The sequence below is a fragment of the Theobroma cacao genome, chromosome 2 (assembly GCF_053813885.1).
Source record: "Theobroma cacao isolate CCN51 chromosome 2, ASM5381388v1, whole genome shotgun sequence".
NCBI lineage: Eukaryota > Viridiplantae > Streptophyta > Magnoliopsida > Malvales > Malvaceae > Theobroma > Theobroma cacao.
Genome location: NC_142640.1, coordinates 15,691,192 through 15,763,280, shown reverse-complemented (window position 1 = coordinate 15,763,280; position 72,089 = coordinate 15,691,192). Strand labels below are relative to the sequence as shown.

Below are 72,089 nucleotides of genomic sequence, written 5' to 3'. Positions count from 1 at the left end.
ACTAATATTTGTTTACATAGTAAAGCCAAGTACTACAACTCAACCTCTAACAACGGAGCGACTCGAGATAAAATGTTATGAGATGCCTTTACCTATCTGCGATGGACTGTACGCGCCGACGATTACACGCTGACCAATCCCTGTTTGCAAAAAGGGAAAAAAGAGGGCCGTGAGTCTCACAGACTCAATGATCATCTGAAATACCCCATACTTTGATATGGTGATAAATAAAGTTGATTGAATGCAAATTGAGGTCAATTAAAATGTTTAAAAGTGATAAAAGACGAAAGGAGTAGTTTAGGATAAAATATTTCGCAAGTGAGAAAATAACAATAAAATAATAATAATTTTATCAGAGGAGAATTTGTGAGATAAAAGGCGATTCAGAAGTCAATTGAGGCATAATAAGGTATTTCAGGTACCAAGGAGACAAGATAAAATTTTTAAAATATTAATATTTAGCCGGATGTCGAAATCAGTCAAGAAGAAATATCATATGGTTGATTCAAGTGGGGAAGATGACAAGCCCGACTCTATAAAAATATTTATCATGACATACACGTGATGGATAACATGTTTGCATGGTAGGAGAGTTTAAAAAAAAAAATTTTTTTTTACAAAAGTCGGTATTGTACCTAGAGGTACAACAAAGTTGATTTAAACCTCGAACTAGATCAAATAGAGAAGTTACGATGAAATTAAGAATTTTAAAGTCCCAGAATGGTTTAATATGGTGATTCGGAGTTTGAGGACCAATTTGGAGTCAAACCGGAATTTTCGCTATCTAGGGGCAAAATGGTCATTTGCCACCTGGGGACAAAATGGAAATTTTTAGAAAAGATTTTTGGCCCCATTTGACTTATTGGAGTAAGATTTGAGGTTTAGAAGTGAAAAATTTTAATTTCGGCATAATTTGGAGAAAAAGGGTAAAATGGTAATTTTACCACCCAGAATCAAAAATTTAATTTTTGAAAGGATTTTGATCAAATTTAATTATTTGGAGTGTTAAATGAGTATGAGGAGTGAAAATTATGCATTATGGCAAATTTTCAATTTTTGGGACAAAAATATAATTTTTGAAAAGTTCGGGGGCAAAAGTGTAATTTTGAAAAATTTGCTCCACCAAAACTTTGAAAAAATCTGAAAATTTCACTTAAGACTTGCATAAGTCAAAGGGAATGCATGGTGGAAAAAGTAGGACAAGTGGATGGCTAGAAAAAAAATGAATTAATAAAATATTTAAAATATGAATAAAATAATATTATTTCATTAAACAATAAAAAGGCATAAAAAAATCAGCCCATAACCCATTCTTCTTCTTCAACATTCGGCCAAGCAAGAAACAAGAGAGAGAAAGGAGAAAATAAAACCCTAACCAAGAAATTTAAAGGGAAAATAGGTGGAAATTCAAAAATCAAGAAAAAAAAGGTAACATTTCTTAAATTTGTCTTGTGCTTTACTTTTCCCATGCATTTCCCATCATTTTTCATGGTTGAATCATGTGATTTGAGGATGATTTCAATTCTGGTCATATGGGTTTAGGGAGAGAAAGTTGTTAGATAAATTTGATTTTGAGCTATGTTACTGTTTAGTATTAGTTTCGCATGTTTATGAGTAAAACAACAAGAAAAATATTTATCTTCTCCATAAATTTCTCTAGGCTGAATCTAGCCAATAGTATGTGAGGATGAGGTTGACTTTATTTTAAGAGAATTGGGTGGAAAAATGATGAATTATGAGGTTGGAAATTAAATGAGAATTTTCTGTGCAATAAATTAAAATTTTTACCCACTAGGGGTAAAAGCGTAATTTATAGTCCGGACTGATAAATTGGACCAAATTCACAGTCATTGAGGTATTGTGGATATAATTGGATAATTGAAATTGAAATGGATGGAATTAGAGTCGAATTGGGGATTTTAGGAATTTACACCGTGTATAGGCGAGTTAGGTCGGACACCGCAATTAAGCGATTGTCTAGACATTTCAAATCCTATCTAGTGCATACGCATGGATGAGAGCCTGAAATAATTTATTATAAATTGACACAATTTATTGAATTTTGTGTCATGGATTATGGATAGGTGGTGAGTCAATTGTTTTGGGTAAGAGACTGCACCCAAGGGCGGAAGATAGGAGTATTTCTACTCCTAATACTGTGAGTAAACTTATTATCGTCTTAATTATCTAGAGTAGGTTTATACAATTGTGTGATTTTATGGAAAATGGGTTTAAATGGTAAATTGCTATGTTTTAGGAGAAATTGTGATTTTATAAAATGATTTTATAAATTTTCTGAAAAATCGAATACTGGTTTTGAAAATAGAGTAATTGGAGACTGCCTGCTTGTGTTGTAAATTATGGTTTTAAATTGAATGGCTTATGATATTAAATGAGCATGAATGGCTAAACTGATTTTGATGTTAGAATTATTTATACTGTGTATTCAGCCTTGAGAGGCTAGGTTGCGATAAATAGCCATGTCATGCTAGAATGAATTTTATTGATTGGTGGATTATATATTAAATATTTACTGCAGAGGGGGTTCCGTGGACCAGCCTATTAGAGGGGCACGGTAAACTCCATTATATTATTACCTCGAACGGAGAGGCGCGTAGGGTATCTCCTGGGGTAAAGCTTAGGGTTCACTTCACGCCAAACCACCACGTGAAGGGAAACTTAGCCAACGCCAAAGAACGGCTGTATTTTTCTCAAACTAAAAATATATTTTAAGTGTATACAAAATTTTAACAGCCTTGGTGGACTCGGTTGGATGCCCTACGCAAGGTATCACCGAGTATGAGTTTTGACACGAGCCAAAGTTTTAAGAAATTCATAAGCTAAGTTGATTACTCGATTTATATGGATTGATTTTATTTGGTTGAAATGAACTAAAAGGTAATGAAATTACGGTATGATGACTTATTTTAATTGTCTCTATTTACTCGGCTTTAGATACTTTAGATGGTATCTGTTTACTCACTAGGATTATAAAATCTCACCCCTTCTTCCTATACATTTTTCAGGCTCAGGACATTTTGTAGATAGTCGAGTAGGACGAGAACTAAGCTCGGAACTGCATTATAGAAAGTAAGGGTTCACAGTCTTACATCATCTTGGTCAATTGGAGCCCACGTGTCATTGCAGATCAAAACTTATATTTTTGTTATCTGAATTTCTATTCATACAATTTTTACTTTACTTTCATGTGCGAAAAATTATTTACGAATATTTCTATAAAAATTTATTTTATGAGAAAATAGAATATTTTATTTATTATTTTTGAATAGTACTAGTTATCAACAATTTGCTTTCAAATGAACGTTTTAGATACTTAATTGTTTTTAAATCATTAAATATATATTTTCTGCTTACCTACTACATTTTTAGCAAGTTTTGAGATTTTTGACGAAAAATTACGAAAATACCCCTGTGAGCCAGAAAATAATATTTTATTGTTCTTATTTGAAAATGACTTATGATTTTTTTGAAATGCAAGATTTAATAACTGTTGCTCACCGGGAAGATACGAAAGTTGATGCTAAGCCTTGCGGGGTTTCAATCGGCATTCGGGGTGAAGAATGTCTGTCGAGGCCTCGCGACAGTTGTCACAGGCCCGATGGGGAGTTTCGGGTCATGACAATTAGATTGGTATCAGAGCATGGTTTAAAGAAAAGATATTTTGATTTTAAAGCATTAGATTTTAAAGCCTTTGGTTTTAAAGTTGTTTTAAGGAATCTACATTGACACTGCGTGGCCTCAAGTCCAGTTAAGTTAAGATAAGTTAAGTTAGGTTAGATTGAATAGTATGTATGCATCTTAATATAGAAATCTACCTACTTTTGAGATGCATAAATAATTAGTATTTGATTGCATATAGGTTTTGAGGTACACTGGTGACATACACACCATGTCTATAAGAGGTGGTAGTCTCGATACCTCTCATAGTGATAGCGAGGGATCGCTAGATTCTACTGCTAGGAGCTGATGGTAGCTCGAACCAAGTAGTCCAAAAAGTGCAGATAGTAATAATATTAATGTAAGCATGAGAGGTTCCCTTTTGAGAGAATCTAAGGAATATGCTAAAGAAAGGGGAAAATTAAGGATAGCCGAATGAGGTATTCGTTTTAGGAAGAGCGTGACAGTAGTCCGACACTTTCTACTAGGTTGTGGGAGAAATGTAAGGGAACAACCATAAAAGAATAAGGAGAAAGTAACAGTTGTAAGTAAACCCCGTAGGGGGGTGAACGTTGTATGACATTTTCCTCCCAGTTGTGGAAGAAATGCTGCACCGATAAGTGATGAGGAATGTAGGAGAATACAACAAGCCTGGATTGAAGAACAAATGAGAAAATCTCAGGAGGAAGAGGATCCATTAATGTGCCCGGATCAGGACAATGAGGAACCTAAAGATGTTTAATACTTTAGTTGAAGTTGTATTATTATAAATCTAGGCAAGTGTCGTTTAAGGGAAAATGTGGTAGTTACCTATATAAAGGAGTTAGGAGTGGCTTTTATTTTGTATGACTCGAACGAAATGTAAAATAGCTGTTTAAATAATTAGATATGTATGGGAATCTTTAGTATGATAGAGATAAATTGGTAATATAATTATTGAGGAAGGTTATAGAAGGAAGCAATAAGGTTATAAATGACATTCGGAATAGATAATGTGATTACATTAATGATTGTAATTTAAGCATGAAGGGGATTATTCAGTGATGTTATGACATTATGAGGTAATAGTTGGGCACAAATATAACCAAATGAAGTTAAATTATGGAATATGGGGAATATAAAATTTTAATTCAGTAAGGATTACGAGAATAAAGTAAGGAGGAAGCTGAGCTGCTTTCGTAGTTAATTATACCGAAAGTCAATAAGATTATTGGAGTATATGACAAAGAAGATAATTGGATAAGGATGACAATAAATTTGAGGAAAGTTGTAGATAGTAAGCAACTTATGTGTGGAGTGGTATATGTATCATGAATTTATTACACTGTATGGAAAGGATGTTTTGAGGTGGAATTTTATGAATGTTGATAAAAGTTAAAAGATGACATGAGATGAAAGTATTAATCTGGCTTAGTGTGTATGACAAGAAAATAGAAGGTACCTATACTTATGGAACTCATGATATATATCTAGAAGGGAAACCACTGGTTGAGAATGATTGATGTGGTGACTTTGAAAGCAGACAAATAGCTTTGATGAGAAAATTCTAATAACTACAGTGCTTCAACATTGACTGTTCAACGTTGTAATGCTCCGAATACCTCACGCTTATGATTCATGAGTAAGATGGGAGTGACACGATAATGAGCTTACAAATTGAATTTTGGTTGTTGGTCATTGTGTTTTGTTATCTGGGAGTCTTAAATATTTTGGAGAATGTTTACCCAAATGGATTGAAAAACTTCTTTATTACCTTGTATATAGGCATATAATTAAAAAAAAATTTGAAAGATTCTTGAGATGACTATATTGAGATGAGATACCTAGTAATGAAAGTGTGAAGGAAGAATTACGAGACTAGTATAAAAAATCAGTTTATATAGAATATCATTATGAGAATTTGTAATATCTGTTTTGATACAGTAAAATGACAAGGGTTAGTAACAACATGAGGCTAATTGTGTGGCACCCTGGAAACCTCTGAAGATGAGTTAGGGATTGAATGGATGAGTACATATTTATATATCTTTAAGATTAAGTGTTTTAGAAATACATAAACATCTTTGAGAAGAGATTATAATCATACACAGCAAGTATGAAACATAAAATTTTTAAAACTTGCTGAGAAGCCTAACGGCTAAATCACAAGTTAAGGAATCACATGCTGTGAGACAAAAGTTTAAGATAGATATTCCCAAGGAAATACTTAAGAGAAGTTTTGCTCTGGATCTCGTTAAAGTAAGCACTAAGTTATGTAATTATAAAAAAAGAAGCTGGAAGCTGAGAGTGATATTAGTATTAATATTGAAAAATACTTGAGGAGAATCTAGTTTTAAGTTTTACAATTTCAAGTACAATTTATAAATTAGTTAAGGAAGAATGATGTTATGTTCATATGAAGGAGTGGAACAAAGGATGATAGAAGTTGACCTTGAAAATGAAGTCAGATAATGAAACTTTCCTAATATATTATGGAAATTGGAATTCGAAAATGCTTGAGGCATACATGATTCAAATGGGTTCGAGTCTTAAGTGACAAATCAATATCATAATGCAAGAAAGATACAAGGTAATATAGAGGCATGAAACATGATTAAGGACAAAAGGATGACTCTTAGGAATTGTGGTATTGCATGAGATGCAATGATCAAGTTGAGATAAATCTTTGAGGCATCAATAGGATTATAAAGCATACACGCATAATGGATTATAATTCAATGGAGATGACATTGTGATGAATGATATATAGTATAAGGAAACTCAAACATATGGTTGGAAATGATATGAATGATATGAAGTTATACACAAGTATAATAAGAAGGTTGACATGCACTATAAGAGTTATTATATTGAAACTAGGATTGGGATACGGATGAATAAAGGGGGAATGTAGTCCAAGGAATGTGAACACATGGATTCCTATATATAAAGAGAGATGTTGACATTTGAAAATGCATGTATATATGTATATATGAAATTGATAATTTTACTAACTAAAGTGAAGAATGGTTCTCGGTAATTGGGAGATTTTGAAATAGTGTCCAGTGAGGTTAGTGAGCTAAAGTGTTAACGGACATGCAATGAACGATTAAAGTTATGAGTGACTTTGAAGGTAAACCTTGGATTGTTTAAGTTCTTAATGGAACTCTATTAAAGGAAGTGTATAGACCAGTATAAGGTGGATGAATCAAGGTTGAGAAATTTGGTATGGAGCGAATTAATAAAATGATGATTAGGTATACATAAGTAAGTATGATATGTGATCGAAATCAGTATAATTGAGGTGAAGTTATGGTTCAAATTTAATAATGGTGATAAAGGCATGCTTAGTGTCTCGATATAAGAGATCATGGTTGTGAAAAGTATTACTGATCCAATTCCAAAGGATGATAATTGCCATAAATAAAGCATTTAATTGAACTGAAGGTGAAAGAGGTGAATAAATTGAATGTCCCTATAGAAGGAACAAGGAGTAGGATCATAGAATGAGATTGATAACGCAACATCGACGGGAATTCGAGGACGAATTCTATTTAAGTGGGGGAGATTGAAATACCCCATACTTTGATATGGTGATAAATAAAGTTGATTGAATGCAAATTGAGGTCAATTAAAATATTTAAAAGTGATAAAAGAAGAAAAGAGTAGTTTAGGATAAAATATTTCGCAAGTGAGAAAATAACAATAAAATAATAATAATTTTATCAGAGGAGAATTTGTGAGATAAAAGGCGATTCAGAAGTCAAGTGAGGCATAATAAGGTATTTCAGGTACCAAGGAGACAAGATAAAATTTTTAAAATATTAATATTTAGTCGGATGTCGAAATCAGTGAAGAAGAAATATCATATGGTTGATTCAAGTGGGGAAGATGACAAGCCCGACTCTATAAAAATATTTATCATGACATACACGTGATGGATAACATGTTTGCATGCTAGGAGAGTTTCAAAAAAAAAAAAAATTTTTACAAAAGTCAGTATTGTACCTAGAGGTACAACAAAGTTGATTTAAACCTGGAACTAGATCAAATAGAGAAGTTACGATGAAATTAAGAGTTTTAAAGTCCCAAAATGGTTTAATATGGTGATTCGGAGTTTGAGGATCAATTTGGAGTCAAACCGGAATTTTCGCTATCTAGGGGAAAAATGGTCATTTGCCACCTGAGGATAAAATGGAAATTTTTAGAAAAGATTTTTGGCCCCATTTGACTTATTGGAGTAAGATATGAGGTTTAGAAGTGAAAAATTTTAATTTCGGCATAATTTGGAGAAAAAGGGTAAAATGGTAATTTTGCCACCCATAATCAAAAATTTAATTTTTGAAAGGATTTTGATCAAATTTAATTATTTGGAGTGTTAAATGAGTATGAGGAGTGAAAATTATGCATTATGGCAAATTTTCAATTTTTGGGGCAAAAATATAATTTTTGAAAAGTTCGAGGGCAAAAGTGTAATTTTGAAAAATTTGCTCCACCAAAACTTTGGAAAAATCTGGAAATTTCACTTAAGACTTGGATAAGTCAAAGGGAATGCATGGTGGAAAAAGTAAGACAAGTGGATGGCTAGAAAAAAAAATTAATAAAATATTTAAAATATGAATAAAATAATATTATTTCATTAAACAATAAAAAGGCATAAAAAAATCAGCCCATAACCCATTCTTCTTCTTCAACATTCGGCCAAGCAAGAAACAAGAGAGAGAAAGGAGAAAATAAAACCCTAGCCAAGAAATTTAAAGGGAAAATAGGTGGAAATTCAAAAATCAAGAAAAAAAGGTAACATTTCTTAAATTTGTCTTGTGCTTTACCTTTTCCATGCATTTCCCATCATTTTTCATGGTTGAATCATGTGATTTGAGGAGGATTTCAATTCTGGTCATATGGGTTTAGAGAGAGAAAGTTGTTAGATAAATTTGATTTTGAGTTATGTTAGTGTTTAGTGTTAGTTTCGCATGTTTATGAGTAAAACAATAAGAAAAATATTTATCTTCTCCATGAATTTCTCTAGGCCGAATCTAGCTAGTGGTATGTGAGGATGAGGTTGACTTTATTTTAAGAGAATTGGGTGGAAAAATGATGAATTATGAGGTTGGAAATTAAATGGGAATTTTCGATGCAATAAATTGAAATTTTTACCCACTAGGGGTAAAAGCGTAATTTATAGTCCGGACTGATAAATTGGATCAAATTCACAGTCATTGAGGTATTGTGGATATAATTGGATAATTGAAATTGAAATGGATGGAATTAGAGTCGAATTGGGAATTTTAGGAATTTACACCGTGTATAGGCGAGTTAGGTCGGACACTGCAATTAAGCGATTGTCTAGACATTTCAAATCCTATCTAGTGCATACGCATGGATAAGAGCCTGAAATAATTTATGATAAATTGACACAATTTATTGAATTTTGTGTCATGGATTATGGATAGGTGGTGAGTCAATTGTTTCGGGTAAGAGACTGCACCCAAGGGCAGAAGATAGGAGTATTTCTACTCCTAATACTGTGAGTAAACTTATTATCGTCTTAATTATCTAGAGTAGGTTTATACAATTGTGTGATTTTATGGAAAATGGGTTTAAATGGTAAATTGCTATGTTTTAGGAGAAATTGTGATTTTATAAAATGATTTTATAAATTTTCTGAAAAATCGAATACTGGTTTTGAAAATAGAGTAATTGGAGACTGCCTGCTTGTGTTGTAAATTATGGTTTTAAATTGAATGGCTTATGATATTAAATGAGCATGAATGGCTAAACTGATTTTGATGTTAGAATTATTTATACTGTGTATTCAGCCTTGAGAGGCTAGGTTGCGATAAATTGCCATGTCATGCTAGAATGAATTTTATTGATTGGTGGATTATATATTAATTATTTACTGCAGAGGGGGTTCCATGGACAAGCCTATTAGAGGGGCACAGTAAACTCCATTATATTATTACCTCGAACGGAGAGGCGCGTAGGGTATCTCCTGGGGTAAAGCTTAGGGTTCACTTCACGCCAAACCACCACGTGAAGGGGAACTTAGCCAACGCCAAGGAACGGCTGTGTTTTTCTCAAACTAAAAATATATTTTAAGTGTATACAAAATTTTAACAACCTTGGCGGACTCGGTTGGATGCCCTGCGCAAGGTATCACCGAGTATGAGTTTTGGCACGAGCCAAAGTTTTAAGAAATTCATAAGCCAAGTTGATTACTCGATTTATATGGATTGATTTTATTTGGTTGAAATGAACTGAAAGGTAATGAAATTACGGTATGATGACTTATTTTAATTGTCTCTATTTACTCGGCTTTAGATACTTTAGATGGTATCTGTTTACTCACTGGGATTATAAAATCTCACCCCTTTTTCCTATACATTTTTCAAGCTTAGGACAGTTTGTATATAGTCTAGTAGGACGAGAACTAAGCTCGGAACTACATTATAGAAAGTAAGAGTTCACAGTCTTACATCATCTTGGTCAATTGGAGCCCACGTTTCATTGCAGATCAAAACTGATGTTTTTGTTATCTGTATTTCTATTCGTACAATTTTTACTTTACTTTCTTGTGCGAAAAATTATTTACGAATATTTCTATAAAAATTTATTTTATGAGAAAATAGAATATTTTATTTATTATTTTTGAATAGTACTAGTTGTCAACAATTTGCTTTCAAATGAACGTTTTAGATACTTAATTGTTTTTAAATCATTAAATATATATTTTCTGCTTACCTACTACATTTTTAGCAAGTTTTGAGATTTTTGACAAAAAATTACGAAAATACCCCTGCGAGCCAGAAAATAATATTTTATTGTTCTTATTTGAAAATGACTTATGATTTTTTTGAAATGCGAGATTTAATAACTGTTGCTCACCGGGGAGATACGGAAGTTGATGCTAAGCCTTGCGGGGTTTCAATCGGCATTCGGGGTGAAGAATGTCTGTCGAGGCCTCGCGGCGGTTGTCACAGGCCCGATGGGGAGTTCCGGGTCGTGACATCATCGACTCCGTGAGCAGAGGATAGATGGGAAACAAGCAAATAGCAGATCAGTTGAATATTAAAATGTAGGATTATAAAAACAATTTATTTCAAACGAGAGTTTGTGCCTTATGTGAAATACCGAGAAATTCTTACGCGTTATAACTACTTCAATTGGTAAATCAAACAAGGTAGATAAAAATTTTCGCTACAACACAAATCAATAACCTTATTCAAGTCAATCATTTGAAATATTGAATTAAAACAATTTTACATAAAGAAAATTCCGTCGTCAAAATCAATTGACATTTTATTCAAATCAAATCAATGTATTCGGTAATCTCCCATGAAATCGAATGTTAATGAAACTCATACGTAAATCACAAATCACCTCGCACTTGAGCAGTTAAAATTCATTTCACTATAAAAATAAGGGGAGCTGCAGAAAAACATTTAAATTTTGTTTTTACCATGCAAGGAAATATGAGTTTGTAAACCCAGAGATGCCACTCTCGAGTAGGAAATGAAAGAAAACACGTGGTCCCGCTACCACGTAATAACATTCGGGAGCAACACTTCCACCAGATTCCCATGTGCCATGGCAGTCTCACGATGTTGGCTGACATCGGAGAATCAAGCTGTCGCAACCGCTTAATCATCTGGTGGCCTAGCCACACATACATATATCACAGGTCGTGGCCCCAACCATGCCTAACCGCCCGTCGACGACTGAATGGTTCTCTAGCTAGAGCTCACTCGTGCACGAGAGTCACACTTAACGATGTGACATCCGACCTACTCTCGACGCTCTCGATTTGTAAAACCATTTTGCAATTGTGTTATGTCTTTAAAAGCTCGTCTCAAAATTATTTTCCAAAGCATTCATCACAAGGTATGATAAAATCTATCATTTTCTCAAAATATATTTATACATGAATATCAGAACAATAATTTGCATGGTGAATAAGCAATATAACCATGAATGCACACTGCACAAATATAAGGCACGAATTTTAATATGAAACAGTGTGAAGGGCTTGCTTCTCTATTTTTAAAACACTTTACATATAATTTATACATATATATATTCAAAACAATTTTTGAAATCATTTGCATTCATAATTCTCTAAAATGTCTACCAGCACATGCTATCCACAAATTTTCGCGTTTAAAATCAATTATACTTATAGATTTATATTTACGAAAATTTTAAAATTGACACTCTCTACTCACCACACAATAGCAGGATGTTACGTCGCTATTAATTCAAAGACATATCGAGCTACTCCTTTTTAACGATCGTTCGTTATTTCCTTCAGCCCTTCACCACATTGCACCACTTATTTATTTCTCCAAAATATTGAAACCCACATAATTAATATATCTATATATATTATTTTATTCTAGCATCATTATTATATATATTTTTTCTTTTCTTTTCTTTTCTTTTCCTTTCTTTCTCTTTCTCCTCTCTCTCGCTGGTCAACAGCACCTTGCTTGTCTTTCTTTTATCTTTCCTACATACACAAGCTAGCCACAACTTCTGTCACGACCCGATGGGCATTCATCTCCCGGAATGCCAATCGGAACCCCGCAAGGCTTAATATCAATTTCTCATTTTTCCCGGTGAGTAACTATTGCCAAATATTATGTTCTAAAGGATTTTAAGCTATTTCCAACTTAAAACTGATAAAATAAAAATTTTATCTCACAGGGGCATTTTGGTCATTTTTCACTAAAAAATTTGAAACCAGTTAAAAATGTAGTAAACAAGTACCAATCGTATAATTCATATTCAAAAATAAGTTTAAGCATCTAAAACCTTTATTTAAAATAAAATTATAATTATTTGAATATAATAAGAAGATAAAACAAAATATTCAATAAAATATTTTATTTTCTTATAAACAGTAATTTTAGAGTTATACGTAAATACTTTTTGTAACGTAAAACAAAATAAATTCATTCTTACAGTAACACAATAAACTAGAGTATTTAAATTAATTTAAATTTACAACATCAAGTGTACCCACAAATAACTAGAATTAAGGAAAACTGTGAACCTACTGTGTGGAGGACGCTAATCCAATAGAAGCCCTCGATGGAATGAGCTATCTACAGCTTACTCTAAGCCTGAAATGGGTGGAAAGGAGGGTGGTGAGATTATAAAATCCCAGTGAGTAAACAAATATCATTTAAATCAGCTAAAGCCGAGTAAAAGGAGACAATTAAAATATCCCATCATTTTAAGTATTTTACAATTTGAAAATTCATCCCAACCCATGCAAATGGTTGTATTTTATTTAATTTCTCATTAGGACTTATAACTTTCATAAACAGTTGGCTAATGCCATCAAATATACTCGATGGCACCTTGATCAAAGGCGTACACTCGAGCCCGCCAAGGTTGTTAAAAATTTCGTATACACGTAAAACATATTTTTAGTTTGAGAAAACACAGCCGTTCCTTAGCGTTGGCTGAGTTCCCCTTCACGTGGTGGTTTGGCGTGAAGTGAACCCTAAGCTTTACCCCAGAAGATACCCTACACGCCTCTCCGTTCGAGGTAAGAATATAATGGGGTTTATCGTTCCCCTCTAAAAGGCTGATCCACAGAAACCCCCTACTACAGTGATTAATTAATATATAATCTACCAATCAATAAAATTCATTCTAGCATGACATGGCAATTATTATAATTCACAGCCTTTCAAGGCTAAATACACATTTCATATATTTCAACACCAATACCAATTCAACCATTCATGCAAATATTTTCATAAGCCATTAGATTCATAAATTTAATTCATAACAAGTGGTCTCCAATTACTCTATTTTTCAAAATCATCATTCAATTTTAAAACAATTTATAATATCTTTTCATGTAGACACATTTTGTTTGTAAAACTCAAGATTTACCATTTAGTTTCATTTTCATAAAATTTCATCAAAATCGATTAAAAACATACTTTAGATAATAAAAATGATGGTAAGGTTACTCACCTCATAATAGCGGGACTTCTACGTCGCTATTGATTCGTATACGAGTATAATTATACTTAATTGCCCGTCACCTACTTTGTTCAACAAGCTTTCCTAGCAACCATTTAAATTCAATACATTTAGTGAATCAATTCTACTTTTCTCTCTCTCATTCTATCATAAATCCACATACCTAATTCACATCTTAATATATTTTAACTATAATTAATTGCATCCTTCGTTCACGTAATTCTTTAGAGTATTAACATCGGTAACTTATTTACGGTATTTAGTGCCTATTTCAACCTTCTAAGCAACTTAAATTTACTTCATATCACCAATTAACCAATGCATAATTAAATAAAATAATTTAGCCTCCATATAATCCAATTTCAAAATAAATCATGGTGAAGAGTAAAGAAATTTTACCCAATTAAACTAGGTTGGCCCAAATCTTCACCTTCTTTTTCTTTTGGATTTTTCTTCCTTTATTGTTTTTGGACTCTTATTCATGGATTTCTCCCATTTCTTTCTAATTGGACCATGTCCATTTTTCCTTTATTGGACCATGTCCATTTTTCTTGCTTGTTGGGCCATGCCTATTTTCCTTGTTATTTTCTTTTCTTTTCTTTCTTTCTTTCTTTTCCATAGTCTAGCAACCTTGTTTATCTTTCTTTTTCTTCTCTTCACATGCACAAACTGTCCACTCTCTTCCTCTCTCTCCCTCTCACCACCGGTCACTTTTTCCTAGCTTTTTATCCTTCAATTTTTTTCAGCAGCTATAGCTGCTCATTTTGGCTCCAAAATCAACAGCTATGCTGCTCTGTTTTTCCTCAAATATTCAGCAGCTAAGCTGCACCTTTCCCTCCAAATATTTACAACCAAAACAATCACAATTAACCATCAAAACAACACCTCAAAACCTTCAATTTTTTGCTGTAAAATTCTGCACTTTTTGGCCTCCAAAACCAGCAGAAAAATGGCACTTTCCAGCCTCCAAAACCAGCAGAAAAATGGCTCTTTTCAGCCTCCAAAACTAGCCCTTAAATGGCTCTCTTTTCCTTCTTGAATGGTAGCAAAAACAACCCCTCAACTCAACTCTCTTTTCCTTTTATTTTTCTTTCTCTCTCGGCTTTCTCTTTGTTCTTTCTTTCTCTCCGTTTCTTCTTTGTTCTTTGGTTTCTCTTTTACACTCCCTCAACCGACCTCTCTCTTCTTTGTCTTCTTTACTTAGTTTACTCAATGGTATATATATATATATAGTATTTTATTTCTTCATGAATGTTCCACCACATTCCACTTTGTTCCAACCGGCCACATCACAATCTTTTTTTTTTCTTTTCTTCCTTCACTTGTTGCTTCACATGCCCCCCCCCCTCCAATTCACTAAGGAAAGAGTCTTTGACTCTTTTATTGACCACATGGGTGGCTGCCTATGTTGGTCCTATAATATTTTTTTTTATACACATACTATTATTATTTTACTCTATGTTAATTTTATTTTTTTCATTAATTTCCATTGCATATCCTTTAACTTTTATATGTTAAATTCGATCCTTTTAATACGTCTAAAAATTTCAATTTTCATCTAACTTCTTTTCTCGATACGTGTACCACCGAAATATACAAATTGCACCTCAATGCGGTATTACCAAAATATTTAAATATTTACTTATCCGCGTTTGTTCGACTTAACAAAACACGCGTATTTCACTTTTATCGCTTATTTCTACAAAAATTCACTTGTATTTCTTCTCCCCCACTTGGATCAACCATATGATCCTTTTTCATGACTGATTTCGACATCCGATTAAATATTAATATTTTAATATTATTTAATTAATAAAAATATTATTTTATTTTAACAATTTTATCTTGTCTCCTTGGTACCCAAAATACCTTATTATGCCTCACTTGACTTCCGAATCGCCTTTTATCTCACAAATTCTCCTCCGATAAAATTATTATTATTTTATTGTTATTTCCTCGCGTGTGGATCATTTTATCCTAAACTACTTTCGTCTTTTATCAGTTTTTAACATTTTAATTGACTTCAATTTGCATCCGATCAACTTTATTTATCACCATATCAAAGTATGAGGTATTTTAATTTCCTCCTCTTTCTCCCTCTCACAGCCGACAACAATTTCTTGCTTTTTTCAACCAAAAATTTTTAGCAGCCAAAGCTGCTCATGTCAACATCAAAATCAGCAACCAAGCTGCTATATTTTTCCTCAAAAATTAGCAACCAAGCTGCTCTATTTTTCCTCAAAAATCAACAGCTAAGCTGTTCTATTCTCCCTCCAAAAATCAGCAACTAAGTTGCTCCTTTCCTCCCTCAAAACTCGGCAACTAAAGCTTTAAAGATCAGCAGCCAAAACCGCACCTTCAGCCTTCAAAATCAACAGTCAAAATCGCACCTTCAGCCTTCAAAATCAGCTCCATCTCCTCTCCCTTTCTTTCTTACCACTCAGTTTTTTTTTTTTTTTTTTTTATCTTTTCACTCTTTTTGTTCTCTTTTTGCTCTCTTATGCCCTGACGCCTTCTTCTTGTTTCTTTTTCTTCTCTTCCACTAATCGACTTTTCTCTTTCTTCTTCTTTACTTTATTTATTTACTTATTTTTATATTTTTTTCTCCATTTGTCTTGCAATTTGGCCGGCCCCCCCATCTTTATTTCTTTCTTCCTTCAACTTGTTCCACATGGCCGAACCCCTCTTCCATCATATAAAATAAAGAGTTTTTTGACTCTTTTTATTGACCACATGGGCGGCTGCCCATGTTGGTCTTTCTTTATTTATTTATTTTTTTATATACATACTTGTATTATTATTTTACTATTTGCTTATTTTATTTCTTTCATTTAATTCCACTACATAATCCTTCAACCTTTATATTTTTAATTCGATCCTTTTGATACGTCTAAAAATTTCAATTTTCATCTATCTTCCTTCCTCTGTACGTATACCACCAAAATATCAAAATTTCACTTCAACGCGGTATTACCATAATATTTAAATATTTATTTATCTGCGTTGGCTCGACTTAGCAAAACACGCGTATTTCACTTTCGTCGTTCATCTCTAAAAATTTATTTGTATTTCTTCTCCCCCACTTGGATCAACCATATGATCCTTCTTCATGACTGATTGTGATTTCGACACCCGACTAAATATTAATATTTTAATATTATTTTAGTGATAAAATATTATTTTATTCTAAAAATTTTCTCTTGTCTCCTTGGTACCTAAAATACCTTATTATGCCTCAATGACTTCTGAATCATCTTTTATCTCACAAATTCTCTTTCGATAAAAATATTATTATTTTATTGTTATTTCTTTGCATGCGGAATATTTTATCCTAAACTATTCCTGTAAAACCCGACCCTATAAATACATGTCATGACATACATGCATTGAGTAGCATGTTATTACGCTAGAAAAGCACCTAAGAATAGACGAAACCTGATATTGTACCTAACGGTACACTTAAATTGATTTAACCTCGAACTAGTTCAAATAGAAATTGTAGGATGAAATTTAATATTTTATAGTCCAGGAATGACTAAAAATGATTGTTCGGAGTTCGAGGGTTCATTTGGGGTAAAATTAGAAATTTTGATATTCAAGGACAAAATCATCATTTTGCCACCTAAGATAATAATTTGATCATGGAGTGAAATTTTTGACCAAGATTAACTATTTGGAGTATAATTTAATGATAGGAAGTGAAAAAGTTTAATTCTGGTGATTTTTAGAGTGTAGGGGCAAAATCGTAATGTTGCAACCCACGGACAAAATTTGAGATTTTGAGAGAATTTAGATCAAGTTTGACAAATTGGAGAATGGTATGAGTATAAGGGGTGAAAAATATGTCTATGGGCAATTTTTCAATTTTTGGGGCAAAAATGTAATTTTTGACTTTTACGGGGGCAAAAGTGTAAATTGCAAAAATTACTCCACCAAGACTTTGGATGAGTCTGAGAATTTTATCTAAGCTATGAATATATGAGACAAGTGTATGGTGAAAATTTGGAAACAAATGGATGAAATTTAAAAAATGGGCCAATGAGAAAGTGACACGTGGCATTTTTAAAATGAAATAATATTATTTTAATGAAAAGTCAGCCATTTAAACCCAAATTTTGAGTGCTGGCCGGCCATAAGGAAGAAAAAGAGAGGAAATAGAGAGGAAAGGAAGAAAAAAAGAAAAACCAAAGAGAAACAAGAAAATTAAAAGAGAAATTCGCGATTTTCGACCGTTTACGCGTCTAACGGTAAGATTTTTCGATTTTAGCTTGATTTCTACCTTTCCTATGCCTTTATTTCCATTTAGCATGCTTGAGGGGAGAGATCAAAAAGTGATATCAAGGGCTGGACGAAATTCTAGGGGAGAGAAATTGAAATTTTTAGGTTTTGATTTTTAGTTAAATTGATAGTTTTAGTTAGTTAAATGTGTTTAGAAATTAAATTGGGCAAGAAATCATTAAATTTTCACAATACCCACTCTTGGCTGGATGCTCAATGCTGTATAATGATGATGAATTGATTTTATTCTAAGGAAAATGAAGAGAAAATGATGAAAAACGATTAAACGTGATAGAAAAACAAAATAGAAAATTAACTGAGTTAATGTCCCATTTTTGGCTGAATTTTCCAAGGAAGGGAGTGAGCTGATTTTGTTGTTTTTAGAAGGTTATTGGCTGATATTTAATGGTTAGAAATGTTGGAGAGAGAATGGGATGATTTAGAGCTAAAATGGAGCGCGTTAGCAATTTATCGGGCAAAGTGCCAAAAATAGGTTAATACTGCGTTTAAGCCATTTTAGGCTATTGCATTTCATACCATGCATTAGTATAGGATTTAAGTTAATTATATAGTGATTTAGCATCAATGTGATGAATTGTGTAAATTTTTGTAATGTGTCTAGGAGGAGAGCCTTCCGGAAAAGGCAAAGAAGTCATACCCGACGAGTAGTGATCGGGGCGCTTAGAAAGCTTTTAGTTTGTACAAACAGTGAGTAAACTTATTATTATTGTAAATTATCTAGAGTTTATTTTTAAATGCCCTTTATGTATTTTATGAAATGAAAACGGGATTTTTGATGTTTTAGGAATAAATGTGATAAATAAAAATATATTGTATTGATTATGAAATTGAGTAATTGGAGGCTGCAAACTGACTTGAAAAATATATATTTTCCTAGGAATGGCTTATGAGAAATGAGTATATGTGGCTATATTTTGTGAGTGCATTTGGGAAATTTATGTAAGTTGTTTTACTATGCAGGCTGGATAAATAAATAAAAGCCACGTTATACTGTCGAAATTTTATAAAAATTGGTGGGTTAGTCACTGCAGTGATGGGTTTTCGTGGACTACCTATTAGAGGGGCACGGTAAACCCAATTATATAGTTACTCCGGTTGTACAGGCGAGGAGGGTAACTCCAGGGGTAGTATTAGAGCTCACTTCACGTCGAACCCCCACGTGAATGTGTAACTCGGCCAACGCCAAGGGACGGCTGGTTTTAAAAATAAAAATGTGTTTCACGTGTGAATATTTTAACACCCTTGGCGGACTCGGTTAGATGCCTCGGCCAAGGTATCCCCGATGATTAGTTTTGGCTTGAGCCTTGTTTTAATAAAAGACATAAGCCTTAACAACTATTTTGGTAAATTACAAATATTTTATGGTTTAAGAAATAAATTGAAAACATTATTTAATGGGTTGAAATTTGTTGTTTAAACTTGCCTCCATTTTACTCGCCTTTAGATATTTATGATAATGTCTGTTTACTCATTGGGATTGTAAAATCTCACCCAACTCCTTTCCACCCATTTCAGGTTCAGTATAGACTGTAGATAGCTGATCTCATCGAGGACTACCATTGGATCTGCATTTTCCAAATCGTAGGTTCACAGTCCTCTTTACTTTTGTTTATTCGGGGGCCCTCTTGTTATTGTAAATTAAATTAAATATTTTGGCTTACTGTATTTCAGTATGTATAAATTTATTTAGCTTTTACGCTATAAAAATTATTCACGTATAACTCTATAAATATTGTTTTATAAGAAAATAGAATATTTTCCTTAATATTTCTTTTATTTTCTTATTATATTCAAATAATCGTAATTTCGTTTTAAATGAAGATTTTAGACTTTTAAACTCATTTTGAATATGAATTATGTGTTTTGTACTTGTATATTACGTTTTAGCCAGTTTCGAAATTTTTGAGAAAAAAATGACCAAAATACCCCTGTGTGGCGAAAATTTTATTTTGATTGTTTTTGATCAAAAATAGTATATATTCTCTAAAAACTCGATATTTAACAATGATTGCTCACAGGAAAGGAAAGAAACTGATATGTAAGCCTTGCGGGGTTCCGGTTGGCATTTCGGATAATGAGTGTCAATCGGGACGTCGCGGCGATTGTCATGGGCTCGAGGGGAGTACCGGGTCGTGACAATTCTTTTCATCTTTCATCACTTTTAAACATTATAATTGGCCTCAATTCGCATCCGATAAGCTTTATTTGTCACCATATCAAAGTATGTGGTATTACAATCTCTCCCACTTAAATAGAATTCGTCTTCGAATTCACGTCAATGTTGAGTTATCAATCTCATTCTATGATCTTATTCCATTTCTCCCTCTACAGGGACATTTGATTTATTCACCTCGTTCACCTTCAATTCAATTTGAATACTTCATTTATGTCACTTATCATCCTTTGGAACCAGGTCAACAGTACCTTTTACAATCATGATCTCTTATATTGAGACATTAAGCATGCCTTTGTCACCATCATTAAATTTGAACCATAATTTCATTTCAATTATACCGATTTTGATCACAAATTATACTTACTTATGTATACCTAATCATCATTTTATTAGTTCGTTTCTTGCCAAACTTTTTAACCTTGATTCGTTCATCTTATACAAAACCACAATCTCTAAAAATCATCCTTATTTCTCAATTATTTTTTTCATACTTCTAATATATACATTATATCCTTGTTGTATTTCGACTTTAATGAATCACTTAAAACTTAGACTCATTCGCATTGTGCATGCCTTAAGCATTTTCGAATTTCGATTTCCATACTACCTTAGGAAGTTTTCATTATTGGGCTTCATTATCCAAATTATCTTCAATCATCCTTTGTCTTATTCTTCCATACTAATGTGACATCATTCACCCTAGACCAATCTGCAGTTTGTACTTAAAACTGTAAGACTTGAAATAAGGTTCTCCTTAAGTACTTTTCAATGTCAATACGAATTTCACTTCCAACTTACGGCTTCTTCTTTATAGCCACATAATCTAATGCTTGCTTTCACAAAATCTATAGCAGAACTCCTCTTGAGTATTTCTTTGGGAATACCTATCTTAAACTTATGTCTCATAACATGTGATCACTTAACCTATGACTTAGCCGTTATGTCACGACCCGGTACTCCCCTCGAGCCCATGACAACCGCCGCGGTGTCCCGGTAGTCACTTATTGCCTGGAATGTCAACCCGAAACCCCGCAAGGCTTTACTATCAGTTTCTCTGTTCCCTTGTGAGCAACCATTGTCAAATATCGTGTTCTAAAAGATTTTAAGCTGTTTCCAACTTTAAACAAATAAAATATTAATTTTTCGTCTCATAGGGGTAATTTGGTCATTTTTCTCAAAAATTTTGAAACTGGCTAAAACGTAATATACAAGTACAAAACACACAATTCATATTCAAAATGAGTTTAAAAGTCTAAAATCTTCATTTAAAACGAAATTATGGTTATTTGAATATAATAAGAAAATAAAAGAAATATTAAGTAAAATATTCTATTTTATTATAAAACAATATTTATAGAGTTATACGTGAATAATTTTTATAGCGTAAAAGCTAAATAAATTTATACATACTTAAATACAGTAAGCCAAAATATTTAATTTAATTTACAATAACAAGAGTGCCCCCGAATAAACAAAAGTAAAGAGGACTGTGAACCTACGGTTTGGAAAATGCAGATCCCACTGTAGTCCTCGATGAGATCAGCTATCTATAGTCTATACTGAACCTGAAATGGGTGGAAATGAGGGTGGTGAGATTATAAAATCCCAATGAGTAAACAGACATCATCATAAACATCTAGAGTTGAGTACATGGAGACAATAAAGTAAATCATCATAAACTGGGTTATACAATTAGAACACATCTCGTTCAAAATACGTAAAAAGGCTTATGAATCTCATAAAAATCTAGGCTTGTGCCATAAATCCATTCTCGGGGACACCTTGGCCGAGGCATCCTACCGAGACCGCCAAGGCTATTAAAATTCATATTTCACATAAATCATGTTTTTGTTTTGAAAACATAGCCGTTCCTTGGCGTTGGCTGAGTTCCCCCTCACGTGGTGGCTTAGCGTGAAGTGAACCCTAAACTTTACCCCATGAGATACCCTACGCGCTTCTCCGTTCGAGGTAAGAATATAATGGGGTTTACCGTGCCCCTCTAAAAGGCTGATCCACAGAAACCCCCTACTGCAGTGATTAATTACTATATAATCCACCATATAATAAAACTCAATAACATGATATGGCAATTTTGTAATTCGTAGTTTTTCAAGGTAACCAAACAATTCGCATTTCAATACAATTGCCAACTAGCCAATCATGCTCGATTTATCATAAGCCAATTAATTTAAACAATCAAATTGCCACAATTAACAGTCTCCGTGTACTCTATTTTTCAAAATCACTATTAATTTTAAAACAATTTATAATTTAATTTCATTGAAACTCATTTATTCATAAAACATGAAAATTTATCTTTTTAAATTCCTTTTTCCATAGAATTCATGAAAGCATCTAAAAACCACCCTAGATAATTAAAATGACAGTAAGTTTACTCACAATGTCTAGAATGCAGACTTTTGAAGCACTCTGTCTACTGGTCCTCGGATGCAATTTCCTTACCTTTATCGGAGGACTCACCACCTTGACACAGTACAAAATCAAGAGTTTCACCAAGTTGGTACTAAATCAAAATTAAACTAATTTAGACTACCATTGCATGATATGGAATGTAAAAATGCACTAGTAACTATCTAAACCCGGTATTAGCCTAATTCGTCTTATCACCCGATTAAATTCCTAACGGGTCCGTTTAAACTCCAATTTAATTCTTTTCAGTTTCTATACCTCAATTGCACCCAAATTAACTTAATGTCCCTCAGTGTGGTGCAAATTATCAGTCCCAACAGCAAATTACGAAAATACCCCTAATGGGTAAAAATTCGTATTTTTGCTCCGAAAATTCCCATTATTTTTCTAGGCTCATAATTCATTACTCCTTAACCAATTCTCCTAGAATAAAATCAAACTCATCCTCACTCACTACATGGTAAATTCAGCCATTAATGGTTGGGGGAGAAAATAAATTCTTTTCTTGTTGTTTTGTTTCTAAATATGCTAAACTAACTAAAAACACTAACATAAATTAAAATCAAATAAATCCAACAACTTTCTCTCTCCTAACCCATTTTTCCAGAATTGAATTCATCATGAAAACATGTAATTTAATCATGGAAAATAAAGAGAAATGCTTGGGAATAAGAAAACTCAAGCTTAATAGAAAAAATCTCACATTTTTCACTTAATTTCCTTGAAAATTCACACTTTTTCTTTGATTTTCTCTCTCGAGGGTTTTGTTTTTGTTTTCTCTCTCTTCTTGCTGGTTTGGCCGGCCATGGGGTGGAAGATGGGCTGATTTTGTGCCTTTTAAAAAGGAAAATAATAAATTAATAAAAGCATGACACATGGCATCATGTCATTGGCCCGTTTTTAAAATTTTAAAAATTTAAACATTTTATCTCCACCACATGTTTAGTCAAGGGTCAAAGATGAAGATAAAGGAAGACCATGTGCTGGAAAAAATATCCTGGTGGTGGAAAATTACAATTTTGCCCCTGAGGTGGCAAAATTACCATTTTACCCCTATACTCCAAATTATACCGAAATTAAAATTTTTCACTTCTAAACCTCAAATCATACTTCAATAAGTCAAATTATACTCCAATAAGTCAAATGGGGCCAAAAAATTCTTTTCTAAAATTCCCATTTTGTCCCCAAGTGGCAAATGACCATTTTGCCCCTAGTTAGTGAAAATTTCGATTTGACTCCAAATTGATCCTCAAACTCCAAATTACCATTTTAAGTCATCCATGAACTGTGAAACTCTTAATCTCACCTTAAAATTCCTATTTGATCTAGTTCGAGGATTAAATAAACTTTGTTGTACCTCTAGGTACAATACCGACTTTTGTAAATTTTTTGGGACTCTCCTAGCATGCAATCATGCTATCATCACATGTAAGTCATGAATAGTATTTTATAAGGTCGGGCTTTACAGCACTACCCCCCTTAAAATAAAATTTTGACCTCAAAATTTCACTTACCTGATTCGAATAAAAGATGTGGATATTGGTTTCTCATCTGGCTCTCGACTTCACACGTTATCTCCTCCATTCGAGCATTCTTCCACAATACTTTCACCATTGGAATGCTCTTGTTCCTTAGCACTCGATCCTTTCGATCTAGAATACGTACAGGCTTCACCTCGAACTTCAAATCCTCATGCAACTCAATGAGAGGTGTCTCTAAAATGTGAGAGGGATCGGGAACATACTTTTTCAACATCGAGACGTGGAAGACATTATGAATCCGATCTAACTCTGGGGGTAATTCAAGTCTGTAAGCCACTGGCCCAATCCTTTCAATGATACGAAAGGGTCCAATGTATCTTGGATTGAGCTTTCCCCTCTTCGCGAATCGAATCACACCTTTCCAAGGAGAAACCTTAAGAAAAACTTTATCGTCGACTTCAAACTCCAAATCTTTCCTTCGTTTATCCGAATAATTCTTCTACCTATCTTGAGCTGTCTTTAATCGCTCTCGGATAACTTTGACCTTATCGTTTGTCAAATCAATCAATTCCACATTCACCAATTTCCTCTCACCTACCATCTCAACAGAGCGGAGTTCGGCATTTCCTTCCATACAAAGCCTCGTATGGTGCCATCCCAATACTAGACTGAAAACTATTATTATAAGCAAACTCCACCAATGGCAAGTGTCTGTCCCAACTCCCGATAAAGTCAATGACACAAGTCCGTAACATATCCTCTAATGTCTGAATAGTTCTCTCAGATTGACATTCTGTCTGTGGATGAAAGGCAGTACTAAATCTCAATTTAGTTCCAAGAGCTTCCTGAAATTTCGGCCAAAATCGAGAAGTAAATCGAGGGTCTCGATCTGACACAATAGAAATTGGGACTCCGTGTAATCTCATAATCTCATCTATATAAAGTCTTGCCAGCCTCTCAATAGAATACGTGCTATGGATAGCCAAGAAATGGGCGGACTTAGTCAATCTATCCACAATCACCCAAATAGCATCCTTCCCACTTTGTGTCCGCGGTAAACCCAATACAAAGTCCAAAGTCACATGTTCCCACTTCCATTCAGGAATCGGTAAAGGCTGAAGAGTACCTGACGGTTTTTGATGCTCCGCCTTGATCTGTTGGCATGTGAGACATTTCGCTACAAACTCTGCTATGTCTCGTTTCATACCCGGCCACCAATAACTTTCTTTAATAGTCCGATACATCTTGGTGCTTCCGGGATGTAAAGCGTAGGCGGAAGAATGAGCTTCCTCCAAAATAGCTCGTCTCAACTGATCATCCTTAGGGACACAAATTCGGTCTCTAAGCATCAAAGTACCATCATCGCTGAGTCTAAACTCACTAGCTTCTCCATCTTGCAGCTTTTGAACTTCCTATTTCAACCAATCATCAGATTTCTGCAATTCTCTGATCTGATTCAACAATGAAGGTCTCACGACGAAACTAGCAAGTAGGGTTCCATCCTCACCATTATTCAACTAGATCCCTAGAGATTTCATCTCAAGTAACATCGAAAAATAAGAACTCCGAAGTGTTGCTAACGATGATGAGGATTTACGACTTAAAGCATCCGCTACAACATTTGCTTTTCCCAGATGATAATCAATCACTAAGTCATAATCCTTAATCAACTCCAACCATCGTCTCTGTCTCAAGTTAAGCTATTTCTGGGTGAGCAAATACTTCAAACTTTTATGATCAGAAAAAATCCGACAACGCTCACCATATAAATAATGTCTCCAAATCTTCAATACGAATACTACTGCTGCTAACTCCAAGTCATGAATAGGGTAATTCGTCTCGTGCTTCTTCAACTGTCGGGAAGCATAAGCTATTACCTTCTCGTCCTGCATCAACACACACCCTAATCCCAACTTAGATGCAACGCTATATACCACAAATTCTTTTCCACTAACAGGAAGTGTTAAAACGAGAGCAGAGGTTAACTGGTTCTTTAGCTCCTGAAATCGATTCTCACAAACATCATCCCACTCAACTTAACTCCTTTACGAGTCAGACGAGTCAGAGGAGCTGCTATCAAAGAAAATCCCTGAACAAATCTCCGATAATAACCGGCTAAGCCAAGGAAACTACGAATCTCTGTAACCGTTCTTGGTTGCTCCCATTGCAAGATTGCCTCTATCTTTTTAGGATCGACATAAATTCTAGCTCCGGACACCACATGTCCCAAGAAAACCACTTCCTTCAACCAGAATTCACATTTAGAGAACTTGGCATAAAGTTGTCTCTCGCGCAAAGTTTACAACACAATGCGCAAATGGGCAGCATGTTCATCATCATTCTTCGAATAAACCAGGATGTCATCGATGAATACTATCACAAACTTATCCAAGTATGGATGGAACACCCTGTTCATAAGATCCATAAAAACTGCCGGGGCATTAGTCAAACCAAACGGCATCACCAGAAACTCATAATGCCCATAACGCGTCCTGAAGGCAGTCTTAGGTACATCCTGCTCCTTAATCCTCAACTGATAGTACCCAGATCTCAAATCAATCTTAGAGAATACCATAGCACCTCGTAATTGATCAAAAAGATCATCTATCCGGGGTAAAGGGTATTTATTCTTGATGGTCACTCGGTTCAGCTGACGGTAATCGATACACAATCGAAGAGTGCCATCCTTCTTCTTTACAAATAGGACTGGTGCTCCCCAAGGAGAAATGCTAGGGCGAATGAAACCTTTATCCACCAAATCTTGCAATTGGACTTTCAGTTCCTTCAACTCTGCTGGAGCCATTCTATATGGTGGAATAGAAATAGGTGCAGTACCCGGAAGTAAATCAATAGGGAACTCAAGCTCTCGATTAGGAGGTAGTCCCGATAAATCATCAGGAAATACATCAGGAAACTCACTTACTATTGGGACATCCTCTAACTTAGGTTCCCCCTTTGAAGTATCGATCACATATGCCAAATAAGTCGGATACCCTTTTTGCACTAATTTCGAAGCTTTGATGGCTGAGATTACACAAGATGGTAATACTTGACGATCCCCTACAAACACAATCTCTGCTCCCTCCGAATTCCGAAGAACAACTTCTTTTCGAAAACAATCCACGTTCGCCCGATGTGCAGTTAACCAGTCCATACCCAATATTAAATCAAAATCCAAGATCTCTAGAGGAATTAAGTCACCCCTAAATTCTTCCTCACCTACCCTTACCCCACAGTCTCTATAACAAGTATTTCTAATCAACTGTTCTCTTAGAGGGGTATGCACTACAATTTCTCCCTCTAATGGTGACAGGTTTCTATCAGCAATTGATGCAAATGTCGTACTCACATAAGATCTATCTAAGCCAGAATCTATCAAAACATAAGCATCTTTATCAAATAAAGACATAGTACCTGTCACTGCTCCAGGTCGGACCCGTGCCTCATCTTCTATCACAGCAAAAACTCTTGTCGCGGTACGAGTTTGTGGTCTCGAAGGTGGAAGTGACGGGGTATTACTCTCCACACCAGACCGTATGGCTACTCCCTGTCTCGGTGGTAACCCAGAAAAATCTCTCCTCTGTATATCAGTGCGAGCTGGTGGAGATGATGCAGCTACAGTGGCTCGTCCTAACTGTGGGCAATTACTCCTAATGTGACCCATCTGTCCACATTGGAAACATCTTGTTGGCCCTCTACATAGCCCACTATGATAATTCTCACAATTTCTGCATCTGTCAGAACCTCCGAAACTCTTCCCAGAACCAGTCATAGCAGATCTGCTAAACCTCGAAAGTCTCTGCTGTGATGGTGGAAATGGAGGTCGAGGAGATGTCACGAAAACAGAAGTAGTGCTCCCTGAAGTCGTTGAGTCCTTACCTCTTTTTACTGGCTGACTAGAAGACATACCAGGATTCCTCCTTTTTGCAAACTCAGTCCGAATCCTCCTATTCTCAGTCGCGAGCTTCTCAGCCCGTAAAGCCATCTATACCACCTCCTTATGTGGCTCCCTACCAGTCACTGTCATTCGCTCTCTAATCTCATTACGAAGCCCTTCCTCGAAATAGCTGGCCTGATCCTGCTCAGATTTTACTAGATCCGGCACATATAACATCAACTCGTTAAAACGAGTCTCGTACTTCTCTACAGTTAGATTTCCCTGTTTCAAACTCAGAAATTCTCTCTTCTTTTCTTTCTGATGGGAATAAGTGAAATACTGACCATCGAATTCCTTGAGAAAATCAGACCATGTTTGAGGAGTAGCGGAACGGGACTTCACCAAATTCCACCAAGTACGAGCCCTCTTCTCTAATAATCTCGTAGCCACCATCAGCTTCATGTCGTCATCTAATCCCATATCAGAGAGAGTCTTTGAAACTTGATTAATCCAGTCCTTTACCACCGTGGCATCCAACTCACCCGTGAAAGATACACAACCCAATTGCCTAGCCTCCTTCAGCTTCTTGGAAATGGATACATCCTGTACTGGTGGTGGAACTAAAGGAGTAGTTGGAGGCACTACAGGTGGAACTTGACCAGTCTGAGCTTGATCAGCTATTGCTGCAAAGAAAGCTGCCAATGCTTGTGCTGCCTCAGTAGGCATGGCGGGAATACCCGTAGGTGGCTGAGGAGATGGAGGATGTGGAGGACTATCGGCCTGCTCAGAAGCAGGTGCTGCCCGAAGGGTAGATGCAGCTGATTCCTCCTCTACTGTATTTGGCTGATGACGTTGGGAACGACCTCTTCCCCTCCCAACCAATTTAGTGAGAGGTGGGCGTCCGCGTCGAGGAGGCATTGTAATCTATAAAAAATACGAGCAAGTTTAGGTAACCTTAGGCTCTATATGCAGATGCATGCATTCTATTCAACCTAACCTAACTTAACTTAATCCGGGGCCACACTGATATTGTAAATTTTTAAAACAACTTTAACACTAAAAACTTTGATCTTTAAAACCAAAAGCTTTGATACCAATCGAATTGTCACGACCCGGTACTCCCCTCGAGCCCGTGACAACCGTCGCGGTGTCCCGGTAGACACTTATTGCTCAGAATGTCAACTCGAAACCTCGCAAGGCTTTACTATCAGTTTCTCTGTTCCCTTGTGAGCAACCATTGTCAAATATCGTGTTCTAAAAGATTTTAAGCTGTTTCCAACTTTAAACAAATAAAATATTAATTTTTCGTCTCACAGGGGTAATTTGGTCATTTTTCTCAAAAATTTTGAAACTGGCTAAAACGTAATATACAAGTACAAAACACACAATTCATATTCAAAATGAGTTTAAAAGTCTAAAATCGTCATTTAAAACGAAATTATGGTTATTTGAATATAATAAGAAAATAAAAGAAATATTAAGTAAAATATTCTATTTTCTTATAAAACAATATTTATAGAGTTATACGTGAATGATTTTTATAGCGTAAAAGCTAAATAAATTTATACATACTTAAATACAGTAAGCCAAAATATTTAATTTAATTTACAATAACAAGAGTGCCCCCGAATAAACAAAAGTAAAGAGGACTGTGAACCTACGGTTTGGAAAATGCAGATCCCACTGTAGTCCTCGATGAGATCAGCTATCTACAGTCTATACTGAACCTGAAATGGGTGAAAATGAGGGTGGTGAGATTATAAAATCCCAATGAGTAAACAGACATCATCATAAACATCTAGAGTTGAGTACATGGAGACAATAAAGTAAATCATCATAAACTGGGTTATACAATTAGAACACATCTCATTCAAAATACGTAAAAAGGCTTATGAATCTCATAAAAATCTAGGCTTGTGCCATAAATCCATTCTCGGGGATACCTTGGTCGAGGCATCCTACCGAGACCGCCAAGGCTATTAAAATTCACATTTCACATAAATCATGTTTTTGTTTTGAAAACATAGTCGTTCCTTGGCGTTGGCTGAGTTCCCCCTCACGTGGTGGTTTAGCGTGAAGTGAACCCTAATCTTTACCCCATGAGATACCCTACGCGCTTCTCCGTTCGAGGTAAGAATATAATGGGGTTTACCGTGCCCCTCTAAAAGGCTGGTCCACAGAAACCCCCTACTGCAGTGATTAATTACTATATAATCCACCATATAATAAAATTCAATAACATGATATGACAATTTTGTAATTCGTAGTTTTTCAAGGTAACCAAACAATTCGCATTTCAATACAATTGCCAACTAGCCAATCATGCTCGATTTATCATAAGTCAGTTAATTTAAACAATCAAATTGCCACAATTAACAGTCTCCGTTTACTTTATTTTTCAAAATCACTATTAATTTCAAAACAATTTATAATTTAATTTCATTGAAACTCATTTATTCATAAAACATGAAAATTTATCTTTTTAAATTCCTTTTTCCATAGAATTCATGAAAGCATCTAAAAACCACCCTAGATAATTAAAATGACAGTAAGTTTACTCACAATGTCTAGAATGCAGACTTTTGAAGCACTCTGTCTACTGGTCCTCGAATGCAATTTCCTTGCCTTTATCGGAGGACTCACCACCTTGACATAGTACAAAATCGAGAGTTTCACCAAGTTGGTACTAAATCAAAATTAAACTAATTTAGACTACCAATGCATGATATGGAATGCAAAAATGCACTGGTAACTATCTAAACCTGGTATTAGCCTAATTCGTCATATCACCCGATTAAATTTCTAACGGGTCCGTTTAAACTCCAATTTAATTCTTTTCAGTTTCTATACCTCAATTGCACCCAAATTAACTTAATATCCCTCAGTGTGGTGCAAATTATCAGTCCCAACAGCATATTATGAAAATACCCCTAATGGGTAAAAATTCGTATTTTTGCTCAGAAAATTTCCATTATTTTTCTAGGCTCATAGTTCATTATTCCTTAACCAATTCTCCTAGAATAAAATCAAACTCATCCTCACTCACTACATGGTAAATTCAGCCATTAATGGTTGGGGGAGAAAATAAATTCTTTTCTTGTTGTTTTGTTTCTAAATATGCTAAACTAACTAAAAACACTAACATAAATTAAAATCAAATAAATCCAACAACTTTCTCTCTCCTAACCCATTTTTCCAGAATTGAATTCATCATGAAAACATGTAATTTAATCATGGAAAATAAAGAGAAATGCTTGGGAATAAGAAAACTCAAGCTTAATAGAAAAAATCTCACCTTTTTCACTTAATTTCCTTGAAAATTCACACTTTTTCTTTGATTTTCTCTCTCTAGGGTTTTGTTTTTATTTTCTCTCTCTTCTTGCTGGTTTGGCCGGCCATGGGGTGGAAGATGGGCTGATTTTGTGCCTTTTAAAAAGGAAAATAATAAATTAATAAAAGCATGACACATGACATCATGTCATTGGCCCGTTTTTAAAATTTTAAAAATTTAAACATTTTATCTCCACCACATGTTTAGTCAAGGGTCAAAGATGAAGACAAAGGAAGACCATGTGCTGGAAAAAATATCCTGGTGGTGGAAAATTACAATTTTGCCCCTGAGGTGGCAAAATTACCATTTTACCCCCATACTCCAAATTATACCGAAATTAAAATTTTTCACTTCTAAACCTCAAATCATACTTCAATAAGTCAAATTATACTCCAATAAGTTAAATGGGGTCAAAAAATTCTTTTCTAAAATTCTCATTTTGTCCCTAAGTGGCAAATGACCATTTTACCCCTAGTTAGTGAAAATTCCTCAAACTCCAAATTACCATTTTAAGTCATCCATGAACTGTGAAACTCTTAATCTCACCTTAAAATTCCTATTTGATCTAGTTCGAGGATTAAATAAACTTTGTTGTACCTCTAGGTACAATACCGACTTTTGTAAATTTTTTGGGACTCTCCTAGCATGCAATCATGCTATCATCACATGTAAGTCATGAATAGTATTTTATAAGGTCGGGCTTTATACGTTAGGCTCCTCAACAAGTTTTAAAAATTTCACATTTTATACTTGCCGTGCATGATTAGAAATTTCTTCTCAAAAATGTTTGTGCATTCTTGAAACACCTAATCTTTTATTTGCTCCTTAATATCTCGTGCATATCGTTCTATAAACGTGCACTTATTCTTAAGGGTATATAAATACGTACTCATCCATTCAATCCCCAACTCATCTTCATAGGTTTCTAGGGTGCCACACAGTTGGCCTCGTGTGGTTACTAACCCTTGTCGTTTAACTGAGTCAAGACAAGAATTGTAAATTCTCATAATGATATTCTATATAAACTTGTTTTCTATACCTCCCTTGTAGTCCTTCATTCACACTTTCATCACTTAGTATTGACATCCCTTATCCATATCTCCTATATTCATCTAAATCTTCACTCACTTTCTCTTTAGCCTTTAACAAGGCTTAATCTCTCGTCTCTTTTATTTCTTAGGATTTGACTTTGGTCAACATATTATCCATTTTAATACTTCGCATAGGATCTTATCTCAATATAGCCATCTCAAGAATCTTTCAATTTCTCTATTGCTTTTATATGCATTAAGCTGAGTCAATATTTTCAAACTCATTTCATCTTTCGACTTTCATCATCATTTGTAAAATCTCACCTTAAAGCATCATTTCCATACAGTGTAATGAATTCACGATACATATATCACCCCACACATAATTGGCTCACTGTTTACAGCATTCCTCAAATTTATTATCATCCATATCTAATTATCTTCCTTGTCTTGTACTCTAATAGTTTATTGACTTTCAGTATAAGTAACTACGAAAATAGTTCAGCTTCCTCCTCACTTTATTCTCACAATCCTTATTTAATCAAAATTTCATATTTTCCATGCTCCATAATTTAACTTCATTGGGCTATATTTGTGCCCATTTATTACCTCATAGTGTCATGGTATCACTTGGTAATCCCCTTCATGCTTAAATTACAATCATCAACTTAATCACGTCATCCATTTCGAATGTCATTTATAACTTTATTGATTCCTCCCATAACCTTTCTCGATAATTATATTACCAATTTACCTCTATCATACCAAAAGATTCCCATACACATCCAATTATTTAAACAGCTACTTTATATTCCGTTCGAGTCATACAAAACAAAAGCCACTTCTAACTCCTTTGTATAGATAACTACTACATTTTTCCTTAAACGACACTTGCCTAGATTTATGGTGATACGAACTTCAATGAAGGTATTAAGTATCTTTAGGATTCTCGTCGCCTTGATCCGGGCACATCGACGGATCCTTTTCGGGGTCTTCCTCTTCCTCCTGAGATTTCCTCCTTTGTTCCTCAATCCAAGCTTGTTGTATTCTCTTGTATTCTTTAACATTCACAAGTGCAGCACCTATTCCACATCCGGGAGGAAAGTGTCGAACACCTAACACCTTCCTAGGATGGATATCTCCCCTTGCAATTGCATTCCTGGTACATTCTCTTTCCCACTCCTCAGATTGTTTCAAAAGAAAATTTCTTATAGTTTCTGAAGTGTCGGAGCTATCCTCACTTTCAAGACTCTCACTACTCTCAAAGCTTTCCTTATTACGAAACCATTCTGCTAAATTCGGAGGAATCCTGTTAATAGGAATTCGGGATGGACCACTTTCCATATTACCTAGATCAGGGCGCCATTGGCTCTTGGCAGTGAAATCTAATGATCCCTCACTAGCACTATGAGGGACATCAGGACTACTATCTCTCCTAAACATGGCGTGTACGATAGGCACACCTTCAAACCTATAAGCAACCAAATATAAATTATTTAGCCATCTAGATATCATAAGAACAGGTAGGTTTCTAATGAAATAAGGGCTCATGTAGCCTCCTGTCCTTGACTTACATTGCGCACCCACAATCCAAGGACGAGACTCTACTTAGACTCCAACAACTCCGCTGACCACACAGGAATCCCTAGGACTAAACTAAACCTAGGGCTTTGATACCAACATTGTAACAGCCCCTTCTTGGTCGCTACCAACCTCCGAGACCTCTGGGAGACCCACCAAGTCCCAAACAAGCCTTAAAGAAAGTTCTCAATAACTCATTGTATATTCCCACTAAACCGTATTCATGTTTGAACCATAAATATTTAAAACATGAATTCAACAATAACCATAATCATTAAATTTTTACTTTAAACCATGAGAGCACAATTAAATACATTGAGTTCAAAAATCTCAAATTTCCCGTTTATATCAAAACTAATATTTGTTTACATAGTAAAACCAAGTACTACAACTCAACCTCTAACAGCAGAGCGACTCGAGATAAAATGCTATAAGATGCCTTTACCTATCTACGATGAACTGTACGCGTCGACGATTACATGCTCGACCAATCCCTGTCTACAAAAAGGGGAAAAAGAGGGGTGTGAGTCTCACAAACTCAGTGATCATCGACTCCGTGACCAGAGGATAGATGGGAAACAAGCAAATAACAGATCAGTTAAATATTAGAATGCAGGATTATGAAAATAATTTATTTCAAACGGGAGTTTGTGCCTTATGTGAAATATCGAGGAATTCTTACGCGTTATAACTACTTCAATTGGTAAATCAACCAAGGTAGATAAAACTTTTCGCTACAAAACAGATCAATAACCTTATTCAAGTCAATCATTTGAAATATTGAATTAAAATAATTTTACATAAAGAAAATTCCATCGTCAAAATTAATGACATTTTATTCAAATCAAATCAATGTATTCGGCAATCTCCCATGAAATCGAATGTTAATCAAACTCATATGTAAATCACAAATCACCTCGCACTCGAGGAGTTAAAATTCATTTCACCGTAAAAATAAGGGGAGCTGCAAAAAAACCTTTAAATTTTGTTTTCACCATGCAAGGAAATATGAATTTGTAAACCCAAAGATGCCACTATCGAGTAGCGAATGAAAGTAAACTCGTGGTCCCACTACCACATAATAACATCCGGAAGCATCGTTTCTACCGGATTCCCATGTGCCATGGTAGTCTCACGATGTTGGCCGACATCGGAGAATCAAGCAGTCGCAATCGCATAATCATCTGGTGGCCTAGCCACACACACATATATCATAGGTCGTGGCCCCAACCACGCCTAACCGCCCGTCGGTGACCCAATGGTTCTCTAGCTAGAGCTCACTAGTGCACGAGGGTCACACTTAACCGATGTCACATCCGGCATACTCTCGACACTTTCGGTTTGTAAACCATTTTGCAATTGTGTTATGTCTTTAAAAGCTCGTCTCAAAATTATTTTCCAAAGCATTCGTCACAAGGTATGATAAAATCTATCATTTTCTCAAAATATATTTATACATGAATTTCAAAACAATAATTTGCATGGTGAATAAGCAATATAACCATGAATGCATACTGCAAAATATAAGGCTTGAATTTTAATATAAAACAGTGTGAAGGGCTTGCTTCCCAATTTTTAAAACACTTTACATATAATTTATACATATATATATTCAAAACAATTTTTAAAATCATTTACATTCACAATTCTCTAAAATGTCTACCAGCACATGCTATCCACAAATTTTTGCGTTTAAAATAAATCATACTTATAGATATATATTTATGAAAATTTTAAAATTGGTACCCCCTACTCACCACACAATAGCGGGATGTTACGTCGCTATTAATTCAAAGACGTATCGAGCTACTCCTTTTCAACGATTGTTCGTTATTTCCTTCAGCCCTTCACCACATTGCACCACTTATTTATTTCTCCAAAATATTGAAACCCACTTAATTAATATATCTATATATATTATTTTATTCTAGCATCATTATTATATATATATTTTTTCTTTTTTTTTTCCTTTCTTTCTCTTTCTCCTCTCTCCCGTCGGTCAGCAGCACCTTGCTTGTCTTTCTTTTTCCTTTCTTACATACACAAGCTTGCCACAACTTCCTCCTCTCTCTCTCTCTCTCACCGCCGGTAATAATTTCTTGCTTCTTTCAACCAAAAATTTTCAGCAGCCAAAGCTGCTCATATCAACATCAAAATTAGTAGCCAAGTTGCTCTATTTTTCCTCAAAAATTAGCAGCTAAGCTGCTCTATTCTCCCTCCAAAAATCAGTAGCTAAGCTGCTCTTTTCCTCCCTCAAAACTCGACAGCCAAAGCTTCAAAGATCAGTAGCCAAAATCGCAGCTTTAGCCTTCAAAATCAGTAGTCAAAACCACACCTTCAGCCTTGAAAATCAGCTCCTTCTCCTCTCCCTTTCTTTCTCACCACTCGGCTTTCTCTTCTTGTTTTTTTCTTTTTGCTCTTTCTGCTCTCCTTTTGCTCTCTTATGCCTGATGCCTTTTTCTTGTTTCTTTTTCTTCTCTTCCACTAACCGACTTCTCTCTTTCTTCTTCTTTACTTTATTTATTTACTTATTTTTATATTTTTTTTTCTCCATTTGTCTTCCAATTTGGCTGGCCCCCCCATCTTTCTTGCTTTCTTTCTTCATTCAACTTGTTCCACATGGCCGAACCCCCCTTCCATCATATAAAATAAAGAGTTTTTTGACTCTTTTTATTGACCACATGGGCAGCTGCCCATGTTGGTCTTTCTTTATTTATTTATTTTTTTATATACATACTTGTATTATTATTTTACTATTTATTTATTTTATTTTTTTCATTTAATTCCACTACATAATCCTTCAACCTTTATATTTTAAATTTGATCCTTTTGATACGTCTAAAAATTTCAATTTTCATCTATCTTCCTTCCTCTGTATGTGTACCACAAAAATATCAAAATTGCACTTCAACGCGGTATTACTATAATATTTAAATATTTACTTATTCGCGTTGGCTCGACTTAGCAAAACACGCGTATTTCACTTTCGTCATTCATCTCCAAAAATTTATTTGTATTTCTTCTCCCCCACTTGGATCAACCATATGATCCTTCTTCATGACTGATTTTGATTTTGACACCCGGTTAAATATTAATATTTTAATATTATTTTATTAATAAAATATTATTTATTCTAAAAATTTCCTCTTGTCTCCTTGGTACCTGAAATACCTTATTATGTCTCAATTGACTTCTGAATCACCTTTTATCTCACAAATTCTCTTTCGATAAAAATATTATTATTTTATTATTATTTCCTCGCGTACGAAATATTTTATCTTAAACTACTCCTTTCATCTTTCATCACTTTTAAACATTATAATTGGCCTCAATTCGCATCCAATAAGCTTTATTTGTCACCATATCAAAGTATGGGGTATTACAGCAACTGTCATAGAAGAAGCTAAAAACTTAAATGTTCTTAAGGTCGATGAGCTCTTAGGATTCCTGCTTACATATAAGATGACCCTCAAACATGAAGAAGAAAAGGATGAAGTACTTAAAGGAGAATTGAAGAGAAAGAGCACTGCTCTTAAAACTATTAAAGAAAATGATGAAAAGAATATTAAGAGTGATGATGAAAAAGATGATGATGAAAAGATAGCTCTATTAACTAGAAGGTTCAATAGATTTTGAGAAATAAACCAGGAAATAGAAAGAATCTAAGGAGTGAAGAATCAAGAAGAAATTCAAGAAGAGATATTTCAAAAGATGATCATGGAAAGGATCACAAAATTTGATATGAATATCAAAGGCCAAGTCATATTAAATATGAATGTCTAAAACTCAAGAAGAACCATCAAATAAGCTTCAAGAAAAAAGCAATGGTTGTCACGTGGAGTGAAAATGATGAATCACAAGATGAGGAGGAGGAAAAAGTTGTAAACTTATGCTTCGTGGGAGTTGATAATTCCAAGGTTGCTTCTTAAATATTGCCTTATGCCCATATAATCTTAATGATGATGCATATACATTTAATGAGCTTCAAGATGCATATGATGAGTTAGCATTTGAATTTGAATACATGACTCTGAAATAGAAAAAGGTCATTTCTAAACTTAAGGCTGAAAATGATTACTTGAATAAAATCAAATTTGAGCTAGAAAACAAGGTAAATAGTTTAAAAAATGAAGTGGATGTCTTGGAAAAGAAATATAAGCATTTAAATGAAAAATATTTCGAAGGGAATTTGAGTTCACAAAAGTTCAATGAAATGCTAGAAGCTTAGCAAGCCTTTTTTGACAAAGAACAATTAGGATTTGATGAAAAACTAAGAAAAGCTAAAAGGAAAATGTTTTTAGAAAAGCAAAATGAAAAATATGGGGCATCACAATCATGCATATATTATCATAAAATGAGTCATTCCATATATTTCTACCCTCATAGAAAAACACCCTTTAAAGAAAATATTGTTAAAAAGGTGTGGATTCCAAAAGGAGCCAAACCTCAATGGGGAAGAATTGTTAAAGTTTTTGAGGTTCCAAGTAAAACCAAACTTGGAAGGACTAACATTCATGGACCTAAGAAAGCCTGGGTACCAAAATCCAAAGTTTGAGTTTTCATGTGATAGGGTAAAGTCATAGGCTAAAAGAAAAATTAAGGCAAGAATGAGCAAGATTGTATAGATTAAGCTCATACCAAAATTAGGTGATATCTATTCCAAAAATAAATTGCCTATGAAAGATGAATTTTTAATTGATTAAGTATTTTTAGGTTGATTGTTTATCATTACTTGAATAACATAGATCATAACTTGAATATAGTTGATAATCATAACAATGTAGTTCTTGAATTACATTTTGAATAAAGCTTAATTCTTTGAATTTATAATTTAAATGATTGATGTTTTGATGATTTTGTTTGTATAATAGTTGCTACAATAAGAGTATATAATGATCTACTAAATTTGCATATCATTTCATACATATGTATCATTCAAAACCAACAACAATGTGTACTAAACTTAATTCTTCTTAAAAGATTACTTGTATTTGATTTGGATAAAAAACCTCTGTTTTTCAAGATAACTAAGTTCAAGAATCAACTTTTTGATTTAAAGAATCAATTTTTCAATTACAAAATTGTTTTCAAAAAGTTTTAGGAATTCAATGAATTGACTCTTTAAATCTCAAGAATCGATTCTAAAAAAGAATTACGAAAGTCTTTAAAAACTAAGGCACAAAGAATTGATTCCAATCAAATAAGAACCGATCCTTGCGCTTTAAAGTTAGAAAATTGGTCAAGTTTTAAAACTACATTTGTCATCTTTAAAATTCTTCAAAAGTCATGATTTCTCAATCTTTTCTCTTTGAAGCAGTTTCCCTTATTCAAAAGTGATCATCTTAGAGTCAAAAGATTGAAAATTTTTGAAAAAGTTCTTCACTCTCAAATCTTTTTACTAAGTTCTGGTTAACCTATTTCCAAATGCAAGGTTTCTAAAGAAAAATCAGTTTAATACTTGAATCAAACAACACCATCTCTCCAAACCCTTGACTCCTAATACCAAACCTTCAGCGTAGAATCAATCTTGTGAGAAAATGGCATAAAAAAGATCAAGAGAAGAGAAGGGTAAAGCTCCAACTATCTTTACCAAGAAATAGAGGAAACAAAGAATCGATGCTCTCGATGTACATTTCTCAACTCCAGATGAGAGAAAAATGTTTCATGAGCATTACATTACAAGGAAGGTATTTCATGGAAAAATTATTAATCTAGAGTGGCTAGAAAATGAATTTAGATTTTCATATATTGAGAACCTAAGAGAAATGGGTTGGTATGACTATTTGAGCCTACGAATGGGAGTTTACGAAGACCTTGTAAGAATATTCTATTCAAAAGGGACTACTAGCTATGAAGGTGAAGATGATGTAGATATTGTAAGTCATGATGAGTCATTCCTTACTTCACTGGCTGGATGATCATATGTCATCACACCCTTACTACTTCAAAAAATACTAAAGCTAAAATCTCCAAGTAGAAATGTGATAACTTTCATGAGTGAGGAAAATGCAATTTCAAAAGATGAATTAAATGCTGGGTTTTTGGTAAGACCAATCACAACAGCTAAATTTCCCAATAGTGCATCAAGGCTTAGCCTTCATGATATAATTATTCACCTTATTATTTTCTACAATAGAAAGCCATTTGGAACCAAACATGCAATAGTGACAAGTGAGGAAATGTGGTTTATGCACCATATGAAAATAAGAACTCCTATTGATCTTGCATAGTTCATCTTTAGAGACATGAAATATCTAGTTTGAGGGGTAAGAAACAATCTGGTGTATGGAATGATTGTGAATTAATTGATAAGTTGAAAATCAACATTAGCTTTGACAAACCCAAAATGTAGAATAAAATCAAATTCTTGAACAATAACACACTTGGAAGAATGAGTTATGAATACAATGCTAAACAAAATAGTTGGGTAAAAAAGGATGAAGCACAAGAAAGAATACAAGTTGAGCAACCAGTACCAAGAAGTCAACTTGTGCAACCTATAGCACCTACCTCCGCATCAACACTCATTCCTCAAGTTGCACATAGGTCACACGGCCAACTTAGCACAATATGTATGAGTCAAGGAACCTACCAATATTTAAGTGCCAAGGTACAAGCAAGAATGATTGAACAAAATCTTGGAAAAATTAAGGAGAAAATTGAAGAAACAATTGCTAAATTTGTTCCTCAATTCCAAAATATCTTTGATCATTGCTGTTATGCAATTGAAAAAATGCAAGAAACAATTGACAAGCTTGGAGAAAGAATAAAATAACAGGTGCAAAATCAGATAGACGTAGTACATAATCAAAAAAAACTAAATGATAGGATGGACAGAACCAAATTCACAATCATTCACAACATTGATGACAGCTCTAAATTAGACACTGACTCTGATTCTGATCCAACTCCTAAACCTTATGCTCATTTATATAACAAAACATTTGCATACATTTTTCTGTTCTATTTTGATGTGTGATTGTATTGCAAATGTTCCTTGTGTATATTGTAATTAATGAAATACATCTTTTGCTCAATTCCTTGTGCACATACTTGATACACTCTTGTTGCTATTGTTGTGTGCTATCTATGAGCTTTATATTCTTATGCTCAATTTTTGGTTCCTTTATAATATAACAAAAGAGGAAGAATATTGTGAGCAAAATTTTCTAAAAGCCTAATGATAATTCTATTTTATAGAATTATTTTACTCTAATTTTGTTATTAAATATTAGCTAAGTCCTCAATTTTCAATTATAATTTAATTATTTTTTAGATGTTTTTATGATTAGGTACTTTTTAGTGAGTTATTTTAATTTTATGTTATTCCTTTTATTTTAGTTATTATTTATTGGTTTTTATATTTTTTTAGGATTAAAAGTGATTGGGCTTAATTTTGGAAAGTAAGGTGTCGAAAGACCTAGAATCTACTTGCGTATGTTTCGGTATTTTGAACATATCTTGAGATAAAGAACCTTAAATGATGTGATTCTTAGAACATTGGAAAGCTAAGAGACAGAGCTACAACTTTCATGAAGATCACTTTGCCCAGTTCTGCTTTGAAGATAGAGAAAATCGCGTCGAAAAATGGCTGGATGTACTGTGCCGAGAATGAAAATTTGTAAAGACTGATAATTGATTTTTGGGCCTTTTATTACATTCTTAAGCCCAAATAAACCCTAGGTCAGCTTAAGGAACTTTAGGTTTAATCTATTAGTATAAATAGGATATGTTTTGACAACATTAAGTAGACAACCTTTGGGAGATTCAAGAAACTAGAAGTTGAGGCTGAAACTTGAAGATCAAGGCGGAGAATATTGTTTTGTTTTCTTCCTTAACTTTTATCATTCTTGATACTTGCAATGGTTGAATTTTATACAATGTTATTTTATTTTACAATTATGAGTAGCTAAATTTCTTTTTCTAGGATTGCAATTGAACTCACATGTAGTCTAGATTTTTAATCTCTTTCTTACTTATTTTTAATGGGATTTGAATTGTTTATTCCAATTTGTTCTTAATGCTTTTAATTGCCTGATCACTAATTAAATTGACTTAGGAACCTAAACAAACTTGGGAAAAGGAGTTTAGAGTAGACTAAAATTGGGATAGCATATGATCAAATTAATTGATTTGCGTACAGGATAGGGATATACCTATAGGCCGTATATAGCCAGATTAGAGCCTGAACTTAATGAGTCTGTTTTAATTTCAAATCACATAGGGATATAGTGTTTTGGTTAAAATATATATTTTTATAGGTTGAGTCGAGATACCCTTATAAATAATTTAGGACTCTAGGTTAGCAATTCAACCCATTGAAATAAGTTAAGTAAGAGAGGTAAGACTTAGATGAAGTGTGAGGGATATTGTGATCCTAGGCTAGTTTGATTTGATATTTTCTCAAGTTATTATTTTGATTTTTCTTATTGGTTTTAATTTTAGTTTTAATCAATTATTTAATTTTGATTATTTGGATAAGATTAAATTGTTCTAATTTTAGTACTTAGTAAAGTTTTAGATTAATTCCTTGTGGGATCGATACCGTACTTGCTAATATACTATCTATTCGATACGTATACTTGCGTAGTAGGATTTTAACTGACAAGTTTTTGACGCCGTTGCCGAGGAATTTTTTCTAGATTTATTACTAATACTAATACCAAGCAATTTAGTCTTACCTCAAATTTTATTTTTCTTGTTTTAATTTTAGATTTTGTTTTTTTGCAGATATCTTTAGTTATTGTATGCAAAGAAGAAACAACTTGAATCTTGTTCCCTTTGATCCTGAGATAGAAAGAACTTTCAGAAGACGTCGAAGGGAGAATTTACAAGTTACAGCTTCAAATCAAACAATGGCTGAGGATAACATTAATAATGGTAATAATGCCATTAATGTGGTTCCCGAAGCACATAGAGCATTGTGAGATTATGCAGTTCCTCTATTGCAAGGTTTGCACCAAAGCATTAAGAGACTTTCCATCAATGCGAATAATTTTGAAATCAAACCAGCCTATATTCAAATGATTCAGTCTTCAGTTCAGTTTGGTGGGTTACCTAGTAATGATCCTAATACTCATTTAGTAAATTTCCTGGAGATTTACAATACTTTTAAATACAATGGAGTAACTAATGATGCTATTAGATTGAGACTGTTTCCATTCTCTCTAAGGGACAAAGCAAAAAATTGGCTTAATTCACTGCCTAATGGGTTTATCACTACATGGGAGGAGTTGGCTCAAAAGTTTCTCTCAAAATTCTTTTCACCTGCAAAGACTGCAAAGTTGAGGAACGATATCACCTCATTCACACAATTTGATGGTGAGTCCTTGTATGAAGCTTGGGAGAGGTTTAAAGAACCATTGCAAAGATGCCCACATCACGAACTTCCTGATTGGTTGCAAGTTCAGACATTCTACAATGGGCTGATTGGGTCAATTAAAACCACAATTGATGCTGCTGCTGGTGGGGCATTGATGAGTAAGAATGCTGCAGATGCATATAATTTATTGGAAGAGATGGCTTTAAATAATTATCAATGGCCTTCAGAAAGGTCGGGTTCAAGAAAAGTTGTTGGAGCCTATGAAATTGATACAATGAGCAACTTAGCTGTGCAAGTGGCTGCACTGTCCAAAAAGATTGACACATTGGGAGTTCATGCAGTTCAAAATTCAATTTGTGAGATGTGTGGGGATGGCCATTCAAATGATCAATGTCCATACAATTCTAATCAGTCCAGTTTGTGGGGAACTTTAACAGACAGCAAAACAACCCATATTCCAATACTTATAATCCTGGTTGGAGAAACCATCCCAATTTTTCATGGAATAACAATGCAGGGCCTTCCAATCCAAAACCCAACATGCCTCTGGAATTTCAACAGCAAGTTAAACCACTAGTTCTTGAAAAGAAGCCCCAAGTGGAAGAACTTCTTTTACAGTATATATCCAAGAATGATGTGATAATTCAAAGCTTTGGAGCATCATTGAGAAATCTTGAAACCCAAGTGGGACAACTTGCAAACTCCGTCAATAGTAGACCTTAAGGTTCCCTACCTAGTGACACACAAATCAATCCTAAAGGTAAGGAACAATGCCAAGCAATCACCTTAAGGAATGGAAAAGAGATTGAAGGGGTGAATGAAAAAGTAGTTGAAACTGAGAATGAACATGTTGATAATGAAAGAATTTGTGAGAAAGAAAGTGAAGTCGAACAGAAAGAGAAGGTCAAGGCTAAAAATCAAGGAGTTTCTCAAGTCATTCATCCTCCACCACCTTTTCCCCAAAGGCTCCAAAAGCAAAAGCTTGAGAAGCAATTTCAGAAGTTCATCAATGTCTTCAAGAAATTACACATAAATATTCCTTTTGCTGAAGCTCTGGAACAAATGCCTAGTTATGTCAAGTTCTTGAAGTACATCCTCTCCAAAAAGATAAAGCTATGTGAGTTTGAAACTATCTCCCTTACAGAAGAGTGTAGTGCAATTCTTCAAAACAAGCTACCACTAAAACTCAAAGATCTAGGTAGTTTCACAATCCCTTACACTATTGGTAATTTTTTTTTTACAAAAGCTTTGAGTGATTTAGGTCCAAGTATCAATTTAATGCCTTGGTCAATTTTTGAGAAACTTGGTTTGGGGGAATGCAAACCCACTTTTGTAACTTTGAAATTGGCTGATCGTTCTTATGTGTACCCAAGGGGAATTATTGAAGATGTTCTTGTCAAGGTAGATAAATTCATTTTTCCAGTTGATTTTATAATTCTTGACATGGAAGAAGATAGGCAAATTCCAATCATTCTTGGGAGGCCATTCTTAGCAACTGCTAGAGCTTTAATTGATGTTGAAAAAGGTGAGCTTACTTTGAGAGTTCAAGACCAACAGGTAACATTTAATATTTTCAAAGCTTTAAAATTGCCTGTCACATCTGAAGACTGTTTTTCTGTGAGTGTAGTGAACAATTTGACACATGATGTTTTCTTAAAAGAAAATCCCAATGATCCTTTTGAAGCATGTTTATTTGCTAACTCTGATAGGGATGATGATGAGTTTATTGAATATTCAAATTTGTTGAATGCTCACTCCAGATTTAGAACTAATCATCAATTTGAGTCTTTAGATATTTCAACTTCTTTGGTGCCAGCTTTTAAGCCTTCTATTGAGGAGCCATCTATTTTGGAACTCAAACCTCTACCAGCACACTTGAGGTATGCTTATCTTGGAAAATCTTCCACTCTTTCGGTTATTATTTCTGATGCTCTTACTAGCTTACAAGAGGAGAAATTATTGAGAACACTTAGAGCATTCAAGAAAGCAATAGGGTGGACCATAGCTGATATTAAGGGAATTAGCCCTTCTATTTGCATGCATAAAATTCTTCTTAAGGAAGATCACAAAGCCACAATTGAATAACAAAGAAGATTAAATCCTATCATGAAGGAAGTAGTCAAGAAGGAAATCATCAAGTGGTTGGATGCCGGAATAATCTACCCTATCTCTGATAGCTCATGGGTAAGTCCAGTTCAATGTGTTCTTAAGAAAGGAAGAATGATTGTGGTGGCCAATGACAATAATGAGCTCATTCCAACAAGAACGGTGACTGGATGGAGAGTGTGCATGGACTACTGCAAGCTCAACAAAGCTACAAGGAAAGATCACTTCCTTTTTCCATTCATTGATCAAATGTTAGATCGCTTGGCTGGTAAGGAATATTATTGTTTTCTAAATGGTTATTCTAGCTATAACCAAATTGCTATTGCTCCTAAAGATCAGGAAAAGACTACATTTACATGTCCTTATGGCACCTTTGCTTTTAGAAGAATGCCATTTGGATTATGTAATGCACCTGCCACCTTTCAACGATGCATGATGGCCATATTCACAAACATGGTGGAAAAATGCTTGGAGGCATTTATGGATGATTTCTCAGTCTTTGGAAATAATTTTGATGATTGTCTTTTAAATCTTGCTAGGGTACTCAAGAGGTGCGAAGAGACAAATTTGGTGCTCAATTGGGAGAAATGTCACTTCATGGTGCGAGAAGGTATTGTTCTTGGGCACAAGATCTCTAGTAATGGCATTGAAGTAGATAAAGCAAAAATTGAAGCAATTAAGAAATTACCACCTCCAATAAATGTCAAAGGTATTAGAAGCTTTCTTGGTCATGCTGGTTTTTATAGAAGATTTATTAAGGATTTTTCAAAAATTTCTAAACCACTTTGCAATTTATTGGAGAAAGATGTGCCATTTAATTTTGATAATGAATGTCTTGTTACTTTTGATGAATTGAAGAAAAGATTAATATTTGCACCTATCATAATTAGTCCCGATTGGACTTTTCCTTTTGAGCTAATGTGTGATGCAAGTGATTATGCGGTGGGAGCTGTTTTGGGACAAAGGAAGGATAAAATCTTCCATTCCATCTATTATGCTAGCAAGACTTTGAATGAGGCTCAGAAAAATTATACCACGACAGAAAAGGAGCTCTTGGCTGTGGTTTTTACTTTTGACAAATTTCACTCCTATCTCGTGGGGACAAAGGTGATAGTGTACATTGATCACTCAGCTATCAAGTATTTGATTGCCAAGAAGGATACTAAGCCAAGATTGATAAGGTGGATCTTCTTACTTCAAGAATTTGATCTTGAGATTCGTGATAGAAAAGGAAAAGAAAATCAAGTTGCAGACCACCTCTCAAGATTAGAAATTGAAGCTCAAGGTAAGGATTCGACCTTAATCAAAGAGATGTTTCGTGATGAACAAATCCTTCAAGTTGGTAAGAAATCACTTCCTTGGTATGCTGATTTTGTAAACTATTTGGTAAGCAATATTATTCCCCCTGATTTAAATTTTCATCAGAAAAAGAAATTTTTGCATGATGTTAAATTTTATTTTTGGGATGAGCCTTACTTGTTCAAACAGTGTAAATACCAGATGTTCAGAAAATGTGTCTTGGAGGAAGAGATTCAAAGTGTGCTTCACCATTGCCATTCTTCAGATTATGGAGGACACTTTGGAGGAACTAGGACTGCTGCTAAAGTCCTCCAATTAGGTTTGTATTAGCCTACATTATTTAAAGATGCTCATAATTTTGTCTTGCATTGTGACAGGTGCCAAAGGGTGGGAAATATCTCAAGGCGACATGAGATGCCTCTCAACAACATCATGGAGATAGAAATGTTTGATGTATGGGGTATTGACTTCATGGGTCCGTTCATATCCTCATATAACAACAAATACATTTTGCTAGCTGTGGATTATGTCTCCAAGTGGGTTGAAGCAGCAGCCTTTCCTCATAATGATTCGAAGGTGGTCATGAATTTCATCAAGAAGAATATTTTCACTCGATTCGGCACTCCAAGGGTAATCATTAGTGATGAGGGAAGTCATTTTTGCAATAAATATTTTGATGCCCTTCTGACAAAATATGGAGTTAAACACAAGGTCGCCACTGCGTACCATCCTTAAACTAGTGGCCAAGCGAAAATATCGAATCGCGAAATCAAGAGGATTTTGGAGAAAACCGTGTGTCCCATAAGAAAAGATTGGTCAAAGAGACTGGATGATGCACTGTGGGCATATAGGACTGCTTACAAGACCCCGATTGGTATGTCTCCATATAAGTTGGTCTTTGGAAAAGCTTGTCACTTACCGGTGGAACTTGAACACAATGCTTATTGGGCTGTGAAGAAATTAAATATTGATCTACAAACAACAGGTGAGCAAAGGTTGTTGCAATTAAATGAACTTGATGAATTTCGCCTTCAAGCTTATGAGAATGCCAAACTCTACAAAGAGAAAACAAAGCAATGGCATGATAAGAAGATACTAGCAAGAAGCTTTGAGCCAGGACAAGCAGTGTTGCTCTTTAATTCTCGCTTGAAATTATTTTTGAGAAAGCTCAAATCAAGGTGGTCTGGTCCTTTTATTGTCAATGAGGTATTCCCACATGGAGCAATCGAAGTTAGAGGGACAAATAGTCGAAAATTTAAAGTCAATGGACAAAGATTAAAGCATTATTGGGGAGGCGAAATTAATAGTCAAAAGTCCTCAATTCACTTGCTTGATACGGCCTAAAGTCCAAGACAGTCCAGCCGAAGACTATAAATGAAGTGCTTCTTGGGAGGAACCTAAGCTTCTTAACCTTACTCGTTTTTATTTTTTTTCATTTTTTTATTATCTTTTATTTTTTTTTATTTTTTTTATTTTTTTATTTTTTTATTTTAATCTATATTTTTTTCTTTTCGCAGGTCATTGGATTAAAAAAAAAAAAACTTTAAAGTTGCGGCCCTCAATTTGAGAGCTGCGGCCTTGAAAGGTGCCAATATGTGCGCTGAAATAGAAAGTTTCAACGCCGTAGCCCTCAAATGGAGAACCGCGACGCTGGATAAAGCAAGAGAGAATGGGCCCAAACAGAATGTTTCAGCGTCGCGACCTTCACTTTAAGCACCGCGGTGTTGAACAAAAGACTAAAATACATACGAGCTGAGCGCGCAGTGCTCAAACCCGAAGCATGATGCTTCGGGATAGAGAAGTTGAGCACCACGACCCTCACAAGTCAGGGCCGCGGTGCTAGGTTGGGGCCCAGCCCTAACCCTTTAAAACAAATTTTATTTTGTGTTCTCCTCTTCTTCTTCTTTCACTTTCTTTGTCTCCTGCCGCCACACACACACAATCCCCCATTCTTCTACTGCAACTCTCTTGCTTCTCTCTTTTTCCTTTTCACTCCAAAAATTCTGCAGTTGATTTATAGTTAGATATTTTTTTTTCTGCACTTGTTACACTCTTCAAGTAACCATTCCTCCTTCTCTCCTGCAAATATTTCTTTTTCCATTGTTTTTATATAGAGAGAAGATGATGTTGATGTTAATTGTAAATCATGTAATTTTTGCTCCTTGAATGTGTCCATTGTGCCTACTTATTTATGGGTTTTTTCATACTTCCTCATATATGATGCTTAAAGTGCAGAAAATTTAGTGATTAGTGCTTAATTTCTGTTACCCATTTAATGGATCCATGGAACTTTGTGCTGTTGACAATAGACTTGACACAATCTTTGTTGATGTGAGTACATGATGGGTTGATTAAATTTTTAGATGCTCGGTTGAATAAGTAGAAATAAATTTTGGAATTGTGGTGCAACACATGCCATATCTAGTAAGTTTGGATGCATACATTGTCATAGAATTTTTTTTATTTTATTGAATTGTGGCATTGTGAAAACTATGATTATGAGAAGGCTATCTTAATGTTGTGAGCTAAAGGAACTTTAGTCTGCATCTCAAGAAGTAAAATTGTCAATGGAAATCTTGAATTTGATTTGTTACATTGGACAGGCACTAATTAAGCTCATGCTTATAAATCTTTCATATTTTCATGCTTGTTGATACAATACTACTTGCATATTTTTCCTCTGAATTTGTTTTAATAATTAACTTTCTTTTGCAGGAATGGCACCAAAACGATCCAAGCCAAGTTCTAGTGGATCTTTTGATAGATTGAAGTTTATATCTGCCAAAGCCTCTGCGCGCTATCATACATCCTTGATCAACAAAGTGCCCATTCCCGAACGAGGAATAGAGATCCCCATTCTGCCTTACAAGGAGATTAATGACCTGATTCGTGACAGATATTGGCGTCAATTTTGTCACCAACCTGATGCAGTAGTGGTTCCTGTAGTACGAGAGTTTTATGCGAATGTGGTTGAGCATGTTAATGGTGTGGCATTTGTTCTATTTGGGCGATCATCAGGATTGCAATGAGATTATATCAACGTTGTGCATTGAAGGAGCTCAATGGAAGACATCGCATGGTGAGCCAGTTTCCTTCAAACAGAGTGTCATGAAAAAAGAGTTGAAAGTTTGGTTACATTTTGTAGCAGCACGGTTACTCCCTTCCACTCATATCAGTGATGTCACGAAGGATCGTGCAGTGCTTATTTATGCTATTGTCACACATAAATCCATTGATGTTGGTAAGGTTATCTCCCATGCCATCCTACATACGGGTCGCACTAAACGAGATGGTATAGGTTTTCCTTCCCTCATCACTGCCTTATGTGCGCAAGCTGGTGTGCAATTGAGTGATAAAGAAGAACTTCAACAACCAAAACTTCCTATCACCGTGGGCATTCTTCAGAGATTAGAGGAATCTACACAAGTTGCTGGTAGTTCTTCCCAAGCTGCTATCCCACCTCCACAAGCAGTGCCCACACGTTGTGTTGCTCAATGGATGGAGTGCATCGATCGTCATTTAGATCGTCAAGAAAGGCAGAATCAGGCAATTGAACAGATGATGCGAGCCTATGCTACACACGTTGGGATGGATATGTCTACTTTTCCTTCGTTACCTACGGATTCTGACTTTGAAGATGATTTTGGTGGTGCTGATGCTGCGAACTTGTAGACTACCGATTTGGAGTGAGGGGAGTATTCTTGTCCCTTGTCTGTTAATTTATTTTATCACATTGAGGACAATGTTCATTCTAAGTTTGGGGGAGTAGTTTAGAATTTGTGATTTGCATGTTTTGTTGTGTTAAAAAAAATTTTTTTTAGATAGTTATATCTTATTCTTGATTGTCCCAATCCTAGGATGATATTTTAATTATTTTTTGATTCTTTGCTTTTGGGAAGCATATAGTTAGGATTTAATTTTATGTGATATTCTTGTGTTAGCTTTATTTTAGAATGTGATTTCCAATAATTTGAGCACTATACTCTTTTATTTAGAATTTTTGTGTGATTTAGAGAAATTTTATGTTGATGAAAAAGTATAGTGAAGTCAAGAATTCTAGAATTTGTTTGATTCTCTCTCGAGGTGAAATCTTAGATAACACTTAGGATAGGAAGTGATTTAGGCCATATTTGGATCGTTTGAGCCTTTTTGAGCCTACCTTGTTATATTTATTCTTAGTCACTCTTTTTTAGCCTAATTTACCTTTTTCTTGTAATTACATAGTTATATTAGCCTTGCCCTGTTTATCTAATTCCATGCAATTTGAACCTTTCACTCTCTAAGTATTTTAATCTTTCTAAAGAATGATTTGAGCTTAAGAATAAAGTGAGGGAGAAAGTGCAAAAAAAAAAAAAGGTGAAAGTTGTTAGTAAAATTACCCCTAGTCTATAATTGTCAAAAATAAGTTTGGGGGTTAAAAAAAAAAAGAGAGAAAAAGAAAAGGAATAAAGTGTGTTGTACAAAGGAAAGTTTACTTCAAGTTTGGGGGTGATATACAAAAAAAAAAAAATTGAGCTCTTTATATGATCTAGATTGATTAAGTGCTTAGGGTGAATTTGAGCCTAAATATATCCTTTATCATACCTTGACTTTAGCCTTACATTACAAGCTTTATAAAGACCTATTGATTCTTGCATTAGTGTTAATCTACATTAGTGGAGAGAGAGATGAAAAGCAAACTTATGGGATCTTAGTACTAATCTATGCTTAGATTTGGCATAAATTAATTTGAATTGCATGATATTCTTTGTAAGAGGGTATTCACACACACACGGGAAGTCCATTCGAGAATTAAGTTTCACTTGAATTGATGCATGAATTTAAGGATTAGCTGTATGTTACCTTAAGTTGGAATTGGAGTTAATTTTTGAGGAAAAATTGGGAAATCATGATTTGGTATTTCTATCTCTCGTTTAAGGATTTTTGTTAATGTTTTAGTTTTCTTTTTGTGATTTTCTTTTGCTCGAGGACTAGCAAAATCTTAAGTTTGGAGGTGTGACAATTTTATTTTATAGAATTATTTTACTCTAATTTTGTTATTAAATATTAGCTAAGTCCTCAATTTTCAATTATAATTTAATTATTTTTTAGATGTTTTTATGATTAGGTACTTTTTAGTGAGTTATTTTAATTTTATATTATTCCTTTTATTTTAGTTATTATTTATTGGTTTTTATTTTTTTTAGGATTAAAAGTGATTGGGCTTAATTTTGGAAAGTAAGGTGTTGAAAGACCTAGAATCTACTTGCGTATATTTTGGTATTTTGAACATATCTCAAGTTACGGAACTTTAAATGATGCGATTCTTGGACAATTGGAAAGCTAAGAGACAGAGCTACAACTTTAATGAAGATCACTTTGCCCAGTTCTGCCTTGAAGATAGAGAAAATCGTGTTGGAAAATGGCTGGACGTACTGTGCCGGGAATGAAAATTTGTAAAGACTAATAATTGATTTTTGGGCCTTTTATTACATTCTTAAGCCCAAATAAACCCTAGGTCAGCTTAAGGAACTTTAGGTTTAATGTATTAGTATAAATAGGATATGTTTTGACAACATTAAGAAGACAACCTTTGGGAGATTCAAGAAACTAGAAGTTAAGGCTGAAACTTGAAGATCAAGGCGGAGAATATTGTTTTGTTTTCTTCCTTAACTTTTATCTTTCTTGATACTTTCAATGGTTGAATTTTATACAATGTTATTTTATTTTACAATTATGAGTAGCTAAATTTCTTTTTCTAGGATTGCAATTGAACTCACATGTAGTCTAGATTTTTAATCTCTTTCTTACTTATTTTTAATGGGATTTGAATTGTTTATTCCAATTTGTTCTTAATGCTTTTAATTGCCTAATCACCAATTAAATTGATTTAGGAACCTAAACAAACTTCGGAAAGGGAGTTTAGAGTATACTAAAATTGGGATAGCGTATGATCAAATTAATTGATTTGAGTATTGGATAGGGATATACTTATAGGCCGTATGTAGCCAGATTAGAGCCTGAACTTAATGAGTCTGTTTTAATTTCAAATCACATAGGGATATAGTGTTTTGGTTAAATATATATTTTTATAAGTTGAGTTGGGAGACCCTTATAAATAATTTAGGACTCTAGGTTAGCAATTCAACCCATTGAAATAAGTTAAGTAAGAAAGGTAAGACTTAGATGAAGTGTGAGGGATATTGTGATCCTAGGCTAGTTTGATTTGATATTTTCTCAAGTTATTATTTTGATTTTTCTTATTGGTTTTAATTTTAGTTTTAATCAATTATTTAATTTTGATTATTTGGATAAGATTAAATTGTTCTAATTTTAGTACTTAGTAAAGTTTTAGATTAATTCCCTGTGGGATCGATATCCTACTTACTAATATACTATCTATTCGATACATATACTTGCGTAGTAGGATTTTAACTGACACCTAAGCTTAACTTCTCAAAATCTCATGGTTGGATTTTCCAAAAATATTCTCAAAATGCTTTCAAACTCAAATGTAAATCTTTTTAAAAAGAGCACAAATTCAGGGAGAGTTCTACTTGAGAAAAATGTTTTCAATTCTTTTTTCTTGGTTTTGAAACCTTTTGAAATCATGAGCACAATTTTAAGGGGAGTTCTTTAATGAGTAAATTTAGCTCTTAATTTTGTCATATCAAAAAGAGGGAGATTATTAGCTTTATCTTGGTTTTGAAATAACAAAATTGATTAACCTAATATGGTTTGAAAATTAATGAAAGATGCTTCTGAATCTGAAGAAAATTCTCAAGGAGGTTTTGAAGCTGATTTTACAAAGAAAGATAGCTTGAAATACTAAGATTGATTGAATATGTTTTGAAAGTGAATGATAATACTTTTGAACTTAAAGATACGTTTCTAAGTTTTCTCAAAGAGTTTTTGTTTTTAAACTCAAAGTGCTTGTCTAAAAATTGAATTATCAAATGTAAAGGTTTGATTCTTAAATGAGAAGAAAGAAAAATTTATTTGTTTATCATAAGAGGAATCAATTATAAAAATGGGAGAGGTTAGTTCTTAGCAGAAAGAAACAGTGAAGAATCGATCTTGAGAAAAGAAGGAGCTAGTTCTTGGAAAATAGAGGCTACTAGAATTGAGAATAACCAACGCCTTCGAGAGCAAAAATCAATTTTGGGAGAACAGAATGCAGAAGGCAAAAATACAAGAAGAAAGAATTGATTCTTCATATAGCAAATGCTGGTTTTGAGTGAAGAATGAACCAAAGAGCACAAGTCTGGAGACCAAAAATCGATTCTACGTAAAAAAGATATCGGTTCTTAAAGCACCAAAAGAAAAAATCAAAAACTTGGTGAAAAAGAAAAAGATGGTGTGAATGGATAAGATTATAACATTAAAAATCAAGTTGAAATTCAAATTTTGGCCCTAATCTATAGTGAAGAACTAACACCTTGAGGAAGAAGAATCGATTCTCTAAAAATGTAAAGATGTCACCTTTGAAACAAGTTGAGGAAAAACCGACATCTAAGGAAAGAAGAATCAATTGTCCAAAAAGAAAAAGTTTCAAACTTTATGAAGAACTAACATCCTAGGAAAGAATAATTAATACTCAAAAAATAAAGAGTTCTAAACTTTATGAAGAACCGACAACTCTTGATCAAAGAATCGATTTTCCATGTGCGACAAAAATGTGGAAATTAGCCAGAACGTACGAAAGTTCATTTCAAATTTGCTTTAACGGGTACATTCTTCAATGCTTATAAATACCTATTGACAAAGCCTCTAAAACAATACAAGAAAATTAGTTTTCTCCCACGGATAGAATTTCGTTGGAAATTTTTCGTTGAAAATTTCTAACAGAATTTCGATGAAAATTTCTTGTGACTTTTTACGACGGATTTCCAATGGAATAATTCCAATGGATAAATTCTGTTGGAAATCTGTCAAAAAAATTTTTGGCACAAAAAAATTTTATTGCCTCCAAACGTTCCAACAGAATTTCCGACGGATTTTCGTTAGAAATTTCCAACGAAAAATAATTCGTTGGAAATCTGTTGGAAAGTTTAAGGCTAAAAAAAAATTTAAAGCCCACCAGATTTTTCAATGAAATTTTTCGTTTGAAAATTCCGTCAGTATTACTATTCTTTAAATTTTTTATTTAAAATATATTAAGAATTTTTTAAAATTTTATTAATCTTTTATAGGAAATATATTAATAAAATTAAATATACACATACTAGATTTTACAATATTAAAAATATAAATATGTTTTCTTTCATAAAAATAGGTGATAAAATTCAATAATCTATTAAACAAAAACTAATAATAGTTTATTAGTAATTATAACCTTTATTAGTAACTTTATTAACTTTATTTATATGATTATATTTTAATAACTTTATTAGTAATTATTATCTTAGTTTTTACAAAATTACTTATGCTTATTATAAATAAGTAATTAATATTTTACAAAATGATAAATTTAGTTAATAATTAATAAATATATTATAAATAAATAATAAAATAATATTAATTTTGTTTATCATTTAATAATAATAAATATGTTACATTGTACATTAATGTCTAATATGTTATAAATATCTAAAGATATTATTATTATTATTAATTATTCATTACATAATAAGTTTAATATAAATATATTAAGATTTATTTATATATTTAAATTTTATTTATTTATTAATAAAATATAAATTATTTAAACTTTTGTTGATATAGAAACTATAGAGACTCAAACTTGTGTGTGGATGAAAATGAAATAGGTTGAAAAATATAAAAAGGGTCTAAAGACTTATTCAATAGGTTGGATTTAAGCCCAACAGCCTTGGACTTTCCCTAATGGGCGTTCATGGGCTAGAGCCCTACTCCTTTTTACAGGACATTCTTTCTACTAAACGGTGTGCCACTCTCTTTTTCTTCCATTGCTTTTGTTATTTTGTTTATCAATCCCTCTTCCCTCTCTCCAAAACCTAGAAACGAATCGCTCCTCCTTCGTCGTCCCTATCTGTCGTCGGGCTTTCTACGACCTCCCTTCACCTTTCTTTTCCTTTTGAACTGAGGTCTAAAAAAGCTCTTAAAGATACCAGAACCCGAAGCAAACAACTCCCAAAGAAAAACTGAAGCCGAGCCTCCTAGATTGTGAACCGTCCAATCTCTGGGCTGGAACTTTTTCCTTTTGTTTTTGTATGACTCTTTTGCTTCAATTTTTCCTTTTTGTGTTTGGCTGACTATGGTTTGAATTGCATAGTTTTGTAGGGTTTGTGATCTTGTGTTTTGCTTTGTCTTTTCACAAGGATTTCTCTCCCTTCGATTTGGAAGGCAGTTGCGTAAGAGAGAAACGATTCGGACGTAAATCTCCATGAGTTTCTGTTTCTTTTCTCCTTCTATTTTTTTTTCATTTTTTTATTTTTAAGTTTCGTTTGGTATATCATCTTATTCCTAAAAAATTGCAAAAATATAATTAGGGTTTGGTTTACCTATTTGACTAAGACAACTAGATAACTGCCAAGTTACCACCAAAATGTAACAGCCATATTCTAGGTATGAAGCAGATTTCTTCATGGGAATATTCAGAATATTTCCTTTGGCAAGTAGCAGCAAATGCAGAAAGTATGTTGATGTTCAATATAAGCTTATAAAGAATTAATGAATACCATTCAACTTCTTCAGTAGTTGGAAACTCAGAAAATTCCAATACCAAAAGTATCTTCAGCTCATCACCTGCTCCCTCAACCCAAACCACTAAAAGAAAATATGCATACATAACATTTCATATGGTAGGTTGCTTTTAAAAAGCACTGCATAATCATATAAAAGACAGAATCACAATTCAATCTATTTAACATTTAGGTAATGCTGAGGTAAAATCAATTTATACGGCACATAAATGCAAAATTGTACAACAATGCAACAATGACACACATCTGTCCAGAAGCCCAATTACTGAAGGTAGTGTCACAAGTTCTAAATCAGCAAGAACTAAGCAGTCTAATTTTCCAATGCCTAGGCCTAGAATTCATACGTTTAATCCAAAAAGCCGGTTCTTTGTGCTTCCATTAGTGTCGTTAACAATAACTTACTAGATTATTCTACAACTCAGAGGCACCTTCTTTTGGGGGGAAAAAGGCCTAAAATAGGAAATAATCTTAAAGACTCACAACATCATAGTGCATAACATAGTGTGTAATAGCATGCTTTAATAAAAGAAAACATCCAACAAGGTATCTAAGAAAGTTAGATCACAAAACTGTACCAGATTACGACTTATCACCTCAAGAGTCAAGGCATCATCAGTCTTACATAACATCCTAGAGTGAATGCAACTAACCCAATAAATTTACATCACACGAGTACATAATTAATGGCGACAAGTCAATAATACAAGAAGCGTTCGTCTCTCAAATATAGGTAAAAAAAATAAACAATGAAAAGACAAAAGAAAATGTTTACAAATTCATTATATTCCTTCCATGATTCCTAGCATTGTTATAGAGTCAAACAAGTTAGTAAAAACAAGGTAAAGAAAAGTTGAGGCAAAAGTTTAAAAGCTTTTCTTCTAAGTTGAATTACAGGACGTGTAGACAAAACTAAATAACCCCACGGAAAGAATCAGCAGACAAACAGTAACAAGATTAAAACAAAAATTTCAATCAGCAATTACCCATTTACAGAGGATCTCAGCAGGGACCCACATCCGTGATATACGTAATCCTTTATCTCAGCTCATCAAAGAATTTTCTCAATCCAATAAAAGAACTTCCCAAAAAGAATTGAAATGCAAATGCAACTGAAAAACTTGGCGGAAATTTCATGAAGAAGAAGAGCAAGTCTCGTATGTACCTTTGACTTTCAACAACTGCCTTCTCTTGAAAACCAGGAACCTAACAACATCAACCTGCAAGATGATAACAATTCCAGTGAACAAAAGCCCAATTTTTTTTCCTACCGATTTGCTGGGGTTTTGTGGTGGATGGTATTAATATTGGGGGTTGATCCTCTGCTTTGCTAGATGTACATTGTCTGGTGTGACTATGTTTCTGGGACAGAAGTGTGATGACCGGATGATTGCTGTTCTTGAAGGTAGCATTGTTTGAAAACTCTTCTATGTTGCTGGTATGTTGCTAAGTATTTGAGACTAACCGTTGGTTTCTACTGGATTACCATGATGTTTTTAGTCTGCGGTTTGAGCCAGCAGAACTTTGCCACTCTCACAAATTTTATCATAATAATTTTGGGTGCTTGTCTGTACAGTCTTCATCAATAAAAATCTTGATGTTCTTTTTTTTAAAAAAAAAAAAATCATATAAACATGATTAAACTGAAATGAAAAGGACATTGCTCACCTAAAGAATGTAATCTCACACGTGGAAGTTGCTTTTCATACTATTAATATAAGGCAAAAATTAAATATTGAACTATCTGGAATTTCTCCATTATCTATTCATCCTAAATGTTGATTCAAACAAATCTCATATCACTGTTGAGGATTAAAAAAATTTCAAAATTAGAATTATACTTGTAATCCTTATCAGTCACAAAGCAAATCCTGTAATTTGTTTCTTTTTTTTTTAAAATGTTAAAGAGGAAAAAAGAACATATAATGCTGCAATTGTGTTGGGTTAAAAAAAATCAATAAATCAAATTCTTTGTAGTTTAACTCAATCATCATCATTAAGGCTTTCTTAATGATTTTTTTTTCTCTTGAAATTCAACTGCATAACATTTATATTTTATTATTTTAAACTATAAATCCTAGCCACACAATCCTCTTTTTAAGGGAAAAGTTTGGATTATAGGAGAATTAAAATGTTAAAAGAATCAACATAATCTGTCATTAAATCACTAATGAAGTTCATATTTAAAGGATGTTATCATATGATACAGAAATTTGGGGGGGGGGGGGGGGGGGGGGGGTTGATTGGTGATTGTGATCGGGCATTTTTTGATTGCTTGATGATTATGTGATTCTCTGAGAAAATGTTAGGCCACCATTGAAATAAAAAGTCACCGACTACTTATTAAAATCAAATCTCTAAATCTTTCACTACTATTGAGTAAATTGAAAAAGTTTGACTACTATTAAAATCGAATCTCTAAATATTTCACTATAGTTATGCTTAAAGATTTTATAGCGACATGGAATTACTTAAGCTAGATTTAAGAGTAAACATTTTGTGGAAAATAGGCTCAAGGAGGCTGTAGACTTTTATTGCATCAAAAAGGCATTTATGGTTTGAAGATATGCTTTGTGCATTAAACTTTGGACAAGGAACTACATGGCGCGGTTCCTTGTTTTCTATGCTTAACTTTTTTTTTTTCAATGATGCTTTCAATTAGTATAAAGTGCACTACTTTAATAGAGAAACTAAAGCATTCATCATAATCGCATTGACAACTTTGGTTGAGACTTCTCTTAATCTATAGCAGGTTGATTGATTAGACAAAGCATCACATTCTCAAAGCATCACATCCTTCTAGTTTGTCTACAAATAGAGGCTTCTTTGGTTGCAGGTTAGTATAATTTTGGGGAGAACAAGTTTACTCCTTTGTGAGTTACACACTGATGGTCTTGATATATATAATAATGTTTTTTTGGATAGTGAGATGGTATTGTTTGGTTTATTGAGATTGGTTTTTGTGTTACATTTGAGTAAGATATTTTCTACTTTCAAATTAAAAAATTAATTTGATCTTAGCTTGATAGATTTTTTTTTCAATCCTCTACAATATTTCTTTTTTTAAAAAAATTGTGCGAGATTAATTTTACTATCTTGACATGTTATTATATTATTTTAATTTATATTTTAAAATGTTTAAATGTATTTCATAACAACATGTTTTTTTAACATTTTTAATTGTAAGCATGAATGGGAATTTCTCTTGATTGTCATATTCTATGAAACTTAGGGTTACAAAATGGCAGGAGATCGATTTTGGATGTACAATTGACTAACTTCTGATGGATTCATTAAAGATGAATTTATAAATGGAGTTAAAGAATTCATTGATTTTGCATTTTCTAACCATACATTTATGTGGGAGAGTAAGATTAAATGTCCCTGCTCTCAGTGTAGCAACAACAAGTTTGTAAATTTCGATAAGGTGACGGAGCACATCTTAAAAAAGTGTTTTACTGGTGCTTACACAATATGGAGTTTACATGGGGAATATGATGTTGGACCATCATCTAGAAGTGGAGATGACATGCAAGGAGAACCATATGCTAGTCATGGGGAATATTAGGAACCTACATATGAAGGGGAAATAGAAAATCCATATGCTAAAATGGTTAGGGATGCTATGGGTCCGGAAGTTGCTTTCAATTCTAGTCATTGTAATCGATCAAGATTTATGGAGGAAAATCCAAATCTAAATGCGGGTAGCTTTCACTCTTTGTTAACGAACGCGGATGAACCTTTGTGGTTAGGTTGCACAAAGTATACAACGCTTTCAGTTGTGTCGCAACTTTTAAATGTTAAATCAGAGTTTAATTTGAGTGAATCGTGTTTTGATCGTTCGTTGGAGATATTAAAGAATATGTTGCCATCAGATGAAACTTTACCTAGTGACTTCTATAGAATGAAAAAGAAGATGGAAAAACTTGGACTTGAATATATCAAAATTCATTCTTGTAAAAATAATTGCATATTATTTTATAAGGAAACTGCTGATTTGGAGTATTGTATGATGTGTGGTCATCCTAGGTATAAACTGATGAAATCAAGTGTCAAAAGGCAGAAGAAAATTCCTTATAAGATTTTGCGTTACTTGCCACTTATACCAAGGCTTCAAAGGCTTTATATGTCAGAAAAAATTGCTGAACATATGACGTGGCATGCTCAGAGCCAAAGTGATGACGAGGTACTTAGACACCCTATTAATGGTGAGGCTTGGCAACACTTTAACCGCACACATGAGTTATTTGCAATGGAACCTCGAAATGTCAGACTAAGGTTATGTATTGATGATTTCAATCCTTTCGAACCAACTGCAAAACCCTATTTTGTTTGACTAGTAATGCTCACTGTGTACAATTTAACCCCATGGATGTGTATGAAACAACCATATATATATATATATATATATATCTTAATATGGTTATTTCGGGGAAGAAAAGTCCAAACCAAAACATAGATGTTTTCTTGAGATCTTTGATAGATGAGTTGAAAGTATTGTGGACTGAGGGTGTTATCACATATGATGCTTATAGGAAATAAAATTTCCAACTAAGGGTAGCATTATTATGGACAATTAATGATTTTTCTATTTATGATATGTTGTCAGGGTGGAGCACTCATGGACGATTATCATGTTCTTATTGCATGGAACGCTCTAAGTCTTTCATATTGGATCATGGTAGGAAACCTTGTTTTTTTTATTTTCATCGATAATTTTTGCCACTTAATCATCCTTTTAAGAGGCAGAGAGATAAATTTCTTAGAAAAAGAGTCGAGCATGACTTCTTAATTCCTCAATTATCAGGTGAAGAAATATTGTCACGATTGAATTCACTTTTTAATATCCCATTTAGAACAAAATGTTGTGAACAAAAGATTCCTGGTTACGATGTAAGTCATAATTGGGTGAAAAAGAGTATATTCTGGGAATTACCTTATTAGCATACACTTTTTATTCATCAGAATCTAGATGTGATGCATATTGAACGTAACGTATTTGAGAATATATTCAACACAATGATGGATGTTAAGGGGAATATGAAAGACAACTTAAAGGCACGACAAGATTTGAAGGTGTATTGCAAGCATCTAGAATTGGAATTAGAGGAAAATAATGGAAACTTTTTGAAGCCTAAGGCTTTATACACTTTAAGTAAGGAAGAAAGAAATATTGTTTATGCTTGGGTGAAACAATTGAGATTACTTGATAGTTTTACATCGAACATATCTCAGTGTGTTAATGAGATCTGTTACAAATTTTATGGGATGAAAAGTCATGATTGTCATATTTTTTTTCAATGATTGCTCCCAATTGTCTTTCGTGATATGGTTCCTCACTCAATTTAGGATGCGATTACTAAGATATCTCATTTTTTTAGAGATATATGTTCAACTTAAATACATGTACATCACATGAAAGCTTTGGAAGGAAAAATATGTTAAACTATATGCAAACTAGAAAAGATCTTTCCTCTCGGTTTCTTTAACTCTATGGAGCATTTGCCAATTCATTTACCTTATGAGGCAGAAGTTAGTGGACTCATTCAGTATTGATGGATGTATCCAATTAAAAGGTACTATATCTGTTATTTGTTTTTTAAAAGTTTATTAGAAGAGTTTTAGGTTCTTATTAAGTATCAAGAATATTATGACGTTTAGGTTTTTGCATGATTTGAAGAAGAAAGTGACAAATCGCACATTTGTTGAAGGATCTATATGTGAGGCTTATATGATCGAGGAAATCTCCTTGTTTCGCTCATTGTATTTTGAACCTACTGTGCAAACAAGATTAAATAGAGTGCCATGTAATGATGATGGGGGAAACGTGGACTCTCGTGTCGCCTTTCAATTTTCACTCATCCTAGGTGAGCTTTTGGTCCATTAGATAAATCTCAATTTTTAAATAAGGATGAGTTTTATGCTGCTGAGTTATATGTTTTAATGAATTACGAAGAAATACTCCCATATATTAAGTACTATTCTACCATAAACCTAAATGATTGATCATAAGAATGAACTTAATTTGTAAATTATGGATATGATGATAGGATATTTAATGATATGGTGAAAAGAGACGTGCATATATCGGAAGAGGAGTTGGAGAAAGTACGTGATGCAAGATTCATGAAATGGTTTAAGGAATATGTAAGTTTATGTAAATTAGAAGTGAACTTTTAATAACAAATAGGCATTACTTATGTAAATTAAAGAATCTTGATCTTGTATTACATGTTGGAAGATTGCAGAACGTAGGGATGAAATTGACCCACGTATACTTGAAATCTCTCATGGTCCAAGATGTATGATAAGATGTTACAAAGGATACTTCGTAAATGATTTTAAGTTTCACACCCTAATGCCAAAAGAACTAAGCATTCCAAAGTATACTGGTGGTTTAGTTCCCTTTGTTGTTCATGCACAAAAGATGGTATGAATTAATCTTACTTGGCATTTATATGTGTGGTTTTCTTTATAACTAAATTTAAATTGTATGCTTAGTAGTTTGACTTTGCTTTTTCCATATATGTTATTTATAAATATGAATTATAATTGAGAATATATAGTTGTAAATAAATGCAAGCAATTGAGATGGGATGAGATGCTAGCTTTTTGGAAGTGTTCAATCGCACCCATAAACGTTTAGCTGGTCACGGTGATTTTATAGACAACAAGTCTAAATCTACTAGTGTATGTATAAAATTGATTGATTTTTACTTTAAAGTTAATGATATAATTGAATACTAATCTTTTTTTTTATTTTTTTTGTAGGAAATGTATAATTTTGCATTATCGCAGAAATTTGGTGAAGATTCATCTTCTTAGCCAGAATTCGATCCGCATACTTGGATTGAAGTAATTCGAGGGATGGAGACTACATGCACTCACGTGTATGGGTTTGGTACTCGGGTGCATGTTACAGCTCTACTTAGTGGAACACACAACAATGCAGTAACATCTGAGTCAGGGTGTGGCCCTATCAACTCAAACGCTACCAGTCCCGTAATTGCATTGGAAGAAAAAGTGGAAAATCTATCAGAAAACTTGGGTAAGATACGTGAAGAAATACGTGGAGAAATACCTAAAGAAATTAAAAATGCAATGGCAAAAACATGAGTGAATTTATGGCACGTATGGAAACAATGATCGTGACTAATGCACTTTCAAAACAAGGAAATACGAGTGCTTCAAGCTCAAATCTTGACAAGTAAGAACGCAACATTTCATGATATGATGCCTCTTTTTCGTTGTTAAACTTGGATGCTTTTTTAGTATGGACATGTACTAGCACATTTAGCTTTATATTCATATATGTTTGACATTTTTAAATATTGTCTGTTTATGACGATTTTTAATTGTATGAACTTATCTTTGAATTTTAGTTTTTAATGTGTGTTTCTCTTATGAATTTTAAATGCTAATTGTGGATGTCAATTGATAATTTATTATCGAAATTTTAATTGGTAATTTTGTTCGGAACACATTCTCGACAAAACATTCAGTCGAAAATTAGTGAAAGAATTTTTGTTGGAAATACATCACCAACAAAAAATTCCGTTGCAAATACATCAAACTCAAAAAATTTCATCAAAAATTTCTAACGAAATTCTGTTGGAAATGCTTTACAAAATAAAAATTTCGTTGAAAATTTTCGACAGAATTCTGCTGGAAATGCTTTACCAATAGAAAACTTCCGTTGGAAATGTTCCATGGAATTCCGTTGGAAACGCTTTTCTAATGGAAAAATTCTGTCGGTAACTTTCAACGGAATTCCGTGGGAAATATTTTTCCAACAAAATATTCCATTGGAAATGCCTTTCCAATGGAATTTTTGTTGAAAATTTCCAACGGAATTGCTATGGTACAGTTGACGGATTATGTGTTTTTCCAACAGAATTTTTCGTTGGAAATTTTCAATGGATTTTCAACAGAAAGTGTTTTTGACGAGGCTTTTACGGACAAAATTTCCAACGGATTTTGTTGTCGAAAATCCATCGAAAAAATGTATTTCCAATGGAATTTAACTTTTTTTGATGGAAAATTTCGTCAGAAAAAGATTGGTTTTTGGTAGTGAAAGAAACAATTTGAAAGATTTTGAAGTGCCAAAAAGAGGGATAACAAGCAAAAGAGTAAAAAATAGAAAAAATCATGTCTTTGAGCAAAACAGAACTTAAAGATCATATATTTTATCATTCAGTTGATATTCTTCAAGCCAAAACTTCCTTTCATTATTCATCTCTCTGAAAAAAACTCTCATCTTTTTTAACCTAACCATCTTATCAACCTTTATAAAGTTTTTAAGTTTGTACTGCTTGAGAATCCACTGTTGTATTGGTTATACCTTTACGCAAAAAGTAGAGCGATTTTGCCTGATCTTTGAAAACGTTGCATCTTGTGTAAAGGTTGTGCTTGAACTTGAAAAAGTAGTGTTTTTGTGAAGGTTCCACCTAATCTTGTGAAAAGGCATGTTGTGAAGGTTACACTTGATCTTGTTAAAAGGCATGTTGTAAAAGTTAAGCCTAATCCTATTGAAAAGGCAAACTGATAGTGGATTCAAACTCATTGTGCTATCAGGGAGAGGATGTATGCATTGGAAAGCCGAACCTCTATAAAAACTCGACTAAGTATTCCTTATTTTCCTACATTTTACTTGTTTCATATTCTATTTTTGCTACTTTATTCTTTATATTTCCATTGCACTTTCAAAGTTTTCTCAAAAAAAGAGAAATTTTTAGCTTATAACTAATTCACCGCCTTTTGGGTACTTTACTTTAAGCTTATCTTCCTAACAGAATGAGGTTGTAGAGGAGTTTGGGGTTTAGAAAGGGAATGAGTGGTGTTGGAAGATTTATATGAAGAAAGAATTACTACGATGAGAATGGGGGCAATGAAGTGGGTTTTAGGAATTATGGAAGAAACAGAGTTTAAGGAAGGGATTTCTTGATAAACTCATTTGGAAAAGGGGAACTATTAGAGAGTATACCTCTAAATCTTTTTCTAAACTATTTTGGTTACTAACAATTTACGTACAAGTATTTGAAAGCTATCATAGGCAAGATTAACCCCTTATAAATTTCAAATCTTTTATAGGCAGTTACAACACAGGTAACTAGTTATTAAAGAGGTGCTATTAAGAAAATGGTTACTTTGAGGTAAGGTAGCTATTTGTTTAACATGCAAGAATGATATTGAATCCTTAAGGCATTTATTCTTTAATTCTAAGGAGACTTAGAGGCTGTGGTAAAATTTGTGTGCTATAGGAATATGGTTTAGGTAAATGGCTATGATCCCATTATTTATTTCCAAATGTGGAATGCATCTGCTAGTTGTCTGGATAATGGCTTAGTCTAGAGGATGGCATTCTAAGTCATCGTGTGGTTTATATGGCTGGTAAACAACAACCTAGTTTTTAAGAGCAAGAATTGGGATGGGTGCCAAATCTTTCAATTGATTAAAGTACAAAGGGCTTGGTGGATCCATGTGATAACTCTATGATATAGAGTTATTTGGACTTATTTTGATAATAATTTAACTTAGTTCTTGTTGTAATCTATAGAAATTAGTAGGTTTTTGTTAAATTATTTTAAGTTAATTAATTTAGGTAAGTCCATCTAATCTTAGTTAATTTTACACTTAGTTTGGTGTTAATGTGATTAAAGGTAGGTTGTTATTGATTTATTTGTGCTTTTGTAGGTGTTTAATAAAGGAAGAATTTTAATAGAAGAAGGAGAGCAATTTCAAGATGCAGACCTCCACTGCATATGTTTCGGTATTTTAACTATAACTCTCTCTACAGAACTCCAAATAAGATAATTCTTAAGCCATTGGAAAGCTACGAGAAAATTGTACAACTTTTAAGTTTACTACTTCACCTATTTCAGCCTAAAAGATGATAAAAAATCATGTTGAAGATAAAGTACTCAATAGTCCTAGAGCAATTACGATTTTTGCTAATTAATGGGTCGAGGCCACGACTCATGTAGTCTGACAAGGAAATCCTAATTGAAATTGACTTCTTTCTGCACATAACTTGGCCTAACTTCAAAACTCTATAAAAATAACCTTTTAGAGGACTTTTAGAGGGGAGAGCGAAACACCAGATTGACAATTGAGAATCAAGCTACAAAGTCATTGAAGCTAAGAAGAATTTTAAGGAGTTAAGAAGATTTGGAAGATCAAGATAATAAATTCTTAGGTTCTATCATCCTTTTGTTATTCTCTTATTTTTTTACTTTGATTTAAATGTTTAAACTTAATTCGATAATGATGTGTGACTTAATGGGAAACTACATTATTAATCTAAGATTATGATTGAACTCAATATGTAGTCAAATTTATTTATCTCTCATTTGCTTATCTTTGATAGATTTAAGTTGTTTATTATGTTTAGTTCTTAATGCTTCTAATTGCTTGATCACCAATTAGGTTAAATTGGAAACCTAAGTTAAACCTCGACGAAGGAGATTTAGGTAGACCTCGAATAGAATAACGTCTGATCAAATACACTTAGTTGATTAGGTGATTTGATTTACATATAGGGTAGACATACACCTATAAGCCATATATAGCTAAAATTAGAGCATGAACTTATTGAATCTTTCTTCAATTTAATTTGTTTAGACATATAGTAAATTAATTGAAAAAGATATTTTTATGAGAAACTCGATAGAGACTTGTAAATAATTTCAAACTCTAGGCTAGCAACTTAATCCATTAAGCTAAGTTAAGAGAGAGAGAGACAATAATCAGATGAAGTATTAAGGGACATCATAATCTTAGATCTAAAAGTCAATCAAGTTTAGAAAAGTAATTTTCCTGAGTAAATTTAGAGTAGTTTTAGCTTTTAAGTTTTACTTTTTAATTCAATTTTTAATGTTTGGATAAAATTAGGGTGTGTAATTTTAGTAATTAATAGTAAGAATTAATTCAATTCCCTATGGGATCAACACTCTACTCATCATTATATTATCTTTGCAATACGTATACTTGCGTGGGTAGTGAATTGAACAACACGTTTTTGGCACCGCTCTCGAGGAGTTGATTTTTAGTTCTTTCTTGTTAATATTAATACCAATCATTCTTAATTTTAATCCAAACTTTTCTTTTCTTTAAATTTTTAGGTACTTTTAGTTGTTGTATGCAAAGAGCCCATAATTTGAAAATTGTTCCTTTTGATCCCGAAATTGAAAAGACAAAAAAGTTTCTGCTCCAAGCAAAACAATGGCTAATCAACAAGAGGAAGATACCAAGTCTTTGAGGGATTATGTAGACCAATGAGTACAAGGTCTCCACTCGAGTATTCAAAGACCTCTTATTCAGGCCAACAACTTTGAAATTAAGCCATCAATCATTCACATGATTCAAACTTTTGTTCAGTTTGGGAGTTTGCCTAATGATGATTCGAATGCCAATATTGTAAATTTCTTGGAAATTTGTGTTACATTCAAGGCTAATGGTGTTACTGATGATGCCATAAGATTAAGGCTTTTTCCTTTTTCATTGAGAGATAAAGCAAAGAGTTGATTAAATTCACTTCTTGCCGGTTCCATTAATACTTGGGATGATTTAGCTTAAAAATTCTTAGCAAAATTCTTCCCACCTGCCAAGACAACAAAGATGCGGAATGATATCACTTTTTTCATGCAATTTGATTCTGAATCACTATATGAGGCTTGGGAGAGGTATAAAGATTTGATAAGAAGGTGTTCTCATCATGGATTACCTAAATTGCTACAAGTTCAAACTTTTTATAATGGTTTACTGGGACCTTTTAGAACTACCATTGATGCTGCAGTTAGAAGTGCTATTTTGAGTAAATCCATTGATGAGGGTTATGATTTGCGTGAAGAGATTGCTTCCAATAATTATCAATGGCCATCTGAAAGATTGGGTACAAGAAAAATTGCTGAAGTTCATGAATTAGATATGACGAATACTTTATCTACACAGTTGGCTTCTCTCACAAAGAAAATAGGTAAACTGAATGTTAATATTATTTAGAACCCCTTTTTGACATGTAAATTTTGTGGAGAAGGACATTCCAATGACAATTGTCTTATTTATTATGAATCTTGTCAATTTGCTGGAAATAGACAACAAAACAATCCCTAGTGTAACACTTATAATCCTAGTTAGAGAAATCATCCTAATTTCTCATGGAATAACAACCAAGGGTCTTTATCAGCATCTAAGTCAAACTTTCCTCCTAGATTTCCATCTAGAGGCCCCATGCCAGAGAAAAAGCCTTCAATGGAAGAGATGTTCATACAATACATGACAAAGACTAAGGCATTTATTCAAAGTCAAATAGCATTAATAAGAAATCTTGGGACACAAGTGGGCCAACTTGCTAATGCTCTAAATAATAGACCTCATGGCACCTTACTAAGTGATATTGAGCCTAATCTAAGAACAAAAAGTAAGGAACATTGTAAGGTAATCAATCTTCATAATGGGAAAAAGGTAAGTCAAGAGGTAAGTTCTAAAGCTTTAAATTCTGAAACTTCAATTCAATCTGATAAGAAAGAAATTGAAAAAGATACTGAAAAAGAAATTGTGGTTTAACAATCTACTAAAAATTCAGAAGAAGAAAAATTACAATTAAAATCTACTCCCACACCTCCACCACCTTTTCCTCAAAGATTTCAAAAAGAAAAACTTAGCAAACAATTCTAAAGATTTATTGATGTGTTTAAAAAGTTACATATTAATATTCTTTTTTCTCAAGCTTTAAAACAAATGCCAAAATATGTTAAATTTGTGAAAGACATCTTGTCTAAAAAGAGGAAATTAGGTGAGTTTGAAACTGTTGCATGTATTCAAGAGTGCAATGCCATCATTCAGAATAAGCTCCACTAAAGCTTAAAGATCTAGGTAGTTTTACTATTCTTTGCACTATTGGTGCTCTTTGTTTTGCTAAAACTTTATGTGATTTGGGTGCAAATATAAATTTCATACCATTGTCCATTTATAAAAAATTGGTTTTGGAAGAGATTAAGCCAACTTCTATGACTTTACAACTTGTTGATTGATCCATCACCTATCGTTATGGTATTGTGGAAGATGTTTTAGTAAAAGTTGGTAAGTTAATTTTTTCGGTAGATTTTATTATTCTAGATATGGAAAAAGATCATGAAATACTAATCATTCTTAGAAGACCAATCTTGAGAACTACTCGAGCTCTAATTAATGTGGAAAAAGGTGAGCTTACTTTAAAGGTTGAAGATTAACAAGTAACATTTAATATTTTTAGAGCTTTAAAATTTTTCAATGAACATGACGAATGTTTCTCAATTAATGTGGTGGATGACATAACGAATAATATGTTTACTAAAAATCATCATGATCCACTGGAAACTTCTTTGAATTCTTCATGTGATATTATTAATGAAAAAGTTCTTGAATATGCTAACTATCTTGATGCCCCATCACGTCTCCCAAAATCCCAATTTGAGTCTTTGGAATTATCAATTACAACTTCACCAATCAAGCCTTCCATTGAAGAACCTCCTTCACTTGAGCTTAAACCACTGCCTAATCATTTAAGGTACGTTTTTTTTTAGAAATTCTTCTACATTACCAGTAATTATTTCTTCTTTGCTTTCTGATGAACAAGGAAATAAACTCCTTCGAGTTTTAAGAGACTACGGAAAAGGAATTGGGTGGACCATTGCAGACATCAAAGGAATTAATCCATCAATTTGTATGCATAAAATTCTTTTGGAAGAAAATCACAAAGCAACTATTGAGTATCAACAAAGGTTGAATCTAATCATGAAACAGGTAGTAAAGAAAGAAATTATCAAGTGGCTAGATGCATATATTATCTATCCTATTTCTGATAGTTCATAGGTAAATCCAGTTCAATATGTCCATAAGAAAAGAGGTATGAATATACTTTCTAATGAAAATAATGAGTTCATTCCCACTAGAACTGTGACTGGATGGAGGGTATGTATGGACTATAGAAAATTGAACAAAGCCACTAGAAAAGATCAGTTTCCACTACCTTTTATTACTCAAATGCTTGATAAACTAGCAGGTAAGAATTTTTATTACTTTTTGGATGGTTATTCTGGTTATAATCAGATTGCCATTACTCCCAAAGACTAAGAAAAAACCACATTTACTTATCCTTGTGGAACTTTTTCTTTTCGTAGAATGGCTTTTGGACTTTGTAATGCTCCAACCATTTTTTAGAGATGTATGATGGTACTTTTTTCTGATATGGTTGAAAAGTTTTTAGAAGTATTTATGGATGATTTTTCATTTTTTTAGAATAATTTTGATGATTGCCTATTCAATCTTGCTAAAGAACTTAAAAGATGTGAAGAAACTAATTTAGTTTTAAATTGGGAAAAATGTCACTTTATAGTGCAAGAAGGAATAGTCTTAGGCCATTGAGTCTCTAGCAATGGTTTAGAAGTAGACAAAGAAAAAATTGAAACAATTGAAAAACTTCCACCTCCCACTTTCGTTAAAGGCATTAGTGGAATTAATTTTTGAGACATGAGATGCCTTTCAACATCTTGGAAGTCAAAATTTTTGATGCGTGGGGAATTAATTTTATGGGTTTTTCATTCCATCCTTCAACAATGAATACACTTGGTTGCTGTTGATTATATCTCTAAATGGGTTGAAGCTTTTGCATTGCTAAGGAACGACTCTAAGGTAGTGATAAACTTCTTGCAAAAGAACATCTTCACAAGTTTTGGTACACCTTGAGCCATAATTAGTGATGAAGGGACTCACTTCTACAACAAAAATTTTGAGGCAATCCTAGCCAAATATGGAGTCAAGCACAAAGTACCTATTGCTTATCATCCTCAAACGAGTGGCCAAGCTGAAGTTTCAAATTGAGAAATTAAAAGAATTTTGGAGATGTTTGTTTATTTTTCCAAAAAAAGATTGGTCCAAAAAGTTGGATGATACTTTATATGCTTATAGAATTGCTTATAAAACTCCAATTGGGATGTCTCCTCATAAATTGGTACTTGGAAAGGTTTGTCATCTTTTAGTCGAGCTTGAACACAAGGCATATTGGGCAATTAAAAAGCTTAATTTTGATTTGCAAGCAGTCAGAGTAAAGTGTCTTTTGTAACTCAATGAGATGGATGAATTTCGTCAAGAAGCATATATAAGTGCAAGAATCTACAAAAAGAAGATGAAACGATGGCATGATTAGAAAATCATAAGAAGAAGTTTTGAGGCTGGCCAACATGTTCTCCTATACAATTCTCATTTGATATTATTTCTTGGAAGGTTGAAATCTCGTTGGTCTGGACCTTTCACTGTGATGAAAGTATTTCCTCATGGAGCAGTGGAGGTAGCTAATGATAAATCAACCTTCAAAGTGAAGGGGCAATGATTAAAGCAATATTGGGATTGCAATTTCGATAGTCAAAGGTCTTTAATCACGCTTATCAACGCAATTTAAATCAAAGAAAGTCAAGCTAACGACTATAAAAGAATCACTTTTTAGGAGGCAAACCAAGCATTCTAACTTAATTTAATTCCTTTAAGTTAATTTCATTTATTTTTTTCTTATTGTTGCAAATTATGATCAATTTATTTTATTTTTCACATATATATAGCCTTTTTTTAAAAAAATTCAAAAAACAAATTCGAGAGAGGGTAAGTCGCGACCCAACAAGGCCCCACAACGCAGGCCGTGGCCTAGCGGCTTTTAACAATGAGGTCTGTGGCCCCATTTTTTATGGGCTGCCAACTTTGGGCAGCCCACTGTAAAAAAAAAAAATCAAGGCCGTAGCTCCCTAAAAGGGAGGTCGTAGCTTAACGAATTTGAAGATAAAAAGCCGTAACACCTCTAAGGGGTAGG

At 33.6% G+C, this 72,089-nt stretch overlaps 1 long non-coding RNA gene, 2 other non-coding genes and 1 pseudogene across 3 annotated transcripts; 1 reads left to right on the top strand and 3 right to left on the bottom strand.

Annotated features, from left to right (window-relative positions):
• Positions 1–29,537: 29,537 nt before the first annotated feature.
• LOC148764100 (uncharacterized) lies at positions 29,538–31,300 on the bottom strand. Its single transcript, XR_016024483.1, has 3 exons — positions 31,218–31,300; positions 30,485–30,568; positions 29,538–29,649 (listed from the first exon to the last, which is right to left on the bottom strand). It is a non-coding gene; the product is annotated as an uncharacterized LOC148764100 (long non-coding RNA).
• An 11,420-nt stretch (positions 31,301–42,720) lies between these two features.
• Positions 42,721–45,878, top strand: LOC108660654 (uncharacterized; annotated as a pseudogene).
• On the bottom strand, positions 43,147–43,253 carry LOC148764099 (small nucleolar RNA R71). Its single transcript, XR_016024994.1, has one exon. It is a non-coding gene; the product is annotated as a small nucleolar RNA R71 (small nucleolar RNA).
• A 21,986-nt stretch (positions 45,879–67,864) lies between the features above and the next one.
• Positions 67,865–67,971, bottom strand: LOC148764098 (small nucleolar RNA R71). The gene has a single exon (XR_016024897.1). It is a non-coding gene; the product is annotated as a small nucleolar RNA R71 (small nucleolar RNA).
• Positions 67,972–72,089: the final 4,118 nt, after the last annotated feature.